Source organism: Abrus precatorius, unplaced genomic scaffold, assembly GCF_003935025.1.
Source record: "Abrus precatorius isolate BTA unplaced genomic scaffold, Abrus_2018 Scaffold7, whole genome shotgun sequence".
Taxonomy (NCBI): domain Eukaryota; kingdom Viridiplantae; phylum Streptophyta; class Magnoliopsida; order Fabales; family Fabaceae; genus Abrus; species Abrus precatorius.
The window spans coordinates 30,522,220-30,573,911 of NW_020874417.1; the positions used below are offsets into that span (position 1 = coordinate 30,522,220).

At 31.6% G+C, this 51,692-nt stretch overlaps 8 protein-coding genes across 9 annotated transcripts; 3 read left to right on the top strand and 5 right to left on the bottom strand.

Annotated features, from left to right (window-relative positions):
* The first annotated feature begins 2,700 nt into the window (after positions 1 to 2,700).
* On the top strand, positions 2,701 to 5,675 carry LOC113871767 (serotransferrin-like). The gene is made up of 7 exons (XM_027508871.1): positions 2,701 to 2,788; positions 2,920 to 3,280; positions 3,986 to 4,567; positions 4,658 to 4,714; positions 4,948 to 5,097; positions 5,339 to 5,472; positions 5,575 to 5,675. Exons 1-7 carry the CDS (start codon positions 2,701 to 2,703, stop codon positions 5,673 to 5,675), a joined length of 1,473 nt encoding a protein of 490 aa, XP_027364672.1.
* Positions 5,676 to 6,489: 814 nt separating this feature from the next.
* LOC113873557 (pentatricopeptide repeat-containing protein At4g21065-like) lies at positions 6,490 to 9,610 on the bottom strand. The gene has a single exon (XM_027511716.1). The coding sequence runs from the start codon at positions 9,584 to 9,586 to the stop codon at positions 6,695 to 6,697; it is 2,892 nt and encodes a 963-aa protein (XP_027367517.1). The 5' UTR covers positions 9,587 to 9,610; the 3' UTR covers positions 6,490 to 6,694.
* A 1,874-nt stretch (positions 9,611 to 11,484) lies between these two features.
* LOC113873812 (uncharacterized protein slr1919) lies at positions 11,485 to 19,907 on the top strand. Its single transcript, XM_027512137.1, has 16 exons — positions 11,485 to 11,978; positions 12,350 to 12,525; positions 13,157 to 13,322; positions 13,512 to 13,564; positions 13,942 to 14,085; positions 14,218 to 14,322; positions 14,416 to 14,541; positions 14,744 to 14,944; positions 15,364 to 15,470; positions 15,569 to 15,731; positions 15,883 to 15,948; positions 16,406 to 16,499; positions 16,956 to 17,068; positions 17,521 to 17,591; positions 18,428 to 18,578; positions 19,038 to 19,907. The coding sequence occupies exons 1-16, from the start codon at positions 11,651 to 11,653 to the stop codon at positions 19,473 to 19,475; spliced, it is 2,502 nt and encodes an 833-aa protein (XP_027367938.1). The 5' UTR covers positions 11,485 to 11,650; the 3' UTR covers positions 19,476 to 19,907.
* A 1,255-nt stretch (positions 19,908 to 21,162) lies between these two features.
* Positions 21,163 to 22,850, top strand: LOC113871071 (rhomboid-like protein 19). The gene is made up of 5 exons (XM_027507818.1): positions 21,163 to 21,675; positions 21,772 to 21,877; positions 21,986 to 22,188; positions 22,276 to 22,413; positions 22,656 to 22,850. The coding sequence occupies exons 1-5, from the start codon at positions 21,329 to 21,331 to the stop codon at positions 22,741 to 22,743; spliced, it is 882 nt and encodes a 293-aa protein (XP_027363619.1). The 5' UTR covers positions 21,163 to 21,328; the 3' UTR covers positions 22,744 to 22,850.
* Positions 22,851 to 23,381: 531 nt separating this feature from the next.
* Positions 23,382 to 25,843, bottom strand: LOC113871072 (probable ubiquitin-conjugating enzyme E2 C). The gene is made up of 6 exons (XM_027507819.1): positions 25,509 to 25,843; positions 25,163 to 25,190; positions 24,465 to 24,695; positions 24,113 to 24,176; positions 23,979 to 24,038; positions 23,382 to 23,749 (listed from the first exon to the last, which is right to left on the bottom strand). The coding sequence occupies exons 1-6, from the start codon at positions 25,628 to 25,630 to the stop codon at positions 23,694 to 23,696; spliced, it is 561 nt and encodes a 186-aa protein (XP_027363620.1). The 5' UTR covers positions 25,631 to 25,843; the 3' UTR covers positions 23,382 to 23,693.
* A 1,438-nt stretch (positions 25,844 to 27,281) lies between these two features.
* Positions 27,282 to 32,200, bottom strand: LOC113873294 (MLO-like protein 2). 2 transcript variants are annotated; one of them, XM_027511349.1, is made up of 15 exons: positions 31,790 to 32,200; positions 31,540 to 31,597; positions 31,278 to 31,438; positions 31,042 to 31,164; positions 30,846 to 30,906; positions 30,053 to 30,141; positions 29,798 to 29,872; positions 29,621 to 29,715; positions 29,479 to 29,528; positions 29,039 to 29,079; positions 28,757 to 28,930; positions 28,628 to 28,663; positions 28,190 to 28,263; positions 27,970 to 28,030; positions 27,282 to 27,873 (listed from the first exon to the last, which is right to left on the bottom strand). In XM_027511349.1, the coding sequence occupies exons 1-15, from the start codon at positions 31,910 to 31,912 to the stop codon at positions 27,445 to 27,447; spliced, it is 1,650 nt and encodes a 549-aa protein (XP_027367150.1). In that variant the 5' UTR covers positions 31,913 to 32,200; the 3' UTR covers positions 27,282 to 27,444. The 2 variants fall into 2 exon arrangements, with proteins under 2 accessions (XP_027367150.1, XP_027367151.1); XM_027511350.1 differs by having other exon boundaries at positions 27,288 to 27,873; positions 28,190 to 28,238; positions 28,612 to 28,663; positions 31,790 to 32,023.
* A 4,485-nt stretch (positions 32,201 to 36,685) lies between these two features.
* On the bottom strand, positions 36,686 to 38,749 carry LOC113873183 (tetraspanin-6-like). The gene is made up of 3 exons (XM_027511203.1): positions 38,114 to 38,749; positions 37,236 to 37,555; positions 36,686 to 36,901 (listed from the first exon to the last, which is right to left on the bottom strand). Exons 1-3 carry the CDS (start codon positions 38,603 to 38,605, stop codon positions 36,862 to 36,864), a joined length of 852 nt encoding a protein of 283 aa, XP_027367004.1. The 5' UTR covers positions 38,606 to 38,749; the 3' UTR covers positions 36,686 to 36,861.
* Positions 38,750 to 40,908: 2,159 nt separating this feature from the next.
* LOC113872151 (serine carboxypeptidase-like 27) lies at positions 40,909 to 44,828 on the bottom strand. Its single transcript, XM_027509465.1, has 9 exons — positions 44,266 to 44,828; positions 44,071 to 44,166; positions 43,815 to 43,907; positions 43,643 to 43,728; positions 43,265 to 43,525; positions 42,706 to 42,833; positions 42,528 to 42,623; positions 41,397 to 41,502; positions 40,909 to 41,306 (listed from the first exon to the last, which is right to left on the bottom strand). Exons 1-9 carry the CDS (start codon positions 44,639 to 44,641, stop codon positions 41,160 to 41,162), a joined length of 1,389 nt encoding a protein of 462 aa, XP_027365266.1. The 5' UTR covers positions 44,642 to 44,828; the 3' UTR covers positions 40,909 to 41,159.
* Positions 44,829 to 51,692: the final 6,864 nt, after the last annotated feature.

Sequence of the window (51,692 nt, forward strand, 5' to 3'; positions counted from 1 at the left end):
TTGGTCATGTCACTCACCCCAAATATCACTGCTACTGTTATATCTGTTTATATATATATATATATATATATATATTCATCTTCATTTTTATTTTTTTCATGTTATGCAGGTAATATTCTTTTCACTTTCTTCTTTTGTCACACATTCTTCGATCATTATTGTGTTGAGGATGGCTAAAAAGATAGATTGAATGCAACTAAAGGTGGTGATTGAGAGAACGTGACATGCATGTGCAAATAATATGAGAACGTGAATGTAACTTTATCCTTATATGGTTTTTCTTCACTTCATTACATTTCTCTAGTTTGACTAAAATTACCACTGCATTTTGACTGAAATTTTCCAGTCACCGTTAATTGCTTCAGTTAAAACTCATAATTAATTTTTATATACAATAATGTGTAAGCTTTTACATAATGTTTTATTACAAAATAATAAGCAATTTATCTTAGTGTTTGTTTTTTAAAATAAAAAATTAATAATTAAATTTAAAAAATAAATATTTCTTATACAATAACATTTTTAATATGTACCTAAAGACATACTATGAAACCTCATGCCATACAATAAAATTTAATTAAAATTATAATATGTTATTATTTATAGTTCTAATTTTTAATAAAAAATTATTTTTATTAACTTTTTATCATGTGCTATTCATTACAAAAATACTCAATGATATAAATTATTATATTATCCCTAGAAATTCATCTTTTATACTATTGGCAAGTGCATAGTTCGGTAAGTATAAATCAATAATTGTTAAAAAATAATTTTAGTAAACCGATTAATAAAACAGTTTTTAAAAAATCAATGTTAATTAAAATTTAATAATCACCAACATTCAAAATTAAAAATAAGTCAGTAATCTTATGACATTTTTTAAGTTGTATGTATATATATTATTAAAATTAAATCTAATGATATTTTTTATTCTCATTCTGATTATAATTGAATATTTTTACTTGAGTCACTTTCTATACATATAAATTATTATATTATCCCTTCATTGTTTTTCTTTCATAAAATCCGAAGTCTAGCTTGATTAATATGACATTGGCATAAAGTCTTCTAGTTATCTTATTTATCCATCATTATTTATTATTATTATTATTATTTAAGCAATTAGATTGCTTCTTAATTTATTGTTGTGTTGTTCATATTCATAAAAAAGAATTACTAATCATGAATGCTGTGTGTATCAATTTATCTGAATAGATTTGAAGAGAGTTATTATCAGCTAGCTTAGGATCTAAAAGATTATCTATGTTTGGAGTTAACCATCCTATTTAAAAAATTCAGTTTGAAACTTCAGAGCATTGTTGCTTATTACAGTCACAGCCCACAGGCCGACTTTATCCATAGAACAAAACCAAATCCGCCAACGAAGCCCATTGGTCTTCTAAAAGTTTATACACAAATGTTAACTTCTTTTTCACCGAATAAAAAATTTGGGCTTCTTAAAAATAAATAATACGTGAAAACTTGCAGCGAGGCCCAACCCAATTTTTTTCTTTGTAAACCTTGGGCAATGAGCCGATTCTATGCGGCTCAACGGACATGAATTTGTTAAAAAATAAATAAAGATATGAATTTAATATTTTTAAGAAAATGTTAATAACTGTGTTTAAAATATTTTTTAAAAAATGTAACCAATACTTATTTTTTTATATTTCTAATAGAATTTACCATGATGTTTAATAAAAATTTAATTCATTAATCTTTTTAATTAGTATCCTTGTGGAACTCATTTTTTTATTTCAAACTCATAAATTTTGGTTAAATTTATAAGTTCCCCTCAATTAATGTATTTTCTTAGTTTAATAGGAGTCAAGACGTCAAGTAGAGAAACTTGTAATAACTTTTTATTGTCTAACCCTTAATAATTAATGTAAATAAGATTGAAGCCTTATGTAACTAGTTATGGAATAACTAAGGTGGTGAAATTTATTAATTATAAAAGATTTAATGAATTATACTCCCTCTTCTACTTTCTTTGTATTTCATAACATCACCAACTACTAATTTAAATTTGTTAGAAAATAAATTGAAGTTTTGGAATGAAGCCAATAATATATGAAGTATTAATTTTAAAATTAATAACAAAATATTCAATACCAGCCACAATGCTTGAAATCATAAAAGAGGAAAAAAAAATCACTGAATGCTTCTTTATAATCATTCACCGTTACTAAAAAAATCTGTTCACATTAATTTAAAAAAAAGTATAACACATTTCATGTCTTAGGATAAGAAGGAAAAACAAAAATAATACAGACATTGCAATTTAAATCAGGTTTAGAAGAACTCAGTATAAAGTGTTTAATTTATTTATAAGAACTAAACAGGACTCAAACTTCAAAGTAATTAATCATTGAAAATTATTTAAAAATAAAAAGAGTAATTATCACAAGTAATTAACTATTCTATCCATAATAACTATAATGAATCTACAGAAGTTTTATAATTGTAAATCTTTCATATTGTTGACTTTTTCATCAAAGTCAAGTTAGGGTAACATGCATGAGGAGTTAATCCCTACCCCATTTGTATACAATTAGTGTACTTATTGTTCCTTGTATTGCACGTAAACCCTACCACTATGCTATTCCTTCGTAATAACGCAAAGGGTCACACAAAACAACCATTTGAAATCAACAACATGAACCTCATTCATCGTATCATCATCACACCACCAAAATGAAGATGCAGATCCCAACAACAACACTTGCTCTTTTTCTTCTCTTCTCACTCAACTCTCTTCTTCTCTCATCATCCTTCATTCAAGGTATACATCACATCATGCATGCATGCATGCATGCATCCTCATTTCTCATCTTCTTCTCATCCACATTCCAATCACAACACAAAAGTCTTAACCTCTATTCTCATTGATCCCTTTGTGTTTTAACTTCTTAGGTTTTCAGCCATTGCCGGCACCAAGCTCCAGTGATGATCACGACTTCCGATCTCCTCTGTCGCCACCCACGCTTCCGCCTGTGGCTGCCGACGGTGGTGCTGATGGGTCTCCTTCCGGCGAGCCCGTTCCCCCGTCGCAGGTGGTGATTGGGAAGTGGCATCAAGGTTCTCCAGGTGCTCCGGCGCCGATATCGGAAAATGGGGTTGTCGGCAGTGGAAATGAGAGCTCCGGAGAGGTGGCACCGAGTTCTCCGGCGACGGATGACGGCGGCGTGAGGTGGTGCGCGGTGAGGGACGAAGTGGAGGAGTGTCGGTTCTTTGTTAGTGTCATTAACCAGATAATGGGTTACACCTGGAAATGGTAAGTAAAATTTAAGTAAATGTTTTTATATATTATTATACATGTATTAATTTTTAATTTAAGTAAAATTTATAATTTCAAGTTAAATAAAAGTTTATTTTAAAATATGCTAAAAATGTTTAAAATTGTAAACATTCATAGTTAAATAAATAAGTAGCTAGATTAGAGAGTTAAGATTTAGGGAAATGATAAACTTTAATATAAAAGTAAAAATTAAAAATAATTTAAAAGTCTGAACAATCAAGGGTTTAGAGAGAGGGTAAAAAAAAGGTAGTAGTATTATACAACATTTAGTTTTGCCCGACTATAAAAAAAGTAAAATTTCGATCTTACATTAATTTTCTTTTATGCTACAAGAGAAAGATATAAAAACAGTTTATTAATTTTGTTTTCGTGTTTCTTATAATATGATATTATCATATTATTTATCAACCCTTAAATACAAAATTAATTTAATTTACGGAGTTGATTTTAAAGTAACCGATTAGAATTATGACATTCAGTCTCTACCATTCACTGAACACAATCAACTTTAATACTCTTCTTCCCAAGCAAAGCCAATGGTTAGTCTTCTTTATAGAAAACTTGATGTTGCTGGTACTCTCAAAACCCTTTTTAGATTCATATTCTATCAAACAGACAAATGAAAATGTAACTACATTGCAGTGATATAGTGATTCGATTCTTGATTTCCTATTTCTTCAGTGTCCAAAGAGACAAAGCCCAAGGTTGCGTGGAGTCAATTAAGAAAGGAGAAGCAGATTTGGTGAACTTAGAAGCAGGGCTTGCATACTATGCATTCATCAATCATTCAATGAAAGCCATAGCCAATGAGATCTATTGTGATCATTCCAATACCTATGAAGCTGTTGCAGTTGTAAACAGAAGGGCATGTGAGAACAATGTAAAGATCACTTTAATGGATTTCAAAGGCCACAAGTCTTGCCATGGAGGTTACTCCACAGCAGCTGGATGGAACTACCCCATCAACTACATTAAAAAATTTATTAACAATGAAAAACTGAGTGACAAGGAAATTGCAACTAGTTTCTTCTCTGATGTATGTGCTCCTTCAGAGGTTGAAGGTTTTGATATATGCAATGCATGCAGAAAAGAGAATGAAACTTGCCATGAAATAGGTTTGTACTCTGGTCACTCAGGAGCTTTTAGGTGCCTTATAGAGGAATTGGGAGACATTGCTTTTGTTAAGGGTGATACTGCCTTACTCTATTCAATGGAGGGGCCTCATAGCCAATTATGGTCAACAAAGTCTGTTAGGGACTTCATGTAAGTACCTTGCCTTAATTAGGAGTTTTCAGGTAATGCATGAAGTAAATGTGTTTACTGAACTAAAATTTTTCAATTGATTAACTGCAGGTACCTTTGTCCTCAAGGGGGATGCAGAGAAATCAATGGTTATCCTGGAGATTGCTCGTAAGCTTCACACTTTGATGGGTTGCCTAAAAATCCTTGCTTTCATCTTGTCATCTAAGTTGGTTGAACAGAGAGCGAGAATGAATAACTTGGTTGAGATGTCTTTATGATAGAATGTTATTGTGAAACTACTTTAAGCTAAATGCATATGTTTTTGTTAGCAACATCTTAGTGGTGCTTATCCTTTTCTCATTGTACTTGTAACTAAAGTTGTTTGCTTCACCCTTAACCAGCTTTGGAGCTGTTCCTGCAAATGTGATAATGGCACATAACTCAATGCCCAACAAGAAGAAAAAACATGTTCTAGAAACATTGATGAATACTAGTTTGGTGGATACTCTTTATGCCTCAAATGATGTTCGCAGCCACTTATTTAGTCCAAGGTAAAATATATGGTATCTTGGCATGGGACCTCTTTAGCTTGACTTATGTTCTACAGCAGATTTTAATATTACAGTATATCCCACGTGAGTTAAACTTGAGTTAAAACAACGACTTTTTAAAAAAACTTGAGTTCAAGTAAAAATTTAAAAGATTTCTGTATGTAAAAATATGGATGGAAACAGTACTCGGTACAATGGTACTAATATAAATATGACTCAAAAATTCAACCCTTCATTGCAGTACCCAAGGAATAGCCATGATTGAAAAGGCCACAAGGTTATATCTGGGGAAATCAGCTTCAATCTCACAAAGCATACAAAAATTAAATGCTCCAGAAGCCAGAGTCACCTCATACGCAGCAGACAATGGTTCAGGTAAAGTTGAATTTTATCATCTATTTGGAGTAATAAATTTATGATAGAAGAAATCATAGTCCTATTGCTGCTCTAACTTTGTTCACACATATGCCATAACAGATGAATCGTCTTCATCTTCATGCATTTGCTGTTCACAACTAATGGCTATGCTCTCACTCCTGATGTTACAATTATTACTTGGAATACTCACTCCCAAGTAGAAGAAACTTGGCATTTTTCTATTCTGTGGTTCACTTTCATATGCGGTGCAAGTTGTCACGAGTACTATTTTGTTTAATGTGGGTAGTACTGGTAAAAACCTACATGATGAGCTAAGGATAAAAACCAAAAAGTTCGTGGTTTTGCATTATATTCCTGTATTGTGTTTGTAGGTTTCAATAATGAGAAGTAGTCTAGCTCACTGAGTTCCGACCCTCGATATTAAGAAAATTCACCAATTTTGAATAAAAAATTTCCATTGTCCATTTAGGTTTCTGTCCTTGTTTAATGCCAACCCACATAGATAGATATGGATGGACATAGTAGACTGCATACCTCAGAAACAACCTATACAAGCTTTATTCATAAAGCACGTGTTTCTGTCAATTGTATACAACATAACCTTTTGCTGGTGTATTGGGTAACTAAACTAGGACTAAGACGGAGGGAATCCTGTACATGACCCTCATGTTTGCACCAGAAAATGAGGGGACTCGAATCTGAGACGGAGGTCTACGGAATCACAAAAAAAAAAATTGTACAATTAAATAAAAGTAAACTAGACTCATTGACACTGAAATTTCAAATTTTATTGTGGGACCTGCGGAATCAAAGTATCAGCTTGTATTCTTCAATGCCGTTGTATCGCTAGAGCCTAGAGGAAGTTTAAACTATAAGTAAACTATCTATTAAATTTTACGAGCCACATAAAAATGTTCAAGACCTGAGCATTAAAATGGGCTATTGTAAATTATTGTGTTAATTCAATTTTCTAATATTTTCCATGTGTCCCAAGTTTGAAATGAGTGAGAGTAAAGGCTTGCGTGCATGTTATGAGGACATTGAAAGTGGAAAGTTGTTAGATTCAATGTGTAGTATGTAAGATAATCTCAACTGTGAGTTCCTTTCCAGTGTTATATGTCTCTTCTCAACATAAACTTGTTGGAGTTGCCCATGCAGTTCTTTGCAGAGCAGGGAACTACTTGAGTAAGAGTTTAGTGGATTTGTTTTTAGAGCCAAATCACCAATAATCCTGACAGGAACAAGATCCATCCTTGAAATGGTGGAACCGATTAACATCACGGATAACTATTTCTCGATTTGTGATGTCTGAGACAAGCTTCATAAAATTATGGCAATCACAACAAATGCGAAGGTTTTTAAAAATCCAGATTCTTTTCATATGGCTTTTGCTTATAAGAGCAAAAGCAAGAGCCAACTTCTCACTATGATGATTAAGATGTTCTTTTTTCTCTCTGTCTGGAACATTATGAAGCACTTGTTCAACTTGTGGGACATAACCCACCGATCTAAGTTTTTGACCAAGCTCCTCCAGTTTCAAATGAATTTCCTGAATGTTTGGATGTACACCACCTGACACAAAGACGTGTACTTTTTTGCTAATTTCTACCCAGCTACATCCAGGTTCCTTTTTCACACCCTGGCTGGACATCAAGGCCCTTACCTTTTTTACATCTCCCCACCTACCTTTGCTAGCAAAAATGTTAGAAAGTAATATGTAAGTTGAGTCTGTCTCATGTTTAAGCTTAAAGAGCTCTTCTGCAGCCCTTTCACCAAATTTAAGATTCCCATGCTTTGTACATGCACCCAGTATAATCTCCCAGATCAAGGCATTGGATGTTAGCTTCATTTCTTCAACAAAGCTTTCAACCTCCTCAAATCTTCCAGCACGACTGAGAATGTCAAGCATACAACCACAATGCTCGTCCCTTGGAGTTATGCCATAAATACTGCTCATGGAGTAGAAGTGTTGTTTCCCTTCTTCAATAAGACCCATGTGGCTACATGCTGAAAGTACACCTATAAAGGTAACCTCATCTGGTAAGTTGCCCTCATCTTTCATTGCCTGGAAGGTCTCTAGAGCCTTATCACCCTGACCGTGCAGAGAGAACCCGCATATCATAGTGTTCCAGAGGACTGTATCACGTCTAACCAATCCCTTGAAAATAGTCTCAGCATCTTCTATGCAGCCACATTTTGCATACATATCAACAAATGCACTGGAAACATACATATCAAGCAGAATTCCACTCTTAATTGCCATCGAGTGAAGCTGCATGCCAATCTCAGTAGCAGTTATTTGAGAACAACCACTTAAACAGCCAGCAACAGTAAATTCATTGGGCTTGATTCCTTCTTGCCGCATTAAATTGAAGAATTTAATAGCCTTCTCTGCTTGGTCAGTTTGGGCATAACCGGTTATCATTACTGTCCATGTAAAGACATTTCGACTGATCAAACTAGAAAAAGCTACATATGATTCTTCCGTACACCTACACTGGGCATACATGTCCACAAGGGCTGTCCCAACATAGTCATTTCCATCAAGATTGTTTTTCAGAACTTGAGCATGAACTTGCCTCCCAAAGTCTATGTCTAAGAGGCTAGAACAAGACCTTAAAACACTGACAAATGTATACTCGTTGGGCCTCAAACCTTCAGCAATCATCTGATAGTAAGTCCTAGGTCCTGATTGACAGGAGTCATAATCATGAAATCCAGACAACAGATTATTCCAAGAAACAAGATCTGGTCCTGACATTCCCTCAAATACACGAGCGCCATCATGCACATGACCGTGTTTCATATACATCCTGATAAGAGCATTACTTACCGAGATATCAGATTCTAGCCCATATTTAAAAATACAAGCGTGAATACTTTTCCCATAATGCAAGTTCCCCAATTCAGTGGCAGCACTAACAACACGTGCAAAGGTAAATTGGTTTGGTTCAACACCTGTATGTCTCATGAAGAAAAATAGCTTAGCTGCTTCTTGGCCATGCCCTTGTTGATCAAGGCAAGCAATCATTGAACTCCACGAAACTACATCATGATCTGTGACCATAAAAAAAAGTTTCAGTGCATCACCTACCAAATCAAACTTGGAGTACAAATCTATAAGACTGGAAATCAAGAATTTGTCTAATTCACAACCACTTTTGACTGCTAAACAATGCACAACAAGCCCATCCCTAAAGTCTCCTGAATTTGCACATCCCTTGAGAACACTGGACAACGTAAATTTACTGAAATTTATTTCTGACTTTAACATTTGGCAAAATAATCTAAACGCTCCTTTCCCATCGCCCACTTGCGCATGGCCATTGATCAACACATTCCATAATACTTCATTCTGTTCAGGCATCCAAAAGAACACCTTATGGGCAAGATCCATTTCGCCACATTTGGCATATAGATTAACCAGCGCAGATCCAACAAACACATTAGATAACAAGCCAACCTTAACAGCTTCCGCCTGAACCTGTTTCCCCAAGCTCACATCAAAGCACATAGAACAAGCTTTCAAGCAAGTAGCCACTGTGAACTCATTCGGAAGTATACCTGTCTTTCTCATCTCACAAAACAAATCAATACCTTTCCGACCATCACCCCGAGCCACAAAACCTTGAATCAATGCAGTCCACGAGACAACATCTTGTTCAGGCATTTCATCTAACACCCGGCATGCATAAGAAGGGCACCCACATTTTGCATAGAAATTAATCAGAGAAACCCAAAAATGAGAATCTGGGTGAACCCCATTTTTTAACTGGTGTCCATGAATGGCCTTACCCTCATTCAAAGCCTCTCTCAAGGTACAATCACCCAACAAGGAAGAATACTGCTTAAGCCTCTGCTTGTCATTCACATTCGTAAAGATAGGTTCCCTCTCGATGTTGTCCATTTGAGGCACTGAGCCATGCCTTCTACTACCATTAGGAACTCTTTGAGGTATCGTGCATGAACTTTGATGAGTTGAACTGTTAGTGGGGTGGTGTGATTTCGTGAAAAAATTAGAACTTGGGTAATGGGCGTAGGGAGAAAATGATAAGTGGGTGGGGAAGACCCAACTCAGTGTTCCATGAAAATTGGAACAGAGACACAGCATTGCGTTGCTCAGTTGCTGTGAGCGTCATCTACCAGAGATACAACCCGGAGAATGCATCTTAATCTTTTGCAAATAAAAAAAATCTAGTGAGTTTGCCACGCTGTCGTATCTTCAACGCCTAATTGGCTAATTCAGAATTTACACATTTTTTTTTAAATTAAAAGTATTAAATAAGCACATACTTAACGCTTTACTCTTAAACATAACTAATTAAATTTTTACAACTCAATAAAAAAAAAATTCGATTTATAAATATTTTAATAGTATTATCATTGTTATTTATTTAATATTTTTTACCTAGTTTTTTTTTCTTTTTTTTATTATATTACATCACTAATCATATTTAGTATTTTAAATTTCATTGATATAAAGTGTAAGTCTACAAAATTTATATTAAATTTTAATTATATAAATTAAATAATTCACACATTTATAATTTATTATTTTAGTTAAATAATAAATAGTTTTTTAACTTTTAAATTATTTGATTAATAAGGTTAAGATTTGTTTTAAAATTTTTTAACTTAATACATGGTGTATATATATATATATATATATATATATATATATATTAAATAAAATTACGATATGTTTGTGCAAATTTTTTAATATGGATTCTTGGACTGAAAATGCTTGAACTAACTTTTTGTGGTTTTATCGAGAAGAACAATCTTCATACATAATTGCTTCACTGATAAAATTTGCAATCGAATTTGTGACAAAGGCATCAGTTGCAATCAAAATATTAATCTCCACCAATACTTGCTATAAATCATCGTATATATTATATGTCTCGAAATGGTTCACAATATGCCCATCAAGAAATGCACTTTAGTTTGATTAGAATAAGATGGAAAAATAATATTTGTTGTGTAGAAGAGCACGATATTAGCACTGTTCTCTTCGAGTGAGAAATTTGCTAGATTATAATTTGCGTATTTACGATTTAAATTATATTGATAAGAATATAGAAGACTAAAGTGATGAATTAGAAGAGTTGAATTGTAAAAATGAAAAATAAAAGGCCGAATTTGTTTTTTTTTTATTTGTAAAGTTGGAAACTCCACTTTCATGCAGCAATAATTAATTAGTAATCCAATTATTATTTTTTTGTTGCATTAAGATTTGTGTAAACTGATTTTTAACAGCTAAATAAATAAGCATAAAAAATTTTATTCTCTCTTTGAATTGACACAAGGCAACAAAGAAAATATAAAGCAAAAACAAATAAAAGAATAAGGTATTTACAAATATTTGTCTTTTAAAAAATGAATGACATATATATATATATACTAAAGAGTATTTATTAAATGTTTTCTTAAAAACTTAATTCTAAAAATATAGGAAGAGGGACATGTCAATATAAATTACAAAATTTAAGTATTAAAGAAAGGGAAAAGAAAGACCATAACAAAAAACAATATCGAGTGGATATGTAATAATATGTTTAGTATATCATAAAATATGAACCATCAATATTAATAACAAGATTATAGTATTAATTAAATATTAAATAATTAATGAAGTAAAAAAAAATAAATTAATTTTTAAATATTATAAATCGTTGTAAATCACAATGAAGTTATTATTGGAGATGTTGTCTTATGATGTAATGATTCAGAGTCCATTAAAAAAAGTAGAAACGCATAAAAAAATCATGAAGAGAAAACTCCGTAGCAAGAGACAAATAGACCTAAACTGAAATTAACATCAATATCAAATTTTAAAAAAATCTCTCTTAACAATGTTAAAAGCTCTCTTTACAAATTGAAAAAACATGCACTAACGTTGTGATCTTGAAAAAAAAAAAGAAGCATGTTCCTAATTAAAATAAATTTCTTTTGCCCAATGAGGTAAATTCATTCGAAATTTCCCTTTTATTTGTGATCATCATCGTCTTCGTACATCAGCTTCACCCCACAGCCACACATACAACACAACAAAGCCAATACTCACAAGTTCTCTTCACAGCTCAACCCACATACACACCATAATCAATACCTTGAACACCCAAATGCGCATTCACTCCAACACTTGACTCTCCAACCTCTTTCCTTTCCGTCCATGGCGACGGCGATTGCACCACCGCCACCGCCCATGTCCGCCCTCATCTCCGCGCGTGCCGTTGCCGCAACGGCGTCGTCGAGGCGTCCTCAGAGCAAGAAGAAGCAACAGCGAGCTTTGGGGAACTTCACACACTTTGCTGAGGTGGTTCGCAAGGACATGAAGTTCCTCAAGAAAGGGATCGATAACGGTGTTGCGTGGGCCCACGAGGCCTTCCGCATTCCCCAGGTTGCCAAGAAAATCGACGACCTCGTTTGGCTTCGGAATCTTGAAGACCCTCTCGCTCCAGCCTTTTGTGCTCCTTCTTGGCCTCAGCATTGGTACCCAGGTTGAATTTGATAAAAAGATTGCTTCTTTTGCTCGTGGGGTGTGTTATACGTGCCTAATTTGTTGTGAAATTGGGTTTTGTGAAATGGGTATTTGGTATTTTCGTGGTTGGTGACAACGGGTGATGCATATTAGTGGGTTCTGTTCGGGTGATTGATGGTGATAATGTGACTAATTGGAGTGTGGATTATGGAACTTGTGCGTGTATTTTCACTTTTCATCAAATCACTGTAATTGGTGTCTTTAATGAGATAAGTTTGAGTTTTTGTTGTAATATTGTAAATTAAAATAACGTTAAGTTCTGGTGTTGTATTTAGAATTGCATGTTGACAAAGGCCTTGAAAGTGGATTTGATCTCTCTTTGTCTTTCAGGACTAACTGGAGTGGATCTGCTCATGTCTGATCTCAAGGCCTTGGAAGCATATGCTGCTTACTTCTATTATATGTCTAAGATTTGGTCGAAGCCACTCCCTGAAGCTTATGATCCTCAGGATGTTGCTCAGTATTTCAGTGCTAGACCCCATGTGGTGGCCCTTCGCATTCTTGAGGTAGTTGGGTTGGCCATTGGAATAAAAATATTAAATGATTCTGTCTACGAGTCTTCCATTTTCCTTCATAGCATCGGGTTAAGTCGTGAAAATTTCCCTGACTTTTATTTTCTGAAAATGTTTCTTTTATCTACTTTTCCTTTTGGGTCAAGTCACAGCATTTCTATGAAGATAATTGTTCCTGCATGGATAAAATGAGATATAATTATATATGTACTTGCCTAGGACCTAAGGCTCATTAAGGACTGTAGATCCAATGTGTCTCCCGCAAGCAGTTGTCGTTCCTTTATTTTCCTAGTTTGATGCAACATTTGACAGCTATTCACTTATTTTATTAAATTTCGATCTGGAAAGGATTATCTTTTAATGATATGGTTTAAATTTTTAATTTAAAAGTTTTGTCAACATATGCCATGGAGACATGCTAATTGAAGATGTGTCCTATGTGTATAGGCAGGATGCCCTTTATAATGACTTTGACAAGATTTTGGTATTGAATTAGGTACAGTCTGTTCTCAATTTTAATATGACAGTGGAGTTCATCCTAGCCCTGATGTTAGATCACTTGCAAGATGCTTTCTTCACTTTTTCTTAAAGTGTATTCTTACTGAGTTAAATTTTATTTTGGAAGGTACTTTCCTCCTTTGCCTCTGCTATGATCAGTATTCGAACTTCAGGGTTTAGAAAGTTTCTATGGCTAAATCCTGAAGAGGACATGGATGATACATCCTCTCAGTATAATTTTGGGATGGTATTAAAGGAAACATTGCTTAATCTTGGGCCTACCTTTATAAAAGGTGAGGAGTTTAATCTATTTTACATCTTAATATAATTGTTAAATTATATGCTTATCATCATTTAATTATTATTCCTTATATGATTTTTGTAATTCCTACTGCTTTAAATTTTTTTGTTTGGGCTTTCATTTCTCATGCAGTCACAAGATTATCAATATCCTTGTTACATTCATTTGATTGCTGATGCAGTTGGACAGTCCCTTTCCACAAGGCCAGATATCATTGGTGTTGAGATGTCCAAGGTTAGATAAAAAACTGTGTATTGCCATTTCCTTATTGCCGAACATTTATTTCTTTTGATGAACTTGGAAAACGATAGGGCCAATTGTCAGGTATGGGTAGGGGTACTGTCTTGTTAGTTGATGATAGTATGGTTCTATGTCAAATTTATTGATTACCACACTTTAAACATGTTCTTTAGCAGTAGTACTACTAATTTGTATTGAATAGGTTTTTTTCTTTGTTTAGATGAAACTTCTGGTAAAATATAATATAAGCTGTAGATGGAACTTCTTTCATTTGCCTTTCGATCATGATTGCAGTTCTACTAAGTACTAACAGTTTGAATGACTGGATTGACAATTAATGTCTATATATTTCTACTGTGTTCTTCGTACAGGCATTATCAGAACTGCATGATCAAATCCCTCATTTTCCCAGGACTGTTGCTATGAAGATTATTGAGGAAGAGTTAGGTTCTCCTCTGGAATCATTCTTCAGTTACATTTCTGAGGAACCTATAGCTGCCGCATCATTTGGCCAGGTACTTTTTAGCTACGCCAATAGAGTGCCATGTATGATTAAATATTGTTACTGTGAATCGGATGCATGTGGCTGTATTTATTTAAAATTGTTGGTGTGATTGTTTGACTTTTTTTTATTTTGTATTTTCTAGGTTTACTTTGCCCGTACCACTGATGGTAATAATGTTGCTGTGAAAGTTCAGCGTCCTAATTTGCATCATGTGGTGGTGCGGGATATCTACATCCTTCGCCTTGGGGTTTGTATTGACTTATGTTCGCTAGTGACTTTTTTCCTGTGTCACTCTATCGTGTATTAAATTCTTAATTATGTGTTTATATTATCCCTTCAGTTGGGGCTGGTGCAAAAGATTGGCAAGAGAAAGAGTGACCCTCGCCTATATGCTGATGAACTAGGGAGAGGTTTTGTTGGTGAATTGGATTACACTTTGGAGGCTGCAAATGCTTCAAAGTTTATGGTAATAAATGACATATCAATTGGAGCTTTATTATGTTAATATTGATGAGTTCTAGAACTGGACAATTTAGGGCATTGATGAAATCTTTTATTAAATGGGTCTTAACTTTTAAGTTGAAACTAGGTTGAATTGGTTTCTGACAGAAGTCATAAAACAGTGACATTATTTACCCTTACAATTGACATGTTATTACTAAATGCAGGAAGTTCACTCTTCCTTTTCCTTCATACACGTGCCAAAAGTATTTCCACATTTAAGTCGAAAGAGAGTTCTGACCATGGAGTGGATGGTTGGTGAAAGTCCAACAGATTTGCTCTCTCTGTCTACTGGAAACTCTGTTGGAAATGTCTCTGAATATTCAGAAAGGCAGAAAGTAGATGCAAAAAGGCGTCTTCTTGATTTGGTATGTAAATAAAAATGCAGTTATCCATTTTTTGTCCTTACATTGTGCAAAAAAAAAAACTATATCTTGCATGTTTGATGATGTCCTGATTATTGGCTTATGGTAGAAGACAGTTGGACAATTGAAGAAAATCATTGGTGTTCCAATAGGATTACAAGCAAAGTATGAGTGTAAAGGGGACTTTTGGCCTTCATTTATTTAATAGTTTCAATTTCAAAATAAATATGGCTCTGGATTTAGTTAGTGGTGTAATTTATTCATCAATCTTCCATTAGCATATTTGACCATTTTTTCTCAACTGAAAATTTCACCAATTAAGAATGACTGGTTCTACTAAAACCTTGTTGTGTTTGGTGTCATTTTATTGATATCATCAAATTCAATTAACTTTTATCTCTATTACGCATTGATTAATTCAGGTGAACAAAGGCGTTGAAGCAACATTGGTGCAACTTCTTGAAACAGGCTTATTACATGCTGATCCACATCCTGGTAACTTGCGTTACACTTCCTCGGGACAAATAGGGTATATGTTTTCCCTTTCTTATCCAATGTGAACAAATTATGGTTTTCCTTCATCATAAATATCTAAATAAATTTTCTTTTACTTTGTATGTGTGATAGGTTTCTGGATTTTGGTTTGCTCTGTCAAATGGAAAAAAGGCATCAGTTTGCTATGTTGGCTTCAATAATTCATATAGTAAACGGTGACTGGGCATCCCTTGTCCATGCTCTGATTGATATGGATGTTGTGAGGCCAGGGACAAATATCCGACTTGTTACCCTGGTATAATACTTGAGTATCAGAATTTGCTCATCTTGCCATTGAATGTTTGAACTTTGACCAAATAATAACAGCATTCTAATATACAGAGTTTTTTGTTATTCTGAAACTTGTGTTCACATAATGACCATCTAAATCAATATTAAATTTCCAGGAACTGGAACATGCCTTAGGAGAAGTAGAATTTAAAGAAGGAATTCCTGATGTGAAGTTCAGCCGGGTAAGACTTATGTTTAAGAAGAGTAGTAAATCAATTGTGTGTCAGATGAGCGTCAAGAACTGCAGATTTAGTAGGATTTCTAACTAGTTTTGTACTAACCTGAACTGAAATAGAATGCGTTAAGTATATGGCATCATATTCATATACTAATATTTTCAAATATAACCTGTGGTTTATGCCTGATTGCTTTTCCTACTCTATAGAAATTGGTCTAAGTAATAAATGCAATACTCATCTGGTTGTCAATATTAAATATTTTGTTATGGGAAATAAATACTAGCATTTCTTAATGCATATGCATTTAAAATATGTTTTTGTCTAGTAATTTATATCTAAGCAAAGTAATGGTTGCTGTTTAGTTAATCATATGTTAATAGTTGGTTTTCTAAATTTATATTTATTTTTACTTATGTAAAGTTCTCTTCAGTTACTGAATTTTCAATAAATTTTTGTCAAGGTTCTGGGAAAGATTTGGTCTGTAGCACTCAAGTATCATTTCCGTATGCCACCATATTATACGCTTGTCCTGCGATCCCTAGCTTCCTTGGAAGGTAAACTTTCAATATCACATAGATTACATCTTGGATTCGCATCTATTGTCAGTCATCCTAGTAGTTCTATTCATTATGTATGAATCAACATGCAGTAATTTGAAATATTTGTATTTGTCTTGATCCAAAAATCCCAAAAGTGTAAGTTGTTAGGTGGAGATATATGACAGGATTTATCCTATATTTCTAACACACCTCCTCATGCAAAAGCCTAGTCCACCTACCTTGTGCTAAAATCAACTTTTATTAGAAGAATGGAGGCAGCAGGATGGAACTCTAGTCTAGGTCATTTGGTTTGTAGAAACTTTGATACCATGTCATCAACCAACATTTCCAAAAGCTTAAGCCGTTATGTAAAATCACAAATGATTTCAGACCATATTTCTAACATTATCAAATTTATAATATTCTCTTTACATTATCTTCAACATGTATTTTTCTTTGAAACAATTTCAGGTTTGGCTATAGCTGCAGATAGAAATTTCAAGACTTTTGAAGCTGCGTATCCTTATGTTGTTCGGAAACTTCTCACAGAAAACTCAGCTGCAACAAGGAATATATTGCATTCGGTACTATAAGCCCTTGAACAATGATTTTTGTGCCACTAGTCCAAAGAACTGTAACATGAAACATGTCATCATGTATTTTCTGTTATTTGCAGATATTTAAAGTGTAGAGAATGTATTCTGAGCCCTTTTTCTTGAGGAAAAATGAGAAGAAATTTGATGACAAGTTTTTATATATGAATCTTGTTCAAACTTGAGCCGCACATGATTTTTTTTAACATGTCTCATCAAACCAATCGATGTATTTTGGATGTTTATCTATGTGAAGTTTGAAGTATTAGACATCATCTCTACTGATGGATTTAACGGTTACAAATGGGTACTCTGTGCTGTGCTGTTTCTTCTAAATATATACTAAACTATCTAGATTACTTGATCATTAAACTCATATTGCTATCTGTAGAATAAAACATTGGTCATTTATTTTTCCTTAAATTTTATTTTCTCTTGTTCAGGTGCTTCTAAACCGGAAGAAGGAGTTCCAGTGGCAAAGGCTTTCCCTGTTCTTGAGGGTAGGGGCAACTAGGTATGTCAAAATGACATGTTAGACTGTATGCTCTCTGGAAGTAGCTCTGTTTTTTCCAATCTACTATATTATTTAGTAATTGTAATCAGTTTTTAATGCTTATTTTTCAACCTAATATTCATCTTCTTTTATAGGATCTATCTACTTTGTATTTTCAGTTTCATCTGCAAACTACTAATGTAGAAAACAGCAAGGCCCTCTTTGATTGAAAAGATTAAAAGAAGTGCCAATTGTTATCTTAATTCAAATATAAGACACAGTAGTACGCATCTGAAGCTCTCTGTGGGATCTTAGAAATGTACACAAGAGCTGCTTATTGCTATTAGTTGTGTTCCTCTATTATTCTCCTACCCATTCCTTGAAGCCATTAGATTATTCCATAATAAGGGTTTAGGTTTAGTAGGCAGTCACTGAACTAGGAAAAACCTCAAAATTTGGTACTCATCTGTTGCTATAGCTACTCATCTCCAAATTAGGTACACTAACTGGCAATTATGTTGAAACATATGCAAAGAATCAAATTTCTATTACACCAAAGTACACTAGAAGTTTTATAATGCCATTTTTATAAAATATCTGTTATTATATCATGAAAATTTTATACTCATTAAGTAACACCTATTCTACAAATACTGACCCTTTATGGGTAGGATCTGTATATGTATGTAGTGCCTGATAACTGTCCGTTTCACTTTTGTTATACACTCAAGTTGAACATCATGCAAGAGACATGTATGCATTAGGCTGGCCTGATTTAGTTAATTCATTATTACTTGATAATTTGTTATTTTTTACTGCTATAAATGTAACGTCTCATACTTCTGATACCTTATCAGGAAAGCCTTGCAACTAGTAGCATCAAATAGTGAAACTTCCCTTGATCATTTGTCAAATAAGGCCACTGATTCGCTTGATGTTGCATATTTGATCTTGAGGCTTTTACCATCCAAAGATGGCGTTGCTCTCAGAAGACTTCTCATGACAGCTGTGAGTTTCTATAAGTTGTCTGTCTATCTTGCTTCTTTTATTTTAAGAGTCTGTCATTGCTCCCATCTTGGTTGTCTATATTGGCTGTTTGCTGTATTCAAGTACTTTTTCATAACTAGCAATTGATATATGATTGGCGTATTTGCCATATGCAATTGTGAATGATGAATTGTTGATTTGAGAGAATGAGGTTTCCAAATTCTCTTGTAGTCTTGCTTTGACTTTTTAATTTGTAAATGAATTGACTTAGTTCCAGTTTATTGCTGTAAACGTTCCTTTGTACCAAATAAACTAGTATACTATGACTATATTTATTATACTGAGTCTTGCATTATTAGTTTGAGTTTTTTACTACTGTTATATTTCCAGGTAAACAGAATATGCTTGTACTTCAAGATTTTTTTGCCTGGCTGAAATAGTTATTTTATGTAACAAACTTACTCTGCATGGAATGAACAGGATGGAGCTTCATTAATCAAAGCAATGGTCTCAAAGGAGGGAAAGTTTTTCCGGCAACAACTTTGCAAGATCATAACTGACATAATGTGCCAATGGATGATTAAATTATTTGGACAAGGAATTACAGTTTCTCAATCTTCCAGGGTGATATTGGCTAATGGACCTAGCAACAAAGAATCAGGTCTATCCCCTAGATCCTCCTTGCCTACATATGATTACAATGCCATAGTTAGAGACCGTCGACTTAGGGTGATATTCTCTAAGGTTCTAAAATCTGCAAGTAAGGATAAAGTATTGATGCTGCGGTTCTGCTGGGCTTCCCTTCTATTAGTTATCACAGCTTCAATTTTGGCTTGCCACCGGGTTGTTATGTCTCTGTCAGAAGCTTACTTGGGCCAAATATTTGATGCTCCCAAGAGATATGCAGTCAGTGCATGAAATTTTCTAAAAACATTTAGTTTTAGCATTCTATCCAACAAGGTTAAAAGAACAAAAAAATAAAAAATACCAAGGTTTATTCTTATGGATGACTACAAAGTGAAAGTTCATTATTTACTGCTAACAAAAGCAATTGTGTTTGTAGCTGAAGTTGAATGTTTTAGCCATGGAGCCAATTTGGTGCCAGGCAGGTAAAATTTAGGCATAGGATTGCTTTGTCTTTTTACAGTTGTTGTTGCTGCAGTCCTTATCTAGTTGCCCTACCAGTATGTACAGACACAGCTCATGTAAAGTGTTACATTTTTATAAAAATAAAATGTGTTTTGGTTACTAATATTCTTTGTAATACCAATCATCAGTTCATAGTTACAGACACAGCTCATGTAAAGTGTTACATTTTTATAAAAATAAAATAAAATGTGTTTTGGTTACTAATCGTCTTTGCAATACCAATCATCAGTTCATAGTTACGGGTACTTATTTTAGTTATTTCCATTTGGTTACATCTTTGTATCAGTCCTCACTCAGTGGATAATCACAGGCACTTATTTTAGTTATATCCAACTTGAATAGGTATCGGATTAATCATGATAATATGATAATTGAGATGCATCGGATGAGTTTGATGTTTCTACTTGTTCATTCGTGAAGTGTTGCTGTGAAAGTTTTTTTTTAAAGCTACTGGGAGATTTGATATTTTGCTCCCTCGGGTGAAATGGGAGAATTGTATTCAGTAAAATCAAATTTTTGTGCTATAAATGTTTAAAATATTCGATGGCTAAGGAGATCAATATGAGCATTTTATATTGAAACACTGATTTATTAATACAAATTTACTGATATTTGAACATTTTAAAATATGGGTGAACAACTTAAATTTATTTTATTCTTTTTTTGCAAAGTCGTCGTAAAAAATAATTTTTATCAAGAATATTTTTAAGGTGGCGTGAGTTATACTAATAAATATACTATTTTTGCAAATCTTATGTAGAGCAAAAACAGTTTTTTTTTTTTGCTTTGTGTTGATGACGTATTAAAAAAATCTCCTGAAGTTATTAAAAAAACTAATTACTTATTTTCAAAATAAGTTAAATCAAACATGTATACCAAATAAAATAGTTTAAGTCCGTATTTTCTATTGTGAGTCCTAACAATATTAGTTTGAGTACTGCTGTATATTATTAGTGGGCAAGGAAAATAAAATATGCCAAATTTAAATTTAAAGTGAAGTAATTGCTAGTTTCACTATTTAAACTATTAAAATTTGATACCATATTCTATTAATTTAACTTTCACTTATTTATTTTTATTTATACATATAAACATCTTTAAACATAAAAGAGTACACCTTTAGGTGTCCATTATTAGTGGTAAAGAAGTATTTTTCATAATTTATGTTAGATATTTTTATCTCAAAAGCAAAATTTGTAATAAGATTTATGATTTATTTAAAAATATTTATAAATACTTAAGAGATTTTATTGTGAGTTATTGCATATGTAACGAATTGAGTATATAGATATTGACGTGGAAATGAAAAGTTGGGTTTTGTTCATGTCATGCATTGTAAAGAAGAGTACGAGTGGGGCATGAAACGAAAGATGAGAGTTAAAGTAGAAGAAATGCAAAGGATTTGTATTATGTAGAAGCAATTGAGTTGATAGGATTGGATTTCGAGGGGGTAGAAAAAGAGTAATCGTTTTGTTTGTCGCATTCTCCATCTGCACTATAACAGTAATATTATGAGAATTTTACTGTTTACAATTACCTCTGCTATATAGCAGAAGTGGAAACGCAGCATTGAAGTGAAGCGAATCAAATCTGGTCTTCTTCAGATTCAAACTCCATTCTCGATGAACACGCTCTCACAGTCGCAGGTATCTCTCTCTCTCTCTCTATTCCTCGTTGCTCTTCACATTCTACTACGCCTTTTCCCTTCAGCTATAACCTACCTCGCTCTCATTCCCGCCAAAACCATCCCTTTTGCTTGGAACCTCATAACTGCTGGTTATCTTGAACAATCTTCATATGGGGTTGTGCTCAGCACAATTGGTCTTCTCTTCATTGGGAAGCTGCTTCAACCGGTGTGGGGTCCCAGGGAATTTCTCAGATTCATCTTTCTTGTTAACTTTCTAACTTCTCTCTGCATTTTCACCACTGCTATTGCTTTCTACTACATTACCAGGCAGGAGCGTTACCTGTGAGTTTTTTTTTTTCTAATTTTCATCAATGTATGTGTGTCATTTGCATCTTCGTTTAATGATTTTGATCTTTATATGCTCTTCCAATGTTCTAGTTATATGCCACTCTCTGGATTTCATGGTGTTATATCTGGCTTTTTGGTTGGCATCAAGCAAATTATACCAGATCAAGAGATTCCTTTCCTCAAGATCAAAATTAAGGTTTGATTGGCACTCTTTGCCTGTTCCTTAACTTCTAATTCGTTATTTTCAGTGTCAATGGGTCCACGGTGATCCCCTAAATATGTTGCCACTTCCACTTTTGTTCAGTGGTTACCGTCTATCAGTTTATTGTGTTCTATGGCTATGAGCTTCTGGACACAAGAGGCAACAGCATATCTTCCAACTATAATATTTGGTACATATATGAGCTGGATTTACCTAAGATACTGGCAGAGGAAACCAGAAACAAAACTTAAGGGTGACCCAAGTGAGGATTTTGCATTCTCTACCTTTTTTCCAGAGATTTTTAGGTAAGATATGGTTTAAGTTTGACTTCAATAAACGATAGGCTACAAGCTCTTAGTATCTTTCTAAGCAACTTTTGTGCTGCCATATAGACCGGTTATAGACCCTATTGCATCAATATTTCATCGAATGCTTTGTGGAAGATCTGAGGCTTCTAGTGATGCTCAAGGTTACACTTTAGGAGCTGAACCTTTGCCCGGTTCTGACCCCATTGAGGCGTCTAGGAGACGGTAATTTCCCCTCACTGTGTTGTGGTTTTAACACATCTTTTTGTATGTATTAGAATTTGTTATTGTGAAGCAATCATATAAATAAACAAGTTGCAGCTCTGGAACTACTTTGTTTTTGCTTTGACTTCTTCTTGCATGTTGGGTTTACTTGATAAATTAATAGCAATAACCCCTATCATATCATTGTTGAAGTGATTACACTCTTAAAGCAACTCACCATTGTGAATCCTCCTTTCTTGCAGAGAAAGGGGTGCCCGAGCATTGGAAGAAAGGTTGGCTACTGCACGGAGTGAAGGGGAGCTGCAAACAGATGCAGCAGGAAAGGTATAATCGTTAGCGTTTGTAAATTCAGATAAGTTCGGTTAATGTGCATTTATCATGACTACAATTTCACGGGGGTACGGTAACAAGGAATCTGTCTTCAAGGAAGACTTCATTGGGCAATTTGTCTTTGGACTGTGATCCTTATGAAACCTTTTTTTTTCCTGATGCATATATTGATTCCAAACTTGATTATGCAACTCCATGAAAGGTTTTGAACGTGTCATTAGTTGCGACCTAAATATTGGATCTGAAGATCTTGCTGCCTTTGGTTGTATTCCATAATTAAATACTTCTTTTTATTATAATTTTGAAGACTGGTAGTTCGAAAAGTAATTTAAAAATATAAATAATCATGACACTTAAATATATTATCTCAAACTAGCCTTATTTTTAGTCCATATTGATTATTGTTGTTGTTGTTTGGTATCAAAATAGTGAGCTCCTGAAAGTGAATAAATGCTTCTGGCTTGCTGCAGAGACGTGTGCAAAATGTCCATAGACTGTGTTTGGTACAAGTAAGCACTTCAAGGAATTTCTTACCAAGTAACAAAAGGCATGTTCTATTATGGACTTCCCCACTAAGACGATAATTATAAACTTCACACTTATCCCATAATTAAATAATTTATGAACAAATTTTTAAGCACTTAAAAAATTAGCAATTGCTTAACATGAATATACAGTTGTAAGAGTTGTACAACCAAGGAAACTATATGGCAAGATGCCATCGAGTCATTTTTCTTTTTCGCAATGAAAACTTTTACAACTTCTATACAGAAAGTTATCAAAAGACTTGCAGAGAACTTCTGAACTCTCGTAGTTTCAGGTTACAATATCAAAGCAAATTACAAAAAAAAAAAAAAAAACTGACGTATTTTTAAGCTGCAGATTTTTCTTAAGACAAACGCTTACAACTATGGTCGGAAACTAATTGATCTCGATGTGGAATTGTTCAATCAGCTTTCAAGAGCTTCTCCAGCAAAATACTGTTTGTGAACCATTCTCCTGTAATCTGGATGACATATTCCATATGAATGCATAACCACAATTAAAACATGCATTCAACAAAAAAGTACAAAACTCAAAACCTCTACAAAAGCAGATGTATTGAATAAGGAAGCGGATAAGGTAAGAAAGATCCTAGAAGCCTCCAGGAATATGGTAATTGAAGCTTTAGATTAAATGAAAACACATGAACAATAGAAATAAATAGTTGTCAGTCTAAAAAATATTTTTCCAACCTTCCTTATCATTCCAAAGTGCTGCCGCATAGCTGTTTAGAGGACTCTCCAGGTTAGGCTCTGCTATTAGAAAGTAAGTTGCTCAGGCAAGTACACAGGTGAACGCATAACTCAAAAAATTATCAAGAACAGACCTTCCAATAAACTTTGAATTGATAGAAGAATAGTTCTACAATCATAAGCCGAAGACCACTTATCCTGTAAAAACACATAAATAGGGCATACACTAGCTCTTAGAGAATGAAGTCAATTGAACCATTAGTGCACAGTGATGCAATACTAGTGATATTTAATCTACATATATTTGGCATACATTGTAAAACAAAATGGTAGATCTAAACCTATCAAAACACAGTAATAGCAATACAAGTGATATTTAATCTATATATATTTGGCATTCATAGTAAAACCAAATGGTAGATCTAAACCTGTCAAAACACAGATAATGGCAAAACATACTCTTTTGTTCTCTAAGCTCATGAATACCTGAAGGATGTCCAGACAAATGTTGCCAAATTGGTCAACATTTGGATGAAAGCACATCGTCTCAAACTTCACCTGGGGTGGTTTAAAAGGATATTCCAGGGGAAAACGTAAGGAGAGCTTATAAGATAAACCCTCATACAGTGTTCCTTTTCCACCTTCGATTGTGCCAATCCATGTAAAAATACTTTCACCATCTGGAAAAGCCGATACTCCAAGATCTCCTCCACTCATCTGCAGGTAAAGTCATTATCAACATTTAGTATGTTTGTGATTGTGAGAACAAGATAACAAATTATAATGTGAATAAAAAGAAAGTAGCAGTAACTAACACCTTAGTTTCTTAAAGATCAAAGGGTATCCCAACATGTTATTTTACACAATGCCTCATCACCCTTATACATGTTATTTTACAATATAGGAACTATTGTTGCACCATTTTTAAAGCTTCACAGCATATGCAGCCACCAAAAGCTAATATTTACAAAAGTTCACAAATAGGCCATCAGGGACCCCTCCAAAAATAAAAAAGTTTGATAATGATCATGATTTTGTAGATGTTCCTTAAGAACTCAACTCATTAAATCAGAATTGATTCAAGAAAAGTATCATGGCTGTAAGAGATGAAGCGGGATTCAAGAGAAAAGGGTCCATTATAATAACAACGATAAAAATCATAATTCAAGCAAAAAGAGATATACCATGAGAGCCATTAATTCCTTCTGAAGTCTGCAATTACATAAAAAACAAAACCATCAAAAACAATTCCAATGAAAACAAGCTGCAAATTCAACCATATCCACATAAGCTACAAAGAAATAAATGGGGCATCAATTAAATACATGGATAGTAAAAATTTTAATCAAAATTTCCAAATTCATAATCGTTCGCGATGAAGCAATCGAAAACAATTTTCTTTTTCCTTGCATATGGGTAAGAAAAAGTTCAACTTTTGAAAGATTTCACGGAGTTTTTCAGAGGAATCACACACACACACACAAAAAAAAAAAAAAAAAACTCGTGATTGAGAGAGGGATAGAGGATAACCTTTGGGAAACGGAGGAAGTATCGACGGAGTGAGGAGAAGGAAGCAGCTGCTTCGACGGAACGGCGGGCGGTGGACGGTTTCCGGATGAGTTGTCGGCGGAGGGGAGGGAGCGGACCTCCATGATAGCGACCAAGAAGATCAAGATGCAGGTCCAATCAAGAAGATCAACGGTTCAGATTTCAATCTCTTTAAAAAAAAAAAACTTTTCAGTGAAGAAAAATAGAAAATGATGATAAGCGAAGGGAAGACTGGGCAGAGAACAGAAAATGGGAATTGGATTTGCAGATTTCGGAGTAGCCACTGCTGGGTGGTTGTAACTGTTCACTGTCTTTTCAATTTTCATTTCATTCCTTTTCTTTTGAAATATTCTTATTTCCATAACTTTTTTTTATTATAATTATTAAATTAAATCTATGATTGTATAAAAAAAAATACATATTGAATTTATAGACATTCAAATAGTATTACTTGAATTTGAATTTTTTTTGTTTTTAAGAAAAGTTTTATTGGGTATAATAATTATTTAGTTTGAATAAAATTAATTTTTTATAAAAAATTATTTCCATTTAATATTTTTATTTTTAATCACATTACACCAGGTGTCATTTCTTTTTATTTTAGTTTTAGCTTTCACTTGTATAAACACTCTAAACTAATGAGTCAATATGCACATGATATGTTGAGTTTCATTTTCCACAATTTTAAAAATGTTATAATTAAAAATAGTAAAGAAATCATTATACAAAAAAGGTTTTATTATTGAATTACTTCTCTTAACTTGTATCATGAAAAGAGGGCTAATTATTATGACTATAGAACTAGATAATTAAAGATTTACCTCCTATTGTTAGACTTTGTAGAATAAAGAATTATTCTAAATTTACTTTGTAATATTGATGACAATTCTCAAATATCATAAACTAGAATAGAATAACGAGAGAAAATGTAAATATAAAAAAGACAAAAAAATTCGACTTACCTATTTTTAAATATTTCAATGATAAAGATCTAATTATTTTTTGTGATCTAATCTTTCTTCTATATTTTATTGTTCAACAAATAAAAAGTAACTCTGTTCAATTAGATTATTGTTTTAATAACTAAAAATTCGTAGAATGTGACTGAACACCAACCCCAACATCACTATAAGAGGGCAAGAGCCACCATCGCCACAGGATGATGAAGGAAGATTGATATTATCTTAAAAAAAAAAGAAAAAAGAAGGAAACAAACAGTTTGAAATTTGATGAAAGAAACACTATTGGCTTTGCACCATTAACCTAAACAAGAAAGAAAATGTAGAATTCCAGTGTTCAAGTATATATTATGAAAGCAATACAAAGGCTACCATAAACTAAACACAACAATTGCAAAGGTCTTGGTACATATTAATGCACGTTTTTTATTATTTTGGAAAATTATTTTTCAAAATTTTTAAAGAAAAAGTAATTATTTCCTAAAATTAAATAACTGTAAAACAACATGACTATCAGCTAAGCATTGCACAAAAAGTGTCAAATATATACATGCTATTTTTTAAAAGGTCTTTATTAGGATATTTTCGCAAGTATATTTTTGTCACATTAATCAAGTAGATAAAATCGTGGTTGAATACCAATTAACATGACTTGGAGGAACATGATGTAACCTCATATTCGTCAATCAGGAAAGCCAAATAGTAATTTCCTTCAGCTTTGGCTAGTTTTTCAAATAGATCACCTCAAATCAAACAGTTATTTGAATTTGATAAACCATATTAGCCATTTTAGAGAGGGAAAAATTACTGATTATATTTATGTTTCAAATTGACACACTGGAACTTCATCCTCAAGTTATACCAGAGAACAAAATTGCTTCTGTTTAATTTACAACATTGATGTAATGTATACGTATTGAAGCTATAAACTATGAGAGTTTGGAAACATTCAATATCATCTAATTTCTACTAGTGTGTGCCTTCCCAAATGAAAATTCAGATAAACCCATGTTGATTTCATGTTGAGCTCGAATAGGAGGGAGTCCCCTAGGAGGCAATTCTGTTGTTATAGGTTGCATCTGAATAGACTCTTCATGATCTCTTGCATGGTTACTAGAGAAAGGTGATCCTTCAACATCCCAATGTTCATTTTCATAATTGTATGATTCCCCCGGAGAAGCTATTGGACTATCACTATGGCCAGCGTGCTTGTGAAGCAAGTGAACTGGTGACATACCATGTGTTGGGGTTGCTGGCCTACTTGAGAATGGTGTGTTAGAATTAGAATCCTTGTGGTGTCTAATATGCTTTTTAGCAGTGTGGTGCCAGTTCTTTAGTGCTGCTGCTACATTGTCATTGAAAATGGTTGGTTTCATGGTTGAACCCATCTGTTATGCCAGCCAAAACATGATGAAATCAGCTCCTACTCTTATTGTTTTATATTGGCAAAATAAAGGTATTTGTATAATGTTCATTTATCTGACCTGTGTGACTAGAGCATAAAGTGGCAAAGTCACATAGCTGCATAGAACTTGGGTGACAACCCTGGAAAATTCGTCACTTTCTCATTACTTTACATATATAACTCCAACAAACAAACAACTAGACTGTGTTGAAATACAAGTCACATATGATATGATATATTAATGATTGTTCCATGTTTTGGTATGTAATGTGCAGTTTTGGTAAATGAAGTGAACTTACCCCATTGTAAGTCTAATGACGATATCTGCCGTAGTTCGGTGGAAGCAACTGTTTATTTTGAAGTCATTGTCATACTGTACCCAAAAAAATATTATGCAAAGTTAGAAAAACGTTGCAGCTCTGCTTCTTTCAGCTAAATTCATTGTCACACTGTAATCCTCTTGACGTAAAGGTAAATGGGTAATTAACTTTTTTTGAGTTAATGAATGTATTCTATCTACATATTAATTAAAATTATTCTTGGGTCTTCTCCTAACAATTTGTGGTTCACGGAGGTTTGACCTTGATTCCTATTGCAAACTAATTATTTCACGGCAAAGATTCAACAGGAAAGCTTGGTCTAAGCTTTGCTACAATTTTTATTCAATATTGTATTACTAACAACAGGATCCAGAGAAGCAAGATTCTTAGGAAAATTGATCAAGATGGGATACTTACTGTGCTCCAAGCGAAAAAAGCTAGCTGAAATGCATTCTGCAGCATATAACCAAACATAGTTACTGTCAGAAAACAAAATTTAGATCACTTAGATGGTAGAATCACAGGAAAATAAATTAAAAAATCTACCTGAAAAAGAACAAGATGAATCAAAGAGAGGACAAGTTGAGGGCGATTGAACCAGAACAATTTATCTCCTGGCTCAACAACAGGTGCACCCTTGACCACTTCTCCTCTATCTTGAATCCTTAGTGCCATATTTGTTATGATCATTTGTAGCTTTGTGCCCACCAGCAAGATTATCTGTAAGATTAAAATTAAACTTCATGATCAGTTTAATAGCCTTGTTTCAAAGAAAAAAAAGGGAAATGTAGATGGACATCATAAATAGAATGAATGGTTTGTGCTTACAGTTATTGGGATAAATGGAAGCCAAAAATAAGTATACCACCCTGTCCATGTAGAACAAAAGTTATCATAAATGGAATAAACTAAAATACAATACTACTCTATTAAGTAGTTAATTTGTAGATGTATCTGGGCATGGTATTCTAATTTTAACATAAGTAAGTAATGAAACAAAATATATTAAACAATACTCTATGCTAAATTTCTCCTTGATTAGTCTAGCTTGAAGATATATATTTCTTTATTATGTACTGCCACCGCCATCCCCCAAAAAAATATCCCCTTTATCAATTGAATTCTACAAACATTGTGCATGAAAGTGGTTGAAATAATTCACGACCAACCCCATATTGATTTAATTTTGCTCGTCTGAAATAATTCAACTTTAACCATAGCAACACCAATTATGTCCAATTTGGTTTCAAATTTTGAGTAGGGCTTACCATGAGTATTTGTGAGCAAAATTAGCACTGCAAAGAACCATATGGTTGGACTGCAATACCAAAAAGGATAAGCTTAGATTGGTAAGGTAGTAACTTACTGACAAAAAGGAGCGTAAGCATTAGCATTGGATGATATTTTTACCTTATTCCCACTACAACTGAAAAATCCTCTTCAAGTGATCTCTTTATGTACTTCTGGAAATCAAAGTTTGCTTCACTTGAAGGAGCCAGATGTGCCTAAAATTATATAGCTCAGTTTAGGATGTCTTTTCAAGCAAAAAGTATCAAACTAAAACAGATTTTGTAAATGCAAACTTACCATAATGAATCCATGACGCAATGCCAAATAGTCAGCTTTATTAACTGATCCATAAAATTGTCTAAAGAAGCTAACCTGATTGGAGTAGAACACAAAGGTCTCATAAGGTTTCAAATATGTGTCACAAATAAGTAACCATATGCTTGAATTTAATCATGTAGCTAATGGCCTAGTTTCATTCTGCCCCATCCTCTTGGAACAACGTAAGAATCTTATTATTAATATTTCTTTCATACATGATATTTGTTCACTTACTATCCACAAGGAAATTGGTGATCGACTCCATGCGGTCAAGTGCCTTCGTCCAAACGTTGTTTCCCTAGCAAACCTGAACCTGTGGGGATCTGCAATGCATATTTGTATTATCAGATGTGACCTATATAAATGGTAAAACATAACAAGGCTTATTCCATCTACATCCGAGACGTATGACACAAAAATTCTTAGTTTTATATGCAGATATAAAACTTTTTACTATGCCAAAATTATAAAACTTTTTTTAATACATATTTTTAAGTAACTAAAATAATTTAATAAAATATAAAATTTAACATGACAATAATGTGTTGAAATTTATCGATGCTTATCTTTAGGAGTACTATTTCAAATTTCTCACATTAATTAAAATTCATATCCATAAACATAGGCTCGAATTTTAACATGACCAGGAAATGACGTTTATCCCTCTGGACATCAAATAAACATCACTTGTTTAATGTCAATCGAGAGAAAGATATAAAATTTGACCATGACATCTCACTAAACGAGAAAACTTGTTATGTAACAACCCCTCTTAATACTAAAAAATCAAAAAAGTTACCTCACTGTGATCATAATCAAATTATATTCGGTATCTATATAACACCTAGAAGAACTATATCCAATAGGTACAGAAGTCAACCACCATCACATAAAGTGGATCTTTAATTTACGACGTGACATGTTTCCTATATTGTAGCTTTCATAGTAAATGCATGGACTAAATATTGATGCTCTAAGTCAATATGTGGGTAAAATATAAAACTTTCGGATTTTAACTTAATGTTACCATTGTGGAACTGGTGTTCAAGAGTCCTTGTTTCTTTTTCCCACGCCTTCCAAATTGACATCTGCATAGAGTAAAAAAATAATAAATTTTTTAAGATAAAAATAAGATTGTGCCAGTAACGCGTATGAGATACGACTTGAGAGTGCCTTTGAGGGCAGGGAAAGTGAATGAGAGAAGAAAGAGAATAGGGGAGTACCTTCTTTCTACCCAAAGTTAGTGTTATGATGCACTGTAGGATATGAAAAATAGCAAGCACAAAGATGAATATATGGAGCTGGTGAATCCCATATTTAGACACAAAAGCAACTTTGTCTTTACCCTGCAAATATATACCATAAAATAAAATAAAAATTATAAACTATCTAGAATAAAATACCCTCCTCTCCCCTTCCTATGCAATGAAAGTAAGATGAGGGAAGGTGTTGTGCTTGCCTTTTTTGCGCATTTATCAAAATATCCTTCTGGATCTTTGCCCTTATGACCAGGATAACAAGGATGCCAAGTGGATGCAACTTGTTTTGAGATGCAGATATTAGCAATGTGATCTTGAAACATCGTTAGGAGCAATGATATGAATCCCAGCAGCATAAGCTCTAAACAGATCAAACAAAGCAAACTAAAGCTTATTAATTAATCAATTAGACTCAACACACAGAGAGGAAATTCACTATAACAGTCATAAGAAAATAAGTACCTCCTTTAACCTTTTCCAGCGCTTCATGAAGAGCCTTTTTGTGTTTCTTTTTTAACCACTGCATTTAGTCACAAGAGGGAAAACAAAGCAAGAGATCATGATATATACTTAGAATAATTCAGAAGCAATTATGTGATGGTAGCTTTTCAATTTTCATATGTATAATATAAGAAATATTCCTTGCTTTCTGGTAATTCAATTAACATTGCATGTGCAAAATAACATAATAATTAAACCATCCCAAGCTTACCTTTCCAAGAGATTCAATGCTATGTTCTATGATGATTGAAATTGTAAGCATCACAAAGCACACAATAGCAACAGCCCAAGTTGAGGTTTCCTCCAACTTATTCTGAGGAACTTCATCGTCCATTTTTCAGCCTTCACTAATCTCTTCAAGCTTGTGAGTGTGCATATAAGGAAGAAGATTGGGTAGGTAGAGACCAAGGTCAGTGATACGATATATAGAAGCAGTTTTTTTGGAGGCTCTTGCTGAAGATAGAGTTATGGAATTGCTTGCTCTACTCTACTGGGTTATATACAGTAACAGCAGAAGCGGGCAATGTATGCAAGAAAAGAAAAAAGCGTGTTGGAGTACCACTTTTTATGAGACTTTTGACATTTTCAAACCAATCATGGGTCAACCAAAGATAAGAAAAGCGAAGGAGTCTTTATTCATCTGTTTATTTATTCAAATTAAGGGAAAAACTGACAAAAAGTTCTTAGAGCAGTGTTTATCGTACAAAATAATTTTTTTAAAATTAGTATTTATTTTTAATTTAAATTTTGAATTGTTTATAATTTATTTTTATTTAAAAAATTTCTCCTTGTTTAATTTTATTTAATATAATGGAATATTTATTATAAAAAATATTATATTTACTCTTTTTAAATTTATTAGATTTTAAAATAATCATATAACATATTGTTAATTATTTAGTTCATGTAATTTTTTACGTAGAAACTTTATTTATTAATTAGCACTTAAAATTTTTAAAAAATCATTAATTTTTGGTTACTTATATTTGTCTAGTCAAAATCTTTCACATACTTTGGCATTTTTTTTAAGATTGGCATTAGGAATGAAATTTAGCAGGATTTGTGTGTGTGTGTGTGTGTAGATATAATACTAAAGTCACGTTAAATGCAAAAGCTATTCCTGATTGTGGTGAAGAAAACGTAGTTGATAATGTTCATTTCAGTTCTACAGAGCCTTAAAGTCAATATGAATTTAATTATTACGCATCAACTGATATGATACTTTTCTTCGGCTTAGGTCTTAATCTTTTAAATAACGTTTTCTTTTGGGAATCGTCGTTATGTTTCTTTTTTGGTTGTGTCATAAGTCAATAGATTGACGTGGAGTGAATGTTTACGTAAGTCTTCCTAACCAATGTTTTTAGAAGGTTGATTAACAAAATATTGTTAAATAATTTTATTTTATTTTATTAAAAATTAGTTAATACCATACATATCAAAGCATTTACTAATTTTTTATTATTAAAATATATCAAATGGCAACGAGTGTTTCAAAGGTTGCAAAAATATGTTGGATAATACGAACCTTTGGAATAAAAAATTTAATGAAATCTAAAACTCCTCAATTGTGGGAATACCAGGTCAACGATAAAGTATGAGTTTTACAACGTCTTGACTTTTGATATTCATAAAATGCTCTTAGAAACAATCTTCTAATAACTATTCAATTCAAATCAGAAAACATTAACATTAATATGCTTATAATTTATTTTAAGCCATTAAATATTTGTCATATTAAAAATATAAATGCGTAATTAACTTTTTAATATAAAAAAATTTATCACTTTTAAATCCTTAAAATTCATTTTGAAAATTAATGCTAATAAATTTATTAAAATATTTTTTAACATATGAAAAATGCAGTTTCAATCACTGATATATAGTTTTTTAAACAAATTAAGTCTTACCTATAAACTAATGATAAATTAAGATAAAAAAATTATCAATTTAAGATAATTTTTACACGTTTTATCTTTACAAACATGTATTATTTATTCACCACATTATTGTTATCCATTAATGTACTAGTAATAAATCTAAAATTAAGTCAATGATTAAATAGGCAAAAACTCTAATATACATTTTCAACTACAATTAAATTAATAATAACTAAATGGATTTAATTTTAGTACGTGTCAATGTAAAATATTTTATTCTATCAATTAATCAGAATATATTATAAATAATTTTTATATTAATTATTATCAAAACTAATTATTCTCATTGATAAAATAACATATGATCGGATGACACTGTAAACAAATTTTATATTTAATTTTTTTATTTATTAAATGAAAAACATGAAATATATTTTTGTCTTTAAAAACATTAATTTTATTTTTATTTTTATTTAATAATTTATTTATAAATATTAAAAAATAATTGAATATATATATATATATATATATATATATATAAGGAGAATATTGGTATGATGCCACCTCAAAAGTTTGTGTGGGTTAAATTATTTGCACACTCACAACTTGATAAGATAAGCTTGATGATGCCATTAGTATGGTGTTGACAGGCACGTTTATGAGGAGAAGAGCTTGTTAACAAAATTCTTAAACAGGTTATAGAAGCTAAATCAGTCAATAATTATATCAATTAAATATGAAATGATTACACTTACCACAAAAATCACATGGTTTCTTAAACCAATAGTTTTTAGGCAATGATAATCTTTAAAACATAAAATATCCAGTTATTTTCCAAGTTGCATATAACTAAAAGGGTCAATTATTATGGGTTACACTATGTAACACACTTGAATGCGCACACACACTCAAATTCTGGCCCATTACAGCTAATATCTCCTTGTAGTTATGAGCTCTATGCCAATGTTTATCCACTCAAAATTAATTTGTTGGGTACACATAGTTGTTGTGTCCGTTCCAAGAATGAATTGAAGACCAAGTTGATGATACCTCTTTACCAACTTGTGAGTTCATTGCAACGCAATTTGTTCTCAATCACTTTCTGAATATAATTGTGGCATCATAATTCATAACTCATCTCATTTTATTCAAATTGTTCCGTGGGCAGACAAAAAATCTGTGTTTACCAAAAAAATAATAATAATGGTTTTAATTTAAGAACTTGTCATCGATATCCAATAGGTGACCTGTTTTTCACATAATTAAATACACAACTTTTATTATACAAGATATTTATCTCCACCTATACACCAAATTATAAATATCTTCTTCTTTTTTGTCATGTTTTTCTTCTCATTCTGAATTAGGCTTGTAATGGAAATATGGGCTGGACAATAGGGTAATAGATTTTGATTTTTTTTTAGCCATTTCTATCAGTTGCATTACCTTTTTTTTACTTTTTAAAAAATTATATTTAATCTATTTGAAAATTTTAATTTTAAAATTTCTTTATAAATATTTTTTTGTAATTAAGTTTTAAAAATAATAATCAAAATAAAAGTGCAAACAGCAATATTTCTCGTAACAAGATGTCCTAGCTATCTCTCATTACCACTCCAAAACAAGATGTAATTAGTTTTATGTGAAGGGAAGCATGGATAACAAATATAGAACCATTTATGTAAAGATATATAAAAATTCACGACATTATTCGTATTATGCTCATATTAACGATGCGTTATATAAATAATTCAACTAAGTGTTTTTAACATATATTTTTTTATATAAAAAGACTTGTGGCATGAAATTATTCATTTTTAATAATGCATATCAAAATATTTATTAAAATGTTAAAAATATTATGAGAGTTATAAAACATTTTAATAAATTATTCTAAACGCACTTTAAATGCTCACATGATTTTTAAAAATAATGTTTTATGGCATACCTTAAATAACCTAATTCTCGTACCCATATAATATTTAAACATTGCATCTTCTACCCATAGAAGAAGCATGACCAAGGGAAATGGAAATAATTGGAAGAGCTGCTATAATAAACTTATACTCACTCCTCGTCACTTTTATGAAGAATCACATTATTTTAAGTGTTTTAATAAATAATTAAATTGTTTCACTCAATGTCCAATTCGAATATTTGTTTTATTTTAATCTGTGTCTTACATAAATAGATATGTTCTTTTAATCAATATTTATTTAAGTATGAATATGCTATATGATTCACATATGTATATACGTTGTAATTCTGGATTAGATTAAAACTGATTTTTAACTTGAATGAAGCAAAATAACACTATAAATTTAATAAATTAATACAACCCTTCAATTTAAATAAAACAAGACAATTATTTATTTGAATCAATACAATTTTTTCATTTTAAATGAAGAAGGAATATTCTCTATGTTTTGAAATTTTCTCACAATAAATCTCTATGTGGTGTTGTAATGTTTCAAATTGTTCCTGAAACATAGATTATTTTTGCTTTTCTAACCTTCACAGAGAAGAACTTAAAGTAGATCTAGAACATTGATCTAAACCATTCATGTAGCAGCCAAACTTTGATCTAAACCACAGTATTCCATTTTCCTTTGCCTGTCCTTCTGTATGCTGGAGACAGGATTATGGTACTGGTTGGTTGACAGCCGTTGATAGCCAAAAACGCCACACATAACTATTCTGAATAACATTTTTTTTATCTAGATCACTGTGTTCAGAATTACTCTGAACAACATAAGAACTAGAATGATGACTTCTTTTGCTAAAAAAGCAAATCTTTGAATTTTTTCAATTTTATCTAAAAGGAAATTACCTTACAAAAATCGCATTGATATTCTTTTGTCAATAAAAACAAAAGTTTTGTTTTTTATAGTGGGTTTGAATGATTATTAAAAGGCTACAAGGTCACATTAGTCAGGCCCGTAGAGTATTGGGCCCCTCTACTTTGTTGGGCAGAAGATGAACAACCAAGCCCATAAAAGCTTCCCTAGTGTGACCCGGAAGAGGGAGAAAGAGATTTTAGGCCCTTTATTTCTCATCTTATTTTATTTTATGTTGTAAAATCTGAGAGTACTTATTCGATTATTCCATGTTCCATTATCTATATACTTTTTAGTGGCATTTGTTCATAAGAACAGAAAAGCTAGTGGGATTAGAGTGGGTATTCTATTCTGTCCAATCCCATTGCGTATAATTCAATGTACTCGTGTATTAAAATTAAAAAAACATCCACTAATGAAAAAAGGAAAAATAAAGTAACCATCTGTTACATAAAGCAAAATTAAGCTTTGTACAAAAAGCAGCCAATTAGGAAAGCTTGTATAAACAAAGGCCTTGAGGCCTTCCATAGCCATACACATCTATGGAGCACCCAAGCATGGATAGATGGCTAATAAAGCTGGTCTTTCCTGTCATGTAACCATCTCCACCTGTGGGAAAAAGCACACCAAAAAAGCATTAGATAGGTAATAGTAAAATTGACCATATTCATTGGTTGTAGAGGATTTGATTTTGCTATTCAGATTTGTATGAAGTTTCGACATTGCATGCAATAAAAGAAACACATAAAGTTAAAGGCTTGTTCGAATTACAATGTTTAATACTTCAATTTTAAAGCATTTGAAATAATTTTTTACTATGAAAAAATAAAGTTAGACCAAAAGTTTTCAGCCAAATAAAACTTTTGGATTTCCAAAATTAAGAGGATTGAAAATGAATTGATAACAATATGACTCAATTTTTGTGAATAAATTTTGGACTCACCAATGGTAATCCCATCTGGGTCGGACTTTGGTCATCCGGTTTTCACCATATGGATAATCCGTTTCAGCTCTCCTTGTGTTTCTGAAAGCACAGCACCCAATGGAATAAATCCCTATGAGAAGCACAAGCATGGTGACTGTGAGAACAGACAGTTTGTGCCAATTCCTTCTTATGTCTTCAAGTACACCAGCTTTGCAAGAATCACACTCATAGCATAGCAAATTGGGGGCATTATTCCACCTATAGCAATCAGGGTCTTGACTCATCATCATTGTTGCCACGTTGTATGTGCAAGCAGTTGGTGGCTTACAACATCCAGACTGCATAAACCACAACTACACTTAGCATTGATCACTTTCACCCAAAAAAATTGTTAATTTGTTATTGATAAATGCTGATCAATGTTTATAGAGAGAATAAAAATGATTTTTTTATTAAGAAATATACTAATGCATCATTTTGTAATTTTTAATGTATTTTAATAAAAATTTATTATTTATGATGGATACTTATTAACAAAATTTTTATTATTTTAGCGGACCAAGACTTTGAAAATTAATGATATATTTCAGGAGCACAGAGTGAGGGTAGCAACGGAGTGGGATGGTTTACCATCATAATCCATTGTTTGGTAAATTATAACATGGAAATTTTCTTGTGAACATATTTGATATTAGTAACAGTAACAACAAAAGAAAGGAAGAAAAAAAAACACTAGTCTCTTTCTAATTTAGCTTTTTACTTCATTAGTCCACAACTTTTAGTTCTTAAGAATTTTATTTTGTTCACAAACCAAATATTTCAGCACAAAAACTATTCTCCTTCCTATGCATCAAAAAACAAGAAGAAAAAGAAGCTACATAACTTATTAATTGTACCTGTATTGGAGACATATCCCTCTGCATATAATCCAAAGGGGTCCAAGAGGCAAGCTTAGCGCAAGTGTTAGAGCCCAAAATACAGCTCCTTATAGTGTTCCAATAGCGAGGGTCTTGTATTCTCTTCTTCAACCATGGTGAGTAATCCTCAAGACGATACTCTTTATAAACCCTACCAGGCACTTCCACACCACCACCCTTACTTGTCACACCAAAGCCAAATATTGTCAAACCCAACAGTGCTGCTATGAGGAACAACATGGTCACCAAGTACAACCATAGTGCACATGCCACATGAAAACATGCACCAATGAAGCCTGCTAGTGATATCACTAGCACAACAAAACCTATAACCAAAAGTGGTGTTTGGAGAAAATTTTCACATGTTGTGCTACTCCTTGCCATCCATAGACCTGCTCCAATTATGGGTATGGATGCTAAAAGTGTGAACAAGTTCAAGAACCCAATCACTGTGTTACTGAACCTATACATATCTCTCACTCTCACTCTATCTCTAGTTTTTTTTTCTATTTGGTTGCTTCTTGTGATTCTTGTGGTGTCTTTAGCTTTGTTTCTATTTAAAAGGGGGAGAGGCAATCAAACTAGAAACTTTAGTTGGAGAATGTGAAAATGAGCAAACAAAACAAGACTGTCCTTCTTAGTTATTAAGGAAGTTATTTTTTCAGAGGGACTAATTTGCCCTTCTCTCATTTCCCGGCCAATTTTTTTCCTTTTTCAGGTATAGTAGTGAGTCTAGTGACCCAATTGACATATTTATCCACATAACTAATGTATACCGAAGCATAAATTCCATGTGAATTTAGGCAAGGCAAGCAAAGAATTTAGAACAAGTGGTGGTGTTTTTGGTAACTACAGACGATGTTGTTGCTTTGTGGATATGGACCCCATTTGGACTTCTTTGTGAAGCAAGATCACGAACAAGATTTGGGTTATTCTTGGATGGGTATTATAGAATAGTAATATAGTATGTAAGATGCTTTGGCTTTGTTATCCTGTCTCGCCTGATCTTATTGACATACCATGTGTCTTTTCGGCTCCACTAGGCAGCCTAATTCTTTTTCTTAAAAAGAAGTTCCACCACCAAGCTTTAATTCATCAATGACAAATATACTTTAGCAAAGCACCTTGTCTTCTTGATTTATTGTGCTCTACCATGGAATTTCAAATGCAAAAAGATTCCCATCTTGCTAATTTTTATTGGCAAAATATCCGGGAATATCTGCTACAGCATGGTCGTTTTTGCAAATCTGTGAAAACTAAACAGCAGGGATTGTAGTGTTGACATATCAATTGCTCAATCGAATACATTTTGCTATTTGAGCATTTTGAGTTTAGTTAATTGAATGATGTTTTTATTTGTGACTCAAAATTAACGAGAACCAATAATCAAATGGTTAGTAAATCATGTTCATTTTTTTCTTTCACCCACCTTTTGGATCACTTTTGGAAATGATACTCAAATCATTTTGATGATAAATTTTGTGAATATAAAATAAAACATAATGGCCAGAGATGAATCTGTTATTATATATTTCAATATTGGTTGTTTTAAAAAGGCATATAAGTTTTGGAAATCTTTTTACCCCAAACCCATGTCAACAGAGTGGAATTTAATTTGCATGCTAACTTGAGTAAAATTTAATGACAACTCTTCCCTTCCTGCGTCATCACAGAAGCCCGTGCCCCTATATCGTTCAACTACTGCAAACCATTTGTATGAAAGAACCAAAGTGCATCCAGCAGGTTTGATAGCATTAAATTCTTCATCACGCCATGTACTAGTGATTTTGTCCAAGAAATAGATATAAGAGATCTTTATTATTTGGAAGTCATGATCTTTCGAACATATTTTGACGCGTTAATTCGTGTTGTACTCCGAACGGTATGGGGCAGGCACATGTTAGAGGGACACCCTGATACTATTATCATAGATATAGATAAAAGTGTTTGATTAATAGGTTTTATGGGTGACCCCATACACTATTTTTTTAATATGGAGATACTCATAAATAAATAATAAATAGATTATATTTATTAAAAATTATATTATTTAATGTTATCGATATACTATTTTATTATTTTTAATAAAAAAATTATTATACATGTATTTTTATTATGGGCTCTTAAATCACCTTAAAAAACTGGACACACAGTATCATTAACAAACATACACATCAGTTTTCGTCACAGAGCCAAACTATATAGTGATCTACGACTGCGATCAGGCTAGGTTGGTAATCATTTATTGATAATTTCTTGATTCATAGCTGATTCAAAGCGAAAACACTAACGTAGGGTTGAATAGACACACTCATGGGAGAAAATGCTTATGTGGGCACATTTATGACTTCGGGTAAAACCACAGGAAATTTGTTAAGAGCCCCACTCATGGTGTCAGTCTGCATTTATACCATAGAAATTATTTCTATGAAATAATATCTCCCAATTCATCTTTTACTGCATCTTGGACTATTTCTTTTATAATTTGTTCATATGTGAATTTAATCAATTCATTCCATTTTGTATCATACAGTTTCAAAAGGAGGCTGTAAATAGGTTTCATGAAATTATAGCGATGAAAATACTAACTATGAGGTATAAATAAATAAATAAATAAATATATATATATATATACAGGAATAAATGTGCAGTCACATGACATTAGAAAAACTAATAAGATTGAGAGCATTATCATTTATCATTCAGGAAAAAAAAACGAAAAATTTAAAACCCTTCATTGACGAAAACAGTTATTATACAAGATATGGCATATAAAGAATAGCATTTCATATAAATAATCACATTTTCAATAACAATTAAAAATATAAGAACTACTAACGGTAAATCTATCAATTTTCCAGGCAGAGAGCCAAGAGGGAACTCATGAGGAATGCATTCCTTATTCTGTCTCAGCCTGCTCCATGTATATGAATAACATTTATTCTTAGCCTATGGTGCAAGAATGGTGGTACTTATGGTTCTATACTTGTGTGAATATTCATCAAATGAAAAAGAACAAATGTGTTTAACTTGATGATGGCAAGGACTTGTCCTCCAAGAATGAGCTAAAAAGAATAAATGCTTGGCGGGGCCTATGAAGAGGAACCTCATGTCCAGCTCCTCTTATTGTAACCAATGTTAGCCCTTTATAAACTTGACTCCAGCCACCAACCTTCACGTAAGACCAAAATCTCAGCTAACTTAGATAATAGCATGACATGAAAACACACAAACAACTGTCATAGAAGTTTGCAATACCAACCTTGCCATTATCATACCAAGGGTACCAATTGATGAGGGTAGGTAGCTTCAAGGCATCAATAGAATATCGAGTGGCAGTCACTGGAACCACAGCATCAGTGTCTCCACTAAAGCCAAAAATATAAAATAAAATAAGAGTTTCAATTCCATGCAACAAAATGTTGGATAATGAAGGAAACAACTAAGCTGAATATTACACAAAGTTGGAGAGCATTATGAATATGTAGATTTAAATAGATGTGGTTGGTGCCGCTCAAATGGTTAAGTAAAGATATTTTCACCTTATCTTGGCACAATGCTTAGAATAAATATATATTATTTAAAAATTAGGAATATCTATACAAAACCAAGATGAGAAAGATGTCCAGTTGAGAATTAATGCGTCAACACCATATGTAGGATCAGAAATAGGATCTATTATTGTTGTCAATTTTGCAATGAATCCCTGATTTTTCACTACCTAATTTCCTCCTTTTGGCTGTTTGTTTGAAACTTTTTGGAAGAAAAATTGTTTTGTTAAATTAAAAGATAAATTTACAAAAAAATATATATAGAATCATTATGTGTTTTGAAAAAACAAAAACAACAACCTTAAAAAAGTTGTTCTAATGTTTTTCTCAAAAACTAAAAGATAATAACTTTAAAAAAGGTCTAAAAAAAAGTCTTATAACAGAATAACCTTTTTTAAAAACTTAATCCAACAGCATGTCAACCCATTTTGGGTTACAAGACTCAAAATATTGAGGAAATCTTCATCTTGGACTCGAGCTATTCTTCATTAAGTAAAGAACAATAGTGGCAGGGTATTAGGTTCATGGATTCTTCCATTTATATGGTCCTTACTTTTTTCCACTCTTTCTTGATAAGGGACATCTTTCCCTAGCACTTGTTGTATTCCTATATAAAAACTTTCTCTTAAGAGTTTTTTTGGAAGAAACACAAGCCAAGAACAATACACCTATATTATCACTTTGAAAACTTCAAATGGAATCTTCTCTGTAAACTATACAATAAAATGATTTCCTATTATTTTTATTCAACAGAATCCAGTAAGAGCATTAGAATAACCAAATGTGAAATGCTTCAGCCCACGTAATAATACTAATAGAAGATAAAAATAAAAGGTATGCACCTGTATACCCATATTCGTAGGCCAGCATTAATAAGTTCTTGATATATTGGAAGCATAGATAGTGGAGAATCAGTCCAATAGTTGCCTACAATATCACTATTAAGAGAAACCTTTTAAAAAAAATAGAATAGAATAGGCCTCAAGAAAAACACCTCAATACTACATACAAATAATGCACCTGCATGCCTTCCATGTGTAAGGAATTCCAGTTACATTGGCATGCAATGCCTTCTGAACTTCTGGACGATTGAAATACAAATCAGAATACCTTTCAGTACAAGGATCGTATGCTCGAGACATCCATGGCTGAAGTTGGAAGGCATACGTATGGGAGGGGAAAACAAAACAAGAAAAACATAAATGCAATTCAGCAATGAAAGTTCAGAAGGTGCTACATCTAAAGACTGAAATATTAATGAGAAGTCCAACACCTATTTTGCTTCAGGTAGTTTAGCAATTCCAAAATACAAGTCAAGGAAATATGACAAATTTATAGTTCTATTCTTAAGTAGACATAGTAACCATGTTCTTTTAAGTTAAAAAAGAATGATATCTAATTTGATTCATTCATGATAGAAAACCAATATACTGCAGTTTAGGACCAATGTGATTTTCATGTAGATTGTTTTGAAGGTTCTCATAACTGTAGTGCAATATTGTAGTTTGACAACTACAATACAATGAAAGAACTTGCTACTAGACATGAGTAAATTGAATAAGTGCCTACAAAAACTTACATAGCGACCCTTCAAGCCGCGTCTGAGTGATGCTGTATTGTTGCAAGGCTGTGTATATATGCTATATGGATCAATGTTTCCCTGCTCCACAGTTGCAACTCTGAGAGCCTGCATGCATTGCACTGATGGATGCTGGGAGGACCCAAAGTCACAGGCAATTTTTAGCATCCTATACGTGGAATCTGAAATCAAACCGTGGGTCCACCAATATTCAAATGTACCAACATAATCATGATAATCATCAGTAACAGCATTACCAACCTGACACCAACAGAAGAAAATCAAATCTTTTAGATGATTCCAACAAGGTAGTGGCAATTCTCCTTTAACATTAAAGATTAAAAATGTACAATTTTTTCATGAATTTTACAGTCTCACCATAAATCCCTTAAAATTTATATCTGGATTCTTGATTCCCTTGTTTTTCTGGTATACAATTTGAGCCAACTGAGGAACATAATGGCCTGAAAAGTATTTTTAAGATATTCAATTGATAATTGTGGCGCCAAAATCCTTAGGAAGAAAACTGACATATCAAATATAGAATCACCTGCATAACTTTCTCCAGCAATGTAAAATTCTCTATGCTTGTACTGAGGAAATCTTTCAAACCACTTAACAAGAAAAGTATATGTATCCTCAGCTGCAAAGTCACAAAAGCCAGATCCCAGATACCCATAAGCATCTCAAGAACATAATTCATAAACCGAACCATTTATTATTGCCAAAACAAGCAAAACTGACATGAAGAGTAAATCCTACATGAGCAAGTACAACTACCCTTACAAATGTTACAACTACATTACCTGTTTTCTGGTCACCAAATGTATACAGATCCGTTGTTTTATTAGAATATGAAAAACCAACACCAGCAGGAGAATCAAGGAATAATGTATTTGCCACTGCAATAGCCCAAAATAAATAGACATAAAAGATATGCTAGAAAAAACTAAACAAAACAAAAATACAACCACAACAACACCAATGGGAATTTCACTTACCATTGTTCCAAGCATAAGGATTCAAGTAAAGTGACTTTCCATCAGGCCTAATGTGGAAAGGGCCAATTTCTTCAGATGCACCATAAGCAATAGAAGAACATCCAGGGCCACCATTAAGCCACAACACTAGTGGCCTTGACCTTGGTCCACGACTCAGTGGTGCCTCAACCAACCAATAGAACAATGACCTCCCAGTTCCACTCTCCTCATTCACACTCACATACCCAGAATACTGAGCAAAGCCCACATTCTTTGGTTGTCCTGGCAACTCTGTAATCCTATCTCTCCTTTGATCTTCAATTGGGGAAGCTAAAGAAACTCCCACACAAAAGGACAAAAACAAAACAAGATAGAATCTGGTACAACAACAACCCATGATTCTGTCAAAATTGCCAAAATCCAGAAGCACCAGAATATTATAATGAGAGCATGAATGGAATTTATGGAAGTACTACTAAAGAGTAAAAGTCCAAGAACACAAATCCTGACGCAGTTAGAAAAGATCTAAACTTTAATGTCAAAGATTTGAAGCAGTTCAGTTCTACCTCAGATTTACACACACACAGAGAATTGTAGGAAAGCAGCAAACTGAATTCACAAAGAAAAGCAAGAAACTGAAGGGTAAGAGAGAGAAAGAGAGTGAAGAAATGAGAGACACATCACACATTGGTTAAAGCTGTCAACATACAACATATTTATAAGAAAGTGTCAATGATTGTTTTGATGAGTTAAAATGAGTTGTAGCAATTAATTTAGCACCGTGCATTTGGTCCTCAACTTAATCATCAATATTTTGAATTTCTTTGGCTCTTCCTGTTTCTTGCTTGTGCTTGCTTTGTTCCAGCCTCAGTTCAGTTGACTGAAGCAGTGGAATGGCGCACATGCAAGCGCTCAAAGTTTCTGTCTTTCAGGCTCATATGGGTATTTTTAGTCTTTGTCAAAGACCCATCCTCTCCTTTTGAATAAACTGTTCCCCAAAGTCTTAACTCTACTTTTAAATATTTATAATTTGATTAAAAAAATATATCATGTTGAAAGATAAATTGGTGGCCAATGAATATATATATGATTCACGATCATACTGCATAACAAACTTTAACACTGAAATTACTTAATATTTTTTGTAAAATAAGAAATTAATCAACGTAATTGTTTATTTAAATGTTCTTAACATAAAATATTATATATATGTAAAAAAAAAAACATTGTCGCATATACCACAGAGAGAGAAGATGATAGACGCTCACAAGTCACAAGGCACAAACACATGTGTATCACAGAGCAGCAGTTGTTAAAGAGTTACTCTTTTTTGAAAAATCCAAGAAAATAATGAAAAAATAAAATGTGGGGCTCTTATTAATTCTAGTTTCTGTACAATCAGAGAAAATGAGAGAGAGGAAAGCAATTTTTTTATCCTTGTTTGTAAAAAACAGTTTTTTCATTTTTAATTAAATATATGTTAGTTAAAGATGTTAATAATTTTATAAAAAATATTTTTATTCACTTTCTTTCGTATTTTTCTTATAACAAATGACTTATAAATTAATTTTCTTTGCCTCTTTCTTTTTACTTATTTTTTTTCTTTTCAGCTTTTTTTTCCTTAAATGAGTGATGAATTTTTTCTTTTAAAATGTAAATAGGTACAAATATCAAGAAATTTTATTATTTTATTTAAATTATTTTTTTAATTTTTTAATTTTTTTATTAAATTTTTTTTATTCTTGAACTACTTACATAATGTAATTATTTCATTATAAATGAAAAATTATCAGTAAACGAATAATAGTTAATATTATTTTTAACATTAAAAAATAAAAAACAAATGTAGGGTCAAAATTTTTAGCATGTGTTTAAAATAATAGAAAATTAATAAATGATAAATTTTGATTGATTGAAATTTATAATATGTATCGAATAACATGTAATAAAAAATTATTGAAAAAAATATAATATCCAAATATTTAATAATATTAAATGTTATAATTTTGAATTAAAATTTACTATTTATCAAAATTATATTATGTGCTCTTAACACTTGTTAAAAATGTGGATTAAATAAAAAATTTATAAATTTTAAGGATATCAAAATTTTATTAAAATTGTAGATATTGTTAAAAACTAAACATTCATGTTATTATTCTATTTTTTTCGTTTAATATTAAAATCGATTTAAATATTTTTTATTTGTCTCAAATTATTTATTATTTAAAAATAATTTGGAACATTAATTTTTAATCATTTTCTTAATAAATTTACACTAATACTAAGTGACATGTAATACAAATCAGGAAATAATAAATTAAAATAAAATTTAATAACTAAAATTAATGACGTGATAAAAATATTTCTTCACATTTTCTAATAAAAAATAGGTTTAAAAAAATTTCCATAATTATATTGTATTTGGACGCTGTACTCGCTGCTAGTTTGGTTCACCAAATCACGATGTGCCAATGCCATGTCAGAAGTGTCGGTGAGCGAAAAGGCAAATCAATCCCCTCCATGCGCTTCAACTCTTAATTTGACCAATCCTTTTTTTTTTTTTAAATCAAAGTTAATGTTTTTATAATTACATAATTAAAAGCATTAAATTTTATAATTATTATTCAAGATTCACATCTAAAATAATATATCAAAAACATAATTATTATTTTGACGTGAAATGGGATTTGTGGAGTTCAAATTTAAACAGCAGAATATTCCAGTTGGGCAAAAACATAGAGGGTGCCAACTTAGAATTTTAATCTAACTTAAAATATTAATTATTTTAAATTATTACAAATATAAATTATTCTCTTTTATACAATAATTCTTTCAATAAAAGCATTTTAGTTTATAAAAAAATATTTAATCAGGATTAGTTTTTTATATATGATATTTACAAATAATATAAAATATTTTAAAAGTACCAAATCAAAAATGTAATTTTTAATTTTTTTCATATTTTTATAATTTTAATAAAAAATTCATATTTTGGTAATTTTAAAATAATAAAACCATAAAAAAGAGCCCAACAATCACTATTATTAGTAATTTCCTGCAGACAGATATATTACTTTAAAAGGAAAAGAAATTAAGACTAACGCAATCATTTAAAGAAGAAAAAATATTCGATATGATGAATTAGACCCACTAAGAAGACTGAGAGCTTATGAGTTAATCTTCTTTTTTTTTTATTTCAGTTTAAGAAAGTGATTTCTTATAGAATTAGTTTTATACCATTAAACAAAATATTCGTTAAAATGAATATTAATTATAAATTTTTATTGAAACCTATATTTTTATTTTAAATAATAAACCAAAGAAACACCACATGACACACATATTAGATAAAGAATAAAGTGACTAGTAATTAATAATAATAATTAAAATAATATTTTTATGATTTCATAAACTGAAAATGATTAATAGTCACAGTTTAATAATTTAATTTAGTAGGTTATTCCGTTTCAAAATTTGGAATAAAGTTATGTATTTTTAAGTAGAGAAATCAATGTCTTCTCTTTTTTAGTGTTTGGAATAATTTAATTTACCTAATAGCTATCAGCTTTGAAATAAAATATATTATTTTTAATATTTAAATGACTTTTACTTAACTTTTTATTTTTGATCTATAAATACATGATAAATTCCTTATTCATACTAACATTTTTATGAGCAGAAAAGGGAAGAATGTACAAAACCGATTGAAATGAAGCTTTTGCATAAAACAAGGAAGCGGCTGAACGGTTCCCTTGAAAACTCCAACTCCTTCAATAAAACAGATGAAGGTTGTGCAGGAGAGGAATTAATCAAAGAATATCCATAATTTTGGGTTTGGGCACCATAAATATGGTGCTAAAATTGGATTAATGTATGTTTAAAGTAATCTTAATTACGTAGTTTGTATTAAAAAGTAGGAAAATTAGTTTTATAGTTTTAAAATATCTAAGAGTAAACCAAGTTAGTGGTCGGGGAGTGAAATAAGAAGACTAGACAAAAGAGTAACTTGTCATTTAATGTTGCGTGATTTCCCCACATGAAAATGTTAACCGTTTTTAAATTTGATTGGTTTGTCTTTTGACAATCTCCAGCTTGTAGGCCCTTCTGTTGTCACCATGTTTGTCATAGTCTTTTTCTGTCCATTGATCACAATTTAGAGAAGAGTTCTCGAATTTCATGAGATAAAAAAATTGCAAAAAGAATGACACCGGAAATGGTAAAATCAAAATAAACTAAGGACTGACTTGTGACTGGTTATAATCACTAATCAGTGGTTTTTGCTGGGGTCTTCGTCATCACAAGAATCAAAGTTGTTGGAACGGAGGATCCCCATTCAGCCATTCACCCCCAAATAACTACTTTTCCTTCTTCCAAATTCAAATTAATTAATTCTACATAACTTTATCACAGAGGAATCGAACTCCAACACGAACACTGCCTACTCAAAGAATCTATATTTCTTTTACTTGAACCCCTGAAATACACTATTGAGCACTAATACAAATTGATGTAGAGCGTAACCCTTAAATGTAGTTCAATAGACATGTTACTCTTTGCGTTACTTTCTTGACAAAAGAAAAAGAACCATGAAGAGTTAAAAAAATGTATTGATAAGAGGGATTTAGAGGAAAGAATGCAAATTCACTTAATCAATTTGAGTAAAAAAAAAACTTGTTTTCTTTTTATATTTATTTAAACAAGTTGATTTTCATTTAAATAAAAATAAAACTAAACATATAACGAAATGGGTAGGGCGAAACATTTTTATTTGTGATCTATGTAGCACCCAAATCAGAACAATTTCATTTGCTAAGATATGAAAAATGGAAAAATTGAGTGAAAGGCCAAAAAAAAATAAAAATAAATAAAAATAAATAAATATATATATATATATATTTTTTTTTTATGGCATTGTAGTTATGTGGCACAGTAAAGATGACATGACACAGTAGTGTGTGACAGCAGGTAATCAATATTTATGCTAGTCAGTAGCTTGGCATTTATGATATTTTTGTTAAACTTCCACAATATTAAATTATTAAAAACGTGCATTTTAAGTTTTAACTGAGACGAATAGTGTTAGATAAAGTTAATTAAACAGATAAATAAGGTAATTATTTAATAGACAAAAAAAATGAGGAAAACAGTTTTCAAAATAAAAAACTTCTAATGTTGCAATCGATTAATTAATAATTTTTCAAATCTTTGTAATAAATGAAATATATTTTAGATCGAGACTTATCTTAAAAGAGTTTTAACTTAGGACTAGTCCTGCTAATATAGGCACAGTAGGTTAGAGGAAAGAGAGGCATTAATTGAAATAAGAAAAATTATTTGTGAACAACAAAAGAAAATAATAATACAAACCAAGACCACGTATTTTTTTTAATACATGTACGTAAAAAATAAATAAATAAATTTTATAAACAAAATTATTAAAATAACAGAAGTATCGGTAAAAGAAAATAAAAATAGTGAAGATGCTTCACGTCAAATTTGTTAATTATCGCACATGGAAAGACTGGTAGGGAGTGAAAAAATAAATGAAAGAAATATTTTCTTATTTGAACAGCCAAAAAGTAACGGTAAAGAAAGAAATAAATGAAACATTAAATATATATTTATTTCCATTATATTTTAAAAATTTTAATATCATCTAATATGATTATATTTTTAAAAAAAAATTATTTGAAGTAAAAAATAATAATTTTTTTTCTTTTTTAAATAAAGCATAAGTGCAGGGAAAGTATGGAATCACAAGGACTCTTACGGAAGATGCTGAATAAGATTCGACACATCAGCCCTAATATTCGAATTTACGCGCTTTAACTGGAAAGTGTGCACACTGCCATCTTTATTCTTGTCGTTTCTGCTTTGACTCTCAACGCAACACGCGGGAAGGGAAACGGTGCATCATTCCCCAAAATGCCCTCCATTTCTAACCCTAATTGCAAATTTCTCTTTATTTTTTAATTTCTTTTGTTTTTTTAAAAAATAACAAAGAAAGATATGTATTACTATATTGTTGATTTTTAATCCCCTCATTCTCTCGGAACGTAAATTGAATTAAATAAAATAACATGATAATACACGCACAATGTTTATATTTGCATTTTCTAAAAATATTTTTTTAACATGTAAAAATTAACTCAAAATACACAAGTTAGTTAGTTAATAATTGATTTATATGATATATATATATAATTTTTAGAATATATTTTAAGTTCAAAATTTGTGCACAAAAAACATTAAAATATTTACTGTGCTCTGCATGTTTTTAGTTTTTAAATAAAACTATTTGTCATTAAAAATACACGTGGCTATAGAATTTCTGTCAAATCAAATTTCTACGGTGAACTCAAAAAATAGGGATATAATTATATTTTTATTTTTTTATACTTAAAATTTAGTTATTTTATTATATTTTTATACTTTAAATTAGTTAATTTTGTCTTCTGTTGATTTTTGTTCTACTTAAGACTTAAATCATCATTTTTTACTATTTGATTTTACTTGTTTTTAAAAATTAAATTTATTAATTAAAAGAATCTAAAAACAAACTATTTGACACTATATTTGATGAATCACATGTGAATCGATAGCAGTGTCAATAATAAATTATTTATCATATTCTTAAATTGAAATTTATTAAGAGAACTATTATTAGATTTATTAAATTAAAAAAATAACTACATGTTTTTTATTTTTAAATTTTAATCAACAATAAAAAATAATCTTAAAAATATTCTATTAACATTTATCTTTTAAATGAACTCATGTGATGCGGAGTAATCAGATTGCATTGACCGACTTTTTTATTTTAAGTGAAGTTGAAATTTATGTAGCAGCATAAAAATTAATAAACACAAGTATATTTAAACAATATGATAAAGATAATAATTAATTAAATTATAAATAAGTTAAATGAAGATATACATTTCAAATTAAATTTATTTTAAACTTATATTTTATTTTATTTAAACACATGGTTTTAGTTTGAGCAGTTTTTAGGTGCAGACAATGTTTGAATGTTGAGTTTTTTTGGTTTAATTTGTTTAAAACTTGCATTATTTACCGATAATTGGTGTTTATATTTATTTATTTTGATTTTGCAAAAAAAAATGGTTTAAGTGCATGGTAATTTAATTTAAATTTTAAAAATAAATCATTTGTTTTTATATTTTTGTGAGATAATATTTTTAAAAAATTAAGTGATAAATTATATATATATATATATAAAAAATCATCCATACATGAACTAAGTGTATAATTTTGTGGAGATTATATGTGTACACGTGTAATCTAATAATTAGTATAATGTCTTTGTAAAATCGAGAGAATGTTTTTGACTTATACAATTATACTAACATAAATTAATTCCTTTTTACTAAAATTATTAAGAGTCAATGGAATATTTATTTTTTATTCCAGTCCAAAACAGCAGC

What these genes read in the sequence shown, in the direction of transcription:
- LOC113871071 (XM_027507818.1), top strand. Translation starts at nt 21,329, where the DNA reads ATGAACACGCTCTCACAGTCGCAGGTATCTCTCTCTCTCTCTCTATTC. An exon ending in ACCAGGCAGGAGCGTTACCT is followed by an intron (nt 21,676 to 21,771) that starts GTGAGTTTTTTT and finishes CCAATGTTCTAG; the next exon opens with TTATATGCCACTCTCTGGAT. An exon ending in TTTTTTCCAGAGATTTTTAG is followed by an intron (nt 22,189 to 22,275) that starts GTAAGATATGGT and finishes GCTGCCATATAG; the next exon opens with ACCGGTTATAGACCCTATTG.
- LOC113871072 (XM_027507819.1), bottom strand. Translation starts at nt 25,630, where the DNA reads ATGGAGGTCCGCTCCCTCCCCTCCGCCGACAACTCATCCGGAAACCGT. An exon ending in ACTTCCTCCGTTTCCCAAAG is followed by an intron (nt 25,191 to 25,508) that starts GTTATCCTCTAT and finishes ATGTAATTGCAG; the next exon opens with ACTTCAGAAGGAATTAATGG. An exon ending in ACTTTGGAATGATAAGGAAG is followed by an intron (nt 23,750 to 23,978) that starts GTTGGAAAAATA and finishes TATGTCATCCAG; the next exon opens with ATTACAGGAGAATGGTTCAC.
- LOC113872151 (XM_027509465.1), bottom strand. Translation starts at nt 44,641, where the DNA reads ATGGGTTGTTGTTGTACCAGATTCTATCTTGTTTTGTTTTTGTCCTTT. An exon ending in ATTTGGTGACCAGAAAACAG is followed by an intron (nt 43,908 to 44,070) that starts GTAATGTAGTTG and finishes GTGACTTTGCAG; the next exon opens with CTGAGGATACATATACTTTT. An exon ending in CTTGGTATGATAATGGCAAG is followed by an intron (nt 41,307 to 41,396) that starts GTTGGTATTGCA and finishes TCTTACGTGAAG; the next exon opens with GTTGGTGGCTGGAGTCAAGT.
- LOC113871767 (XM_027508871.1), top strand. Translation starts at nt 2,701, where the DNA reads ATGAAGATGCAGATCCCAACAACAACACTTGCTCTTTTTCTTCTCTTC. An exon ending in CTCATCATCCTTCATTCAAG is followed by an intron (nt 2,789 to 2,919) that starts GTATACATCACA and finishes TTAACTTCTTAG; the next exon opens with GTTTTCAGCCATTGCCGGCA. An exon ending in GGTTATCCTGGAGATTGCTC is followed by an intron (nt 4,715 to 4,947) that starts GTAAGCTTCACA and finishes ACCCTTAACCAG; the next exon opens with CTTTGGAGCTGTTCCTGCAA.
- LOC113873557 (XM_027511716.1), bottom strand. Translation starts at nt 9,586, where the DNA reads ATGCTGTGTCTCTGTTCCAATTTTCATGGAACACTGAGTTGGGTCTTC.
- LOC113873812 (XM_027512137.1), top strand. Translation starts at nt 11,651, where the DNA reads ATGGCGACGGCGATTGCACCACCGCCACCGCCCATGTCCGCCCTCATC. An exon ending in GCCTCAGCATTGGTACCCAG is followed by an intron (nt 11,979 to 12,349) that starts GTTGAATTTGAT and finishes TTTGTCTTTCAG; the next exon opens with GACTAACTGGAGTGGATCTG. An exon ending in TTGGTGTTGAGATGTCCAAG is followed by an intron (nt 13,565 to 13,941) that starts GTTAGATAAAAA and finishes TTCTTCGTACAG; the next exon opens with GCATTATCAGAACTGCATGA.
- LOC113873183 (XM_027511203.1), bottom strand. Translation starts at nt 38,605, where the DNA reads ATGTATAGGTTCAGTAACACAGTGATTGGGTTCTTGAACTTGTTCACA. An exon ending in GGGATATGTCTCCAATACAG is followed by an intron (nt 37,556 to 38,113) that starts GTACAATTAATA and finishes TGGTTTATGCAG; the next exon opens with TCTGGATGTTGTAAGCCACC. An exon ending in CCCAGATGGGATTACCATTG is followed by an intron (nt 36,902 to 37,235) that starts GTGAGTCCAAAA and finishes TTTTTCCCACAG; the next exon opens with GTGGAGATGGTTACATGACA.
- LOC113873294 (XM_027511349.1), bottom strand. Translation starts at nt 31,912, where the DNA reads ATGGACGATGAAGTTCCTCAGAATAAGTTGGAGGAAACCTCAACTTGG. An exon ending in GCATTGAATCTCTTGGAAAG is followed by an intron (nt 31,598 to 31,789) that starts GTAAGCTTGGGA and finishes GACTAAATGCAG; the next exon opens with TGGTTAAAAAAGAAACACAA. An exon ending in CTTTTTTCGCTTGGAGCACA is followed by an intron (nt 28,264 to 28,627) that starts GTAAGTATCCCA and finishes TTTTGGGTACAG; the next exon opens with TATGACAATGACTTCAAAAT.